Source organism: Cibotium barometz, chromosome 40 (assembly GCF_041138505.1).
Source record: "Cibotium barometz isolate CiBa-2024 chromosome 40, ASM4113850v1, whole genome shotgun sequence".
In the NCBI taxonomy this organism is placed as follows: domain Eukaryota; kingdom Viridiplantae; phylum Streptophyta; class Polypodiopsida; order Cyatheales; family Cibotiaceae; genus Cibotium; species Cibotium barometz.
The window spans coordinates 21,343,420-21,415,508 of record NC_141085.1 but is presented as its reverse complement, the minus strand read 5'-3'; the positions used below and the strand labels follow the sequence as shown (position 1 = coordinate 21,415,508).

Genomic DNA, 72,089 nt, shown 5'->3' with positions numbered 1-72,089 from the left:
GAGAGTGGTTGAGTGATTTTCTTGCTATTTCTTGGGCCTCCATTTTTATCGAACTTTTAGGTGAAGTTGTTGGGGTTGAAGTCGATGGTGAGGTTTTCTTCACATTATTCGATTTTGGTAACCATATGATGGAATTACCAGCATCATAGTATTTTTGTTGTTGAAGCACATGCACAGGCACCCATCTTTGATGAACACTGTAATTTGGTGGTTCTTCTTTGTGTAAGCTTAGGGGACTTTGTGATGCACTTGGGGACCCAAGCTTCGGTATTTCTTTGGTAGTACCCTTGTGCTTGCAACAGTGTTTTTGGTACCCACACTTGTTGCATTGGTGGAATTCTTTGAGGAACTCATATAGGCTTTTGTGGATGTTGTTTTGGAGTACTTTTCTTCTTCCTTGGATTTCGAGTGCTTCATTAGAGGAAGAGGTTTTGACTGTCGAGGCACCCAAATTTGATTGGCACCTTCATAGTAGCCTTGAGCTACAAGTAGCTGCTTCTCCACCCACATTTTTTTACTATTAAGATATCGTGATTGTGGGAGTCTTGGTGGAGTTTTCTTTAGGGTTGATGTGGAAGGTTTGGGACCCTCCTTGACTTTGGTTGGCGCTGAGGTTGCAGGTTTGAGACTCATGGGCATTGATGATGATGAGGTTAAAGTCTCTTGTGGAGTGGATGTCAACTCCTGCAAGGTTTCTTCCTCCCGTAATAGCAATTGTACAGTGCTTGCAGGAGTGCTCAAGGTGATTATTTGCATGGATTCATCTAGTGAATACAATGATTCACCTATCCAAGGTCTGCCAAGGATGATATCATACTCAAGGAAATCTAGGGTGACATAAAATGTAAATTCCATATCGCCATCGATTGTTCGAGTAGTGTATCTAAAGTAACCTAGAACGTTAATGTTTTGTTCATTGGTTCCTTTTGCAAGACTATTGCTTGTCGGGGTGAGTTAAGGTTATCCCAATGACACCCAAGTGTCTATCGTCATGATGTTATGACTTGCTCAAGGGCTAATCAATGCGCGTTTGCACTGAACATCATTTCCTATAGGGAAATCCAACCATACCATGATAGAGTCTTCCAAAGGAACCATGGGTGTTTCTGTTAGTGTTTCACCTTCAAATCCTATGTTTGTTTCATACTCCCATTCACTTTCATCCTCTGTTTGGTCTCAGCTTTTTCAAGAGTACCCAATGCGTACAATAGCACACTCGGCCCTCTAACAATTCTTAATGAGGGATGTTTGGAAACTTGCGAATCCTCACAGTCCTGATTTATGTAGTTTGTTATGTCCTTGTATAACTCAGGTTGAGCCATTAAAGGTGCAAGTGTTGATGTGATGTTGGCTTTATTATCAGAGAAGAGCATTCCTCCGAATGAGGTTGAGGGATTGTTTTAATCTTGTAAGGGAATTATCAAATTCCTCACGTGCTTTCTCAAGCCTATATTTCCTATAATCTGACTCAAATGACTCTTCTATAGAGAGTATGTCTTCCTCTTGAAAGGGAAAGTGGTACTCCTCTAGGCTTTGTATCTTGGTTGCTGTTTTAGGTTTGGCATTATGAGACTCAATCACAACCGGTGACCATGTAAGACATTCAACCAAGCTAAGCATGCTCTCCTGAGCTTGCTTTTTGCGTTCCGCATATGTCATGTGATCATTATTATCCATTTGGGGTGGTTGGGTGGGTTTTCTAGTTTCTTGATTGGTCTATGTGGTGCACTAAGCAAAGAGTAAAAACTTGTTTCATCCTCACTTAGTGATATATTAGAACTTGTTTCATTCTCTAGCTTCCTTTGGTTTGTCGGTTTTTCATTATGTTTATCCATGCGACGAGATCAAATTTGCTTTTGGGTCTTTGTATCCTGTGTTGCATGTATGGGTGTTCTAGTTTGCATGGTGGTCTTTGAGGTGGATGCTTCTACATCATGTATAGCTTTTGGCTCTTTTGTGTTTTTGTCCCCTTTTGGGTTTATGTCCGTCTCACAGACTCCTTTTCCCTGTCTTTCAACTCGACCTTGGTTTCGATAGTTTTTTATCCTTTGTTTTTCTTGGTTCTAGAAGGTTTTGGGCCTGTTTTAAAGCATGTTCTTCTACCCATGTTGAGATATTGTCTTTTACATTCTTTTTGACTGTTTGTTATGCCTTGGCTTGTAAGCGTGTAAGCACATTCAAGGGTACCGTGGACAATTGCTCCTTTTGTACACTTAAGATGTTAAGAGTTGCATTTTGTGAGACAAGTTACATTGAAGCAACTCATCTTGGGCAATCTTAGAACATGTGATCAATGCCACATCGTTCACACATTGGGCACAAGGTGTCAGTGACTATGGGCATGGAGTATTCCAAACTGTGTAGTCTGCCACCTTGTGAGGTCCACGACAATAGAAACACTGAAGTGTCTGATTAACTGCTTCCTGAGCAGTTTCTACCCTTTGGACTATTTTTGTTTGGTGCACGACAGATAGACGTTTGGAGTCCATTGTGGATGAAGCGGGACACTTTTTAGTATCATGGTCAAAGGTTTTACAATATACGTAGTATAGAAGAACAAGTGCCTTGTATGCGCAATGAGGATTGGGATGGTCGTAGTGATTGCATTCAACACAAGGCATTTCGCTTGTCACTTTTATAGGCATTAAGGATGTTTGGTTTTGAAGGTTTTCATTCTCTCTTACAGATGTTGGCTGTAAGGTTTTCATCCTCTCTTATAGATTGTTGGTTGTAAGGTTTTCATCCTCTCTTACAGATGTTGGCTGTAAGGTTTTCATCCTCTCTTACAGATGTTGGCTGTAAGGTTTTAAACAAGGCTGCATAAAATTTTGGGAATGTCAATTCCGAGATCGATCTTTCTTTTGCCATTGCTTCACTTGGTTTAGATGAGGAATATCTTGTAGTATGATCATCTTCTAGCATGTTGTCATCTAAACGTATTACTTCTTTACAACATTGATCGAATGTTTCCGGATTGGATACAATGATCAAGTTGTATAAGCTATTATTCTTTAAGCCCATAATGACACAACATCGTTTAATTTCTCCCATGACTCACAACGTGAGTCCAAGAGTTTTATCCGAAGAATAAAATCTCTAATGGATTTATTTGGTTGACGCTCAATTGAATAGAAATCTGTTATTGCACTCCACTGATCACCTTGTCTGGAAAAGCCATGTATAAAGGCTGATTTCAAAGTTTTGAAGTTGGTCTTGATCGCCGGCATTAATGCGATGAATCATCGACTAGCTTTTCCTTCTAAGCATAAGTTCAACGCATGTACCTTAGTAGGGCAGTTGGGATTTCCAAAGGCTTCACATCTCTGTTCAAACATTTGAATGAATTAAACAGGGTCTGTTGTTCCATCATATTTGCCCATAATTTTGAAAATTTGTACGGCCGTATTTTTGTATGAATCATTGAGAGCATATGTGAGTGCTCGTGACACAGTGAGTCCCTGGGCCACCCCCTTCCTAGACTTGTCAGTATGTCCAAGATGTGGGCATCCAAGAAAGGGTTGGTACTTATAGGACTTGCGAGAATATTAGGCAAGGGACCAAAGCTTGGTATGATCGAAGTCATAGGGGGTGTAAAACGTGATGACACGCTTGGTATGATCGAAGTCATAGGGGGTGTAAAACGTGATGACACGCTTGTTATCAGCATGGCCAATGGCATTGGGAGGTGAATTTGTGGCATAGATTTCAATGGCTCAAAGATGTCAGCCATTGGGTTCGGTCCTTGTGTGACCCCTGGCAATCTCACCATCGTGGCCATGTGTCAGAGTGGCTAAATGCTCCTTAATGAGCAATTACAGTTTTTTTTTTTACTTTTTATACTTTCCCTCGGCCCATTACAGCCTCAAGAAGCTTGGCGTACTCTTCCTTGGATCAAACGGGTGTCCGTTTGCCCTAATTAGCTTAGGCGCTATACGCACGTGAATGATCATATTTTTTCAGAAAAAGCTTGTGCTAGGAACTTCGCAGATGGAAGATGAGATCCTAAAACCTATTCTCCATCACTGCCTCAAGACGAGAAAAAAAAATTTAAGAATTTTTTCCATGTTTCGCAGTACGTTTTTGAGGGTGTTCTAAAAGGAATTTTGAAATACTCTATATGAGGGAGTTGTAGAATTTTTGGAGTACTATAACTTTGTTTCCTTGAGTCGTATGTGATTTTGTCGTTTAAACCCTTAAAAAGTAGCCCGAATGTGGCTCGTCGTCGTTTTCGCGTTGTTTTTTGCGATTTTTCATGGTTTTAGGACTATTTTTTGCCTCGATTTTTGGGTCGAATTTTGAGGCTACTGGTCAGAGGCCAAAATATCGATTTTGACTTCGGATAACCAAGTCTAAAGTCGAAGAGCTCGATGTCAGCTTTCCGATGAGTCCTAGAGTGCCTTCATCAAATATACAATTTAGGAGATATGGGCCTCCAAACAGGGGTGTTTTCGAGAGTCTTTTTTTTCCCCACGTGAAACTCTGGTGTTTCACACCATGAAATGGTTTTCACACCGGACTTCATGAATTTTTTTTTTCTTTTTTGCCGCGTGAACTGGTGTTTCACGCCGTGAAATGGTTTTCGCGCGTGAACCAGACTTCATGCAGAAATTAAATTATTATTTGCTGCGTGAACTGGTGTTTCACGTCGTAAAACTGTTTTCATGCGTGAGCCGGACTTCACGAACGAAAATTAAATTTTGATTTTTTTTCCCACATGAAACTTTGGTGTTTCACGCCATGAAATGGTTTTCACGTCGAACTTCACAATTTTTTTATTTTTTATTTTTTGCCACGTGAACTGGTGTTTCACGTCGTGAAATGGTTTTCACACATCAGACTTCACGATGTGAAATGGTTTTCACGTCAGACTTCATAATTTTTTATTTTTTATTTTTATTTTTTAGCCACGTCTGGTATTTCACGCCATGAAACGGTTTTCACGCGTGAACCGAACTTCACGCGGATTTTTTTTTGGGGGGCCGTATGAACTAGTTTTTCACGTCGCGAAACAATTTTCATGCGTGAACTAGACTTCACGTAGAAATTAAATTTTATTTTATTTTTTACCGTTTGAATTGGTGTTTCATGCCATAAAATGATTTTCACGAGTCAACCGGACTTCACACGGAAATTAAATTTTGATTTTGATTTTTTTTGCTGAGTGAACTGGTGTTTCACGCGTGAACCAAACTTCACATGGAAATTAAATTTTGATTTTATTTTTATTTTTTACCGCGTGAACTGGTGTTTCACACCGTGAAACGATTTTCACGCGTGAAAATCGGACTTCACGTGGAAATTAAATTTTGAATTTTTTTGGTCTAGTGGGAAATACAAATTTTCCTTCTTGGGGGGAATATTTTTTGAATTAAGTGGAATAAAAAAAGTCAACCTTTTAATGACACACCTTACACCCTTCATAAATGACCCCCAAAATGGACAAATTGACAACTCGTGAGCATCTTCTCATTGAATGCTCATTAGCCTTAATGAGTTATGTAAAAAAGTGATTAAAAACTAATCTAAGATTAATTTTTCACTAATCTTTTTCTTTTTTACACTAATCAAGGACTCTAATTAACCACTAATCCCTAATTTATTCACACAATTAAGCACACCATTGGATAGAGCAAGGAAAAAACTAATCTTTGTGCATCAACCATTGTGTAAATTAATTTAAATTAGAAGATTAATTAGACTCTTAATTATAGTCTCCTCTTTAAGGCAAAATTAGACTCTTAATTATAGTCTCCTCTTTAAGCAAAGAGAGTCAATTTCTCCAATTGATCAAAAAACTGATGTGATTAGGTGTTTTGATGCATCTAAACACTCTCAAAACACTCAAAAATCCCAATTTTGACTACTCATATGATCAATTTAAGCCCCAATTAACACATTTTCTAAATTTTGTCTCTTGAACAAGATTAATCACCTTGACCAAAACCAGTCCATTAAGAGAAATTAGTAAAATTCAAGGGTTTTTTTATGGTTTTAAGAAATTTTTTGAAAGATTAAGCTACTCCTAATACTTGCTAACACTCTAATCCAAACAATTTCAACAAAAAATACACAATTAAACTAGAATTAATGATCTTAGATCTATGTTTAAACTAAAGAGAACTAACATTCACTAAAAATTGCACTCTATTGCATTGTTTGATGCAATGGATGCAAACTAAGCCTAATACAAACTATTTGCAAGCCCTAAGAACATGAAAAACCACAAAAACAATAAATTAATCTAAAAATTAAGCAAAAAGCATTCTTTTCAAAAACAAAAACGAGAGCTATTCTACACCAAATCTCACATAAATCACCATCAAATTCGCATATTTTTCATGGGAAACCACTAATCAAGATAATGGGCAATGGGTTATGTGTAGATTAGAGACAAAACGATGAAAAAAGCCAAGGGATGGTTCCCTGGCAGCGGCGCCAAAAATGTTATGGCTCACCTTAACCCTCCTTGAAACACATCCAAAAAGAGATGACCTGGTGAACCGCAACTATCGCGTAAGGATCTTTCCAATGGATGAGCTCGTAAACCTTGAGATCTCCAAGCTCTACAACTCCTTGTTGAGAAGCAATTCCAGTACGTCTCCCGCGAGCGTTGTCACACCGCCGCGTTGCACTATGGGTCCTCGTCCCTCCTCTCACCTCACTTCACTCACACACACTCACTAGCATGCATTAGGGAGAGAGATTAGCAACAAGAGAAAGATTCAATTGCACAATGGGAGAGTATATTGTATTATGAGAGAAATTCATTTATATACATGGCAATAAGTGTTCACACTCACTTAAACTGTGGTCGGCCGGGCACTTTAGGCTCATAAGAGGCCTAATGCTATTACAATGACTACTCTCATAATATATACATGAATTATATCACTTAGGACTTCATCCTAACTTGCTACCACACGCTCTTGAAGAGCGAGAATTGTCATAAATACTCCGTCATACCATTACGGGCGCCCATCCAAGTTGTAGCTTTGGACACTATTGCTTCATATCATGAATCTATGACCCTTTGGTGTATCCACCATGACTTCTTGATGTAAGATAATGGCGGTAGCTCTTGTTAATCCTAGAATTGGATTAACATAAGAGGTGATGTAATTCTTACTAACCCAGCTGACATCTTCTTTTTCCAATTACACCCCATAGTGCTCAACCTTCATAGTTGGTGTTGGGTGTTATAACATTCTATCATTCTGGATGATAGTGTCGACAAACTCAACATGTTTATGTTAGATGACATGCCATCCACACCAACCAATTATGAGGTTGTTGCTCACAACTACCAGTGGATCATTAGCCATGGGTGGGTTGAGGTTTATGATATGCATCAAGATCTAAATCGACCTTATATCATCCCCTGGGTATTATAAAACTATATAGAAAGATACATAAACATCTGGAGGCAATGCTCACTAATGTTATTTATGATTTTAATTCTGAACATATTGAATATCCTACTATAGCCCCAGAAGAGATCACAAATCTCCATGAGTTTATGAAGACTTTGAAACCCCCCCAGCCTCTACCCAGTTCAGAGGAGGGTCAAGAGGATACTCTAAGATTCTCAACCTTTGTAACTTACCTCGTGTTTACTTCCTTTCAAGTAAACTACTACATCCCTATCCTAGTGTATCTCCTAATAACAAAATTGAGGCAAACTGTATATTCTCTCATTACTCTTTTACCCCTGTTGAATTTCCCACTAACCCTCTCGCCCCCAAGGGGTTACCAGCAACTACTCTATCGCCACCCAAGCAGCTCGATGAGGTACGTAATCTACCCCCTCGAGATGATTTACAAGCTTTCATCGATGAAAATGTCATGGAGTCTTTATTAGTTTGCAGAATACGAGGGCCTCATACGAGCAGGGAACCCCCTCTTAAAGCCCAAACAGATGTTCAAGGTGTGGATGCAGATTACACCCTTTGCGCCTACGGAGAATCCTGCCAAAAGCCTACTCTACTATTGGGTCGAGGCGGTAACCATATGTACCATATCCTCTCCAAGCCCTAATGCCAAACTTAGAAGAGCTGCTACTAATGGGAGGAGATGACACTTTGTGGGAAAATGTGGCATGGCATACCAAATTGGCAAACCCACACTTAGTCAATCTACTAGGAGATCCACATTATCACATTTATGATCAATTATTATTTCCACAGGTGGCGAAAGTGCATACAAGGGGTGGATATACCATAATAGAAACAGATGATACCAACCCTCACCTGGAGGATTTTGGAATATAGCCTGACTGGCGCAAGGAGTACCTCACATTGCCAGAATATAGTTCTTAGTATCGATACTCCCCTGCCAACACAGAGAGTGGACCCACTATACATGCTGATCAAGCAAAGGCTCACTTCATTATAGCTCCACGTAAAGCAAAGGCTCACTTCATTATAGCTCCACGTAAAGCAAAGGCTCACTTCATTATAGCTCACTTCATTATAGCTCCACGTAAAGCAAAGCAACAGGATTCCCACATATGTTACAACTTCCCTCAATTCTCACCATCAACATTCCAGGATATAACCAGTCAAAGGAATCAAATACTAACATGGATACGAGCATGGCGAAGAATCCCAGATCATCCAGACATAGTGGCTACCGTAAGATTTTTGAAGTTCATCATAGTTCTCATCGATCAACCAAAGGAAGGATATGATGGATATGATGCAAAGTAGATGTGCTTTGATATGAACACAGGTCCGGGTGAATGAGGAATGATGCTCTATTATCATGGCCTAATGTGTCTACAGGATACGTGCATGTCACATTAGAAGATATGGTAGACACTAGGTTCTAGACGTCACACCCAGCATTCAGAAGAACCCTCAAAAAGCTTCAATCATGCCGTAACTTCTATAGACATGAGTTCAGCGACCAGGTCTTTCGACCTAGGTAAGAGGTTCTTGGGGATAGAACCTACATCAAGTAGGGGGGTGTTAATCCCACTTTAGATTATCAAAGATGCTCCTCCGTTTAAGAACGTTAATAAGTGTTATGTAATGACACTATAAAGATTATACATTATGAGATACTGGCCAGCCAAGGCTTTGGTTAGTAAGTTTTGGGTGCCCGTGTGAATAAGGGCCAGTTGTATAGAAGGCAATTTCTCATAATGGAAAGACAGAATCCCCCTTTGTGCTACAAGAGCTCTTGTCTTGTCTTATGTATGAGAGAGAGAGAGAGAGAGAGAGAGAGAGAGAGAGAGAGAGAGAGAGAGTACTCTAGTGCATGTGCCTCTTCCATGCTTGTGTGTGGGAGAGTGAGAGGACGATTGCCTTGCATTTTGGTGTGAGCGACTCCGTGGTGAGAGTAGAGGTGGAGATTGGAGGATTGGAGAGCCTAAGGGACGTGAACTCGAAGCATTGGTACGTACCCAACGATGGTATTGCTTCTTCCAATTGTGAATGTATGGAGTTCTCTTTGGAGGTGCACTAGGACATAACAGGGCAAAAGGTCTAGTCCGTTCTTTGGGAAAGGCTTGGGCAAAATCCTAAGCCTGCTTCATCGATAAATGAAGGCTTTTCATTCATGTTCTTTAGTAGAATGGCTCTAGCATCCTCCTCTTCTACTATGGTGCTCCTAATTGTTATACATTATGCTTTTCATTTTATTCACATGTATGGGAAATGACTAAATAATTTTCATTTCAAGACCAAATAATTTGATTTTAAGACTATTTTTTGAATTCTTTCCCTTGGCCCCAAAAAGCTTTTCTAGATCATCCCAAGCCTCTTTTGATGTACCTTTGTTAATAATGTGATGAATGAAGATATCTCCCAAACCTTATGCAATAATAGCTAATAACTTTTTATCTTTACTGATCCATACATTTTTCCCATCCTCATGTTCTAGACACTTCTCCCTTCCACTTACCAACCCCCATAAACTATCCTTCATCAAAACATATTTAATTTTCACATGCCATTTCATGTGTGAAAACCTTAAACATTGCTCAATGAGAAATGAAGTAGCCATTCTAATGCAATGAAAGAGGCTTAGCATTTCATTATTCTCAATGCTAGTGTCTACCCTTATACAACAAGATTTGATGCAATAATTGATGCAATTAAGCCCAAAAAATCACTCAAACTCAACTGTAACCCAAAATTTATTAACTACAAAATTGTACCTTGCAATGGAGTGTGTATTTGAGCTTACAAATCAAGGGGAAAGTGAGAAATGATGATGTAGAAAGTTAGAGAAACTCCCCAATTAGTGATTTGAGTCCTCAATTGCTCAAAAACATGATTTTCATTAGCATTAATGACTATGAGTAGTAAAAATTTAATAATTTAGTAAGCTGTTGGAAATCACCATTACAAAGGATATTTCAAGTAATTCAAGTAATGAATACTTCACTCTTAGTAAGTATACACCATATATACCTTCAATTTACACCTAGTTCTTTAGATTTGATGCAAACAAGCTCTCCCAAGGCAAGCTAAAATTGGCACAAAAAGTTGGCTTCTTCCCTTTTGCTTCGATCTTGATGCTTCTAATGTTGTGGGTAGTCTCTAGTGGCTTACCATCTTGTATTTAGCTCCAATTTGTAGTAGAACTCCTCCAACGATGAGATTTAAGACTATTTATAGAGGTGGATAAAGATGTGATTAAGAGGTTAGTGGTAAATCTTGGCATAGAAAATTCACTTCCCATGAGCTTCCATTTTACTTAGATCTTGATGCTTGAGATGTTATGGGTAATCTCTAGTGGCTTAGCATCTTTTATTTAGCTCTAGTTTGTAGTATAACTCCTCCAATGATGAGATTGAAGACTATTTATAGAGGTGGGTAAAGATATGATTAAGAGATTAGTTTAATTGCCTAGAGCCATAGATTGCTAGCAAATGGTGGTAGGCTTTGTACCAACTTGAAAATTAAGTTAGGTGCTCACTAGAATTGGATTAAGCTAGTCATTCTTACATAATAAAAGTAGAGAAAATGCGATTAAGCTAATGACAAAATAATAACAAGACAAGAGATTAGATTCCACACACACACACACACACACACACACACACACATAAAGGATTAGATTGGGTGCCTTTAAATAGGTTGGAGTTCATCAAGACAAGATAATAATAAGACAAGAGATTCACACACACACACACACATTGCATTAGATTGGGTGCCTTTAAATAGGCTGGAGTTCATCATCATTAGCACCTTGCTTAATTCAATACCTAATCTAGCCCTAATATGGATCCCTTGATTTTAGCTTCCACCTCCCATGATACAAGGCTCATTTAATGCTGACCTTTATGCACCTACTACCCCACTTATTCTAGGTCCCAAATCTGTCATTCTCAAATGACATGTAATTTAGTCTTGAAGGCTAAAATCTTCTCCTCATTAGGACCTATGATACAAGGCTCATTTAATGCTGACCTTTATGCACCTACTAGCCCACTTGTTCTAGGTCCCAAATCTGTCATCTCAAATGACATGTAATTTAGCCTTGAAGGCTAAAATCTTATCCTCATTAGGACCTATGAGCAACATGTCATCAATGTATAAAACGATGACCAAGAAAAAATCTTTACTCCTCTTTACATAGAGGTACTCTCAATTGGATTGTCAGTTGGACTATTGCAAAAACCATTTGCAATCAAGTATGTGTTTTTCTTCTCATACCCTTCCTTGAGAGCCCACTTAAGGCCATATAAATCTTTTCTTAACTTGCATACTTTAGATTCCTACCCTTCTTAACAAAACCATGAGGCTATGATATTTAAACCTCCTCATGCAAGTCATCATTCAAGAAGGTAGTCTTGATATCCAACTGATGTACATTCTAACCATGATGCACTGCTAATGCAATAATACACCTGATTGCAGTCATACGAGATGTGGGTGTAAAGGTTTCATCATAATCTATTCCCTTCTCTTGAGCATAATCCTTTGTAACAAGCTTTGCCTCAATGTTACCATTAGCTTTACCCTTAAGCTTATAAGCCCAATTCGTACTAATGTCCTTTTTACATAAGGATTGAGTCATACTCTTGCATGGCGTGCATCTAATGATCATTTTCTTGTGCTTCCTCAAAGAAAACAGGTTCCTCTTCATTGCATAGACTGGCAATGAAAGCATGATCCACAAAAGAATAAGATGTATAATGAAAACATGCACGTGTCTTGCAGGTAAAGGAGTAGCTAATTTGTCGTCCTTAATGTTTACACTAGCCATTTTGGCATACTCTTGGATGTATGTATGGCTGCCCTTTCCTCATATCCATTGCATCATCCATGGTTACAACACTTTTTGAGCATTTATGTTCTCCATATATGGCTGCTTGTTGACATTGTCATAGGGGGGTATTAAAGATATAATGTAAGCATATGTTTTATTGTTTTTAACATAAAAGCATGGGTTAAACTGAGTTCTCAACTCTCTACTCACTAAAATCCACTTTTTGGCTGGATACTAGAGTCTATACCCTTTGCTTTCTGAGCTATATTCTATAAAAACACATTTTACTACCATATCATCCCTTAATTTGTCGTCCCTTAATGTTTGCACTAGCCATTTTGGCATACTCTTGGATGTATGTATGGCTGCCCTTTCCTCATATCCATTGCATCGTCCATGGTTACAACACTTTTTGAGCATTTATTTTCTCCATATATGGCTGCCTGACATTGTCATAGGGGTGTATTAAAGATATAATGTAACCATATGTTTTATTGTTTTTAACATAAAAGCATGGGTTAAACTGAGTCCTCAACTCTCTACTCACTAAAATCCACTTTTTAGCCGGATACTAGAGTCTATACCCTTTGCTTTCTAAGCTATATTCTATAAAAATACATTTTACTACCATATCATCCCTTAATTTGTCATCCCTTAATGTTTGCACTAGCCATTTTGGCATACTCTTTTGGCATACTCTTGGATGTATGTATGGCTGCCCTTTCCTCATATCCATTGCATCATCCATGGTTACAACACTTTTTGAGCATTTATTTTCTCCATATATGGCTGCCTGACATTGTCATAGGGGTGTATTAAAGATATTTTTTGAGCATTTATTTTCTCCATATATGGCTGCCTGACATTGTCATAGGGGTGTATTAAAGATATAATGCAAGCATATGTTTTATTGTTTTTAACATAAAAGCATGGGTTAAACTGAGTTCTCAACTCTCTACTCACTAAAATCCACTTTTTGGCCGGATACTAGAGTCTATACCCTTTGCTTTCTGAGCTATATTCTATAAAAATACATTTTACTACCATATCATCCAGCATTGCATTGTTGCTCAGGCATAAGAGCATAAGCAACATAACCAAAAACATGTAAATGAGCACATAGGGCTTCCTTCCATTCCAAGCTTCAGAAGGGGTAATTGTCTGCTTGCAAAGCCTTGGCGGGAATCTGTTTAGCACATAAGTGGCACACATTATTGCCTTTAACCAAAAAACATGAGGCAAATCCTGGCCTTTAGCCATGCAATGTGCCATCTCCATGAGAGATCTGCTCTTCCTCTAAGCCACACCATTTTTCTAAGGTGTATAAGGTACTATGCAGTGATGTATAATGCCTCTTTTAGCCATATACACATGAAACTTGTTTGGCATATACTCCCCCCCTTGATCTATATGAAGGGTGCCAAAGTTACATGACACATTTTTAGCAATGGAAACAAAGTGCTTAAAGCATGTAAAAATCTCCTACTTTACCTTTAATGGATACAACCAAGTGTCCATGGAATAGTCATCAACAAAAGTCACAAAGTAGAGATATCTCGTGATTAATGGTGTCCTCACATGGGACCACATACATCACTATGTATAACCTGTAATTCCTAGACAACCCTAACTAATCCATCTTTTGGGAATGCATATTGCCCAAAATGTACCCCTCACATACATGTTTGATAGGGGCCTCAAGATTTAGACACTCTGACACCATCTCTTTCCTTTTAAGGCACAACAAACTGCCAAAATTCAAGTGACCCAAGTGGCCATGCCATAGTTCCATGTCACATAGCATGTGTGGCAGTAATTGAACAAGAATTATGTGCCAATCTCTCTCATACATATCCAACTTGTAAAGCCCATGATTTATAGTACCAGATACCAGAGTGATGGAGAATCACTCTGGTCATGAACTGTACACTTTGATGCTTGTCATAAACAAGACTTTTGAGATAGTGATTATCCCACCATTTGTAGCAGTGAGAATAACCTTACCAACTCCTTTTACTAGATTCGAGGAATTGTTTCCTCCTTGAGGAGTAGACTCAAGTGAGGGAAATAAATCACGAGCTTGAAAGTAATTTGCTTTGCTAGAACCATTATCAAAGTACTAATCAAAGTAATTTTCTTGCTACTACTAGCACCATTATCAAAGTACTTATCAAAGTATTAGACATGCTAATCTGTCACACTAATATGCATAAACCATGGAAAGAAGAATAAAAACTATAGTGCACAATCCAATCATCCTATGTATATATATATAGTTCACTAACTCCTTCTTTTTAGCACTTAGTGCTGATGCATCAGCCACCACAACGGTGCCTGACTCTTTCTTCTTCTCCTTCTCTAGCTCCCTTCTTAGTATCCTTTTTCTGAAGAGTGGGATGATTATGCATTTGGCTTATAGCTATCCTAAGAAAAGGCTTTACTTTTACCTTTTTGGCTGGTAGTAAATGTTTGATCTCCCACACGCATACTAGTTTGGTTTTGCCAAGATTGCTCTTCCTGCAACAACAAGAGCATTGTAACCAACTCATCAAAAGTAAGGGCATTAGGGTTACCCTTCATCATGAGTCATAAAACCTTGGTATGAGCTATGAAAATAGTAGACATCAATGAATTTTATGGATAGGCCTTATCAATACATGTCCTTGAGATCTTTAATCATTGTGAGGAACTCATCCATTAAATCTCCCTCATTCATATGCTTGGATTCTAACTGCTAATGCAAGTGGGCCACTCGTGCCTCATTATGCAAGCACAATGAGCGCATCCCAAGCATCCTTCACAATTTTACATAAGCGAATGTGAGGAATAATGCTCATTTTCACTGAAAGGGCCACTAATACATGTGCCTATGCATGCTTAGCATCCCAGATAGCTTGTTTCGCTTTAAGGGAGGTGTAGAGGTGGATGCCACAGTTACATCAGATCTCGTATCACCATCAAAAGTACCTGAACTACATTGGCGAGATAGGGCATGCCTCAAAGGCAATAACAACATTCCAAAGCCATTTGGTGACTAATACATGGTGCATAATATAGGACCACAACGATAATTGGTCTCGTCAAGCTTATCATTAGTAGAAAGCATACCAAATACATCATTACTTGGTATTCAGCCTTTGTAAATAACTATTCTCTAACATAGAATGTAAATATCCCAAGTACCTACTACTAGTACTATCAACGCCCTGAATGCTGAAATAGCTACCACTAAAGAATGATGGAAACCTACAAGGTGTATAAAAACTTGCGGAACATAGAGTACTTAGTAGGAATGCGAAAATTGATGATAATGTTGATGAAACTATTGAAGATGAGCTTGAGGATACGGTTTCAAAGATGACGATGGCCTGTGTGCACACTAAATTTTACTTCTCTTATGAAGAATACAGAAATCAAACACAATTTTTTTGAAATAACACTACCCGAGATGCTTGCAAAAACCTTACAACCTGCGAACGAGCACCTCAAAATTTCTGAAACATGCCTTCTCCACCTAAGAGGATAGCTCAATCTAAGACAATTAAAAGAGGAACTCTAGGAGAAAATGACGAGGGGGCTAGAGAGCCAAGAATGTCTACCTACTTATTTTGACTTGGATGAGATTTGCCTTGGCACGTTGCTCACAACACTACAATTGGTCATCAAAGTTTTGTCAATGAATACATTTTCTTAGCGAGAGAGAGAGAGAGAGAGAGAGAGAGAGAGAGAGAGAGAGAGAGAGAGAGAGAGAAAATTGGATAGAGTAAGGAGAGAGAATCTTTCATCACTTTTTAAAAACCACTCACCAAAAAAATGTATTCTTAAAAAATTTACACTTGTTTTTTGGGTCTCGTTCAAAAAGAAATTTACACAATATACTCACGCCTTTGTAAATTGGTCAAAAAATACTTACCTTTTGTGAATTACCCAAAGTACCAAAGTTATGCACCTTTTTGTAACTTGTTCGTACAGTATAAAACATTTTGCAAATTAGCCAAAAAGTATCAATTTTTTATGTCATAAAGGAATATTTCCCAAGTGTCCCAAATCCATGAAATATGCTTTATTTTGCTCGCAACAATAGCATTTTCCTCTAAAATTAACCAAAACATGGTCTTTAAGCCCTTGCTCAAGTATTCTTTACAAGAGCCCCTTTTTGTATGTCATATTCCTTTGTTTTTGTCCATCAATCTAGCTCTTCATGAAAGTCAAGACTGGGGACTTTCATGGCTTAAGTTGTAAAGCTTAAGCAATACTACAAGCTTGGAATCTCAACTATAAATGGCCTATGATTCACTTTCTATCTTAGTAACATGACTAGGAGAATGCTACACCCCTTTGCATGGGTCAACATAAAGAATTCTTTACCATCTACAACACCTATCATTATCGCACATGTACGAGAGCTCTCATCTTGTTAGTGTACGTACACAAGGTTCACATGGCGTGCATATCTAAGAGTCCATGATAGTGGCAAGTTCACAAGAAAGAAGCAAAGGAGGGCATTGCTTGTGGTGTCCTATAGGTCCTTTGGGTAGGTGCTATGTCTCCCACCTACTAATTTTATAATTTAGATCCACCCCTTCCTAAAAAATTAGATATGTTAATATAATCCTTTGTATGGATTTTTTATTTGTCAATAAAATGTTAAAGACTTTGTGTGTGTAGATTTCTTAACATACACCCCTTATGTATTTTCTACAACTCAACATGAAAATAAACCCCTTACATACTTTTTACGGATACCCTCATGTAAATGTGAGGATAGGTAACCTTCTAGACCCTCTACATATACCAATCATTGAGAGCAAACACTCATCCCACATCAATCCAACTTACGATGAGTCCAAGAAAAAATTTTGGTGTGCCTCATGCGTGCAAAGACACATGAACTAAACAATATAGAGTTCTAAAATCTAGCACTTGCAAGTAGATTTTTATCTTGCTCTCATCCAAATCCCCACAATGAACTAATTATTTTAAAGAAAAATGCAAAATCCCCCCCCTTTTATAAACAAGTATATATAGAGGCAATTGTGTTTATAGAGGGAATCCCCCCCCCACCCTTTTATAAACAAGTATTTATAGAGGCAATCATGTTTTTCTTATATTTTAGGGTGTTTTAATTAAACAAGCTAATCGTACACTAACACAATTACCCGAATCGTACTTCCAGCTAACACAATTACCCAAATCATACTTCTAGCTTGATGAAGAGCTCCTTGCACATTATATTCTCCTCCAAACCAAACATACTCCTTTGATACAAGATATCAGGCTTGTGGTAAGCTTTGCCATAGCCTAATCTCTCATGCAAGCATGGAGAAGCCAACATTCAGCTTAATTGAGAATGTGATGAGACTTGTGGCAAGCTTTGCCATATATGGCCTAATCTCTCATGGAAGCATAGAGAAGCTAACACTAAGCGTAATTGAGGATGTGATTAAAGAGATAATGACATGAGAGCGAGAGTAGCAATACACAATATTCTCCGCGTTCACACCGAAACCATGCGAGTAGTGGGACATAAAAGAAACACGGAAGAACAGTAATGTGGGAGGTGTGAACACGGCTTGACGAAGCTGATGGAATTGAAAAGGCGCATTCACCGTACCACAAGGCTACACGGCGTACCTCGCTTGTCACCTTTTTGTAGCCTCAACAATATCAAAGCAATATCTATTTCTCGATTTTCCTTCTAATTAACGAAAGTTCTCTAAGGTTTCTTTCATATTTCAATCTTCATGTCATGAATGCCAAGTGCACATCCTCACATGCATATGATCAACGACAGTTCCAAGCCTAAAAGTTTTCTTGTTTGTTTTGCTTTTTATTTTACTTTTTCTTCTTCCTAGTGTACGTACTGAAATTAGATGCCACTTGGGTATATTCCAATCCACTACTACTTCTCAAAACGAGGCACGGGTGCTACCAATGAGCCTTATATAGCTTAGAAAAGTTGAACCATGAAAAGCTTCTCTCTCTAAGTACAAACAACATTTTTCTACCAATGAGCCTTATATAGCTTAGAAAAGTTGAACCATGAAAAGCTTCTCTCTGTAAGTACAAACAACATTTTTCAGCTTTTTGTGTGTTGTTATTTTGCTAGCTCATTGTTAGTTAGAACTTCAACTTTGAAATGAGTAACCTCACCTGTCTTCGATGGGTAGGAGCCTACCCCTCCTCGAACCTCCAAACTGCGTGCTTGAGCCCCCCCAATTCCTGTCACATAGTAGCCTCATGAAACTCGTTCTTTATATTATTCTTTATATAATATAGATAAGAACTCTCACCTTAGTTTGAACTTGATGTCTATTCAATATTCCTCTAGTTTCCACCTCTAGAATCTTCTTCCCCACATCGGAGGAATTAGACGTTGACATTAAGTTGGCTGATGAAGAGCGTCAATTGCGGCTTCTGATCTTAAAAAGGCAAGAGCTTGATACGCAAAGAATGATGGTGAAAAAGAGAGAAATTGGTAGTTTGAATCTGTTACGGCCATGTGGCAAAGAAATAGAAACATGTCAGAGGCCACAGATAACATGGGGATGGGAATGACAATACAAGCTTTAGAACCCATAAGCGAGGAACCCAAGGCTGAGGAAAACCTCAAAATGCAAGAAGGAGTGGACAATCTACCTAGGGCATATGCAAGAGAAGAGGATCCGCTCTACACAAGGGAGGAGATACATGAAATGATTAATAATCCTACATTCTTATAGAGCATGGAACTCTTAATTCAACAAAGGTGGGCTAAGGCCAGTAATGATGAGACAGGTGATGAGGAATTTCATGGACCCAGCCATAGACTTGGATTGGATAGATGGAACTATGCAAGTAGAGGATGAGGTCTAGATAAGGGGGGGATAGGTCCTCGGCGGAGGCCAATAATAAATCCCCACACAGATCTAAATATAGCCAGAAGGGCATATTTATTGAATATGGCCGCAGAAATAGGCAGAGGCATGGTTAGGGAACTAGACACGGCCCTTGAATCTAGACCATCTGAGATGAAGCCATACATCATTTCAAAACTTGTGCAAAAGTTCTCAGGAGATGGGGACCCAATCAACACATAGAGATCTTTGAGTCAACATGTGGGCTGGTGAGCAATGTGGCCATGATACATGCCTTTTCTCTAACTTTAGAAGGGAAAGCCCACCGATGGTATCGAACCTTAAAGCCTCAAGATAAAGTTAATTTCACATGGCTTAAGAATGTGTTCATACCGAGCTTTGCTCGAAGTGGTGATATATGGAGTCCTGTAGCTCTACTGCATAACATCAAGCAAAAAGAAAATGAATCCATGTGAGATTATGTTTCTCAACTCAAGCACCTAAACTCGAGCATCAGGGAATGCCCATCTTTATCCCCTGAAGAGAGTTGATTTTGTGTTTAATCTATAGACAAAATCATATGAGCACTGAATGCCCTCACCTAAGACCAAGGTAGTGACTTTATTGTGCTCATTGTCAAAGACTGTGCAGATACCCGAGGATCCATCCTTTAACACGATTGTAAGCACCCACAGTGCCTCTAGCTTTACCAACACCACCAATGCAACCCAATGTGGCTGTAGGGCAGCCAAATACGTCCTACTTATTACTAAGAGGAATGTTCAGGATGCAGGACATGTTGCCATTATCACCACATGTCCTACCACCACAGCCACCACAAGCCAAGGTCAACCAGGTGTTGATTGAAGAACCCTGTTAACCCCTTCCTAGGGTTAACAAGAGCTACCACCATTATCTTACATCAAGGAGTAAAAGTAGATACACCAAAGGGTCATACATTCAAGATATGAAAGTAATGGTGGCCAAATCTATAACTTGGACGGGTGCCTGTAATGGTGTGACAGAGTATTTATGGTGATTCCCGCAAGAGCGTGTGGTAGCATGTAGGATGAAGTCCCAAGTGATGTACTTCATGGGTATATTATGAGAGTAGTCATTGTAATAGCATTAGGCCTCTTATGAACCTAAAGTGCCCGGCCAGCCATAGTTTAAGTGAGTGTGAACACTTATGGCCATGTATATAAGTAAATTTCTCTCATAATACAAGGAGACTCTTCCATTGTATAATTGAGTCTTGCTCTTGCTAATCTCTCTCTCTCTAATGCATGTTAGTGAGTGTCTGTGAGTGATGTGAGGTGAGAGGAGAGGAGAGATGAGTACACGTAGTGCAACGCGATGGTATGACAATGCTCGCGGGGAGACATGGTGGAAGTGCTTCTCAAAGAGTTGTGGAGCTTGGAGACCTCAAGGGTTATGAGCTCGGCCAAAAAATCCACGTAAGCCATGTGGCTTATGTCGTGAACCATTTCTGCACTCACGCCTTAAGGGTTCACATCCTATGGGTCCGCACCAAAATAAAAATAAAAAAATATGCATGAGCCACATGACTCACACCGTGAATTGTTTCTGCACTCTCATGTCTTAAGGGTTCATGTCAAAAAAAAAAAACAGTTCATGTCTTAACCATTTCATGCCGTGAACCCCTAATGTTTCACATCATGAAACAGTCCCCACAAAAAAAAGGATAAAATTCGTGAAGTCTATTTCACGCCGTGAACTGCATTGCACCCTACTAGTTCACGCCATGAAAAGGGGTTTGTTGGCCAAAAAACATAAAATAAAATCGAAAATCACTTCACGTCATAAGCGTTTTACGATGTGAACCCCTACTGTTTTATGTCGTGAAACAGTCCCCACAGAAAAAAAGATAAAATACATGAATTCCATTTCACGCCGTGAACCGCATCTTGCTAGTTCATGCCATGAAAAGGGGTCTATCGGTAAATAAAATAAAATAAAAATAAAAAATTGGTTCACGTCTTAAGCGTTTCACGCCATGAACCCCTACTGTTTCATGTCGTAAAATACTCCCTGCAAAAATAAAAATAAAAAATCCATGAAGTCCGTTTCATGGTGTGAACTGCACCCTGCTAGTTCACGTTGTGAAAAGGGGTCCGTCGAACAAAATAAAAAAATTAGAAAAAAAATAAAAATCGGTTCACGTCTTCAGCGTTTCGCTCCATCAACCCCTACTATTTCATGTCGTAAAACAGTTCCCATAAGTTTTTTAAAAGATAAGATCCATGAAGTCTGTTTCACGCCGTGAACTACACCCTGCTAGTTCACGCCATTGAAAAGGGGTTTGTTGGCAAAAAAAACTTCAAAAATTGGTTCACGTTTTAAACATTTCACGTCGTGAACCCCTACTGTTTCACGTCGTGAAACAGTCCCCACAAAAATAAAATCCGTGAAGTCCATTTCACGCCCTGAACAACTGCACCCTGCTAATTCACGTCGTGCAAAGGGATCCGTCGGCCAAAAAAAAGAGGATTCGGTTCACGTCTTAAGCGTTTCATTTCATGCCGTGAACCCCTACTGTTTCATGTCGTAAAACATTCCCCGCAAAAAAGAAGAAGATAAAATCCGTGAAGTCCATTTCACGGCGTAAACTGTATCTTGCTAGTTCATGCCGTGAGATGAAAAGAGGTCCGTCGGCCAAAAAAAATAAATAATGAAAATCGGTTCATGTCTTAAGCGTTTCACACATTGAACCCCTACTATTTCTCATTGTGAAATAGTCTCCACAAAAAAAAGAGATAAAATCTGTGAAGTCCATTTCACGTCGTGAACTGCACCCTACTAGTTCACGCCATGAAAAGGGGTTCGTCGGTAAAAAAATATTTTTTTTTAAAAAAAATCGGTTTACGTCTTAAGCGTTTCATGCCGTGAACCCCTAATGTTTCACATCGTGAAAAAATGCCCGTAAAAAAAACGATAAAATTCGTGAAGTCTGTTTCATGCCGTGAACAGCACCCTGCTAGTTCACGCCGTGTGAAAAGTGGTCCATCGGCCAAAAAAAAAAAAGAAAGAAAAAGAAGACTTTGGAAAACAGCCTTGTTTGGAGACTCGTATCTCCTAAACCATGAATCCGATAAAGGCGCTCTAGTGCTCTCGTCAGAAAGCCGACATCGGGCTCTTTAAAATTGGTCTTGACCATTTGAGGTCAAAATCAATCGTTTTGGCCTCCGACCAATAGTCTCAAAATTCGACTTGGAAATCGAGGCAAAAACGACCCTTAGAGCACTAAAAATCGTCAAAAACAGTGCTAAAATGAATGCGAACCATATTTGGGCTACTTTTTGAGAGTCTAAACGACAAAATCATGGAAGACTCAAAGAGACAAAGTTGTAGTACTCCAAAAATACTACAACTCTCTCATATAGAGTTTTCCAAATTCCTTTTGAAACACCTTCAAAAACAAACTACAAAACAAGGAAAAAATTTTGGATTTTTTTTTTGTCTTGAGACAATGATGGAAAATAAGTTTTAGGACTTCCTCTTCCATTTGGGAAGCTACTAGCATGCACCTTTTTTCGAAAAACATCTCTAAGAGATCGTTCACGTGCGCGTAGCGCCTAAGCTAATTAGGGCAAACGGACACTCGTTTGACCCAACGAAGAGTACACTAGGCCTCTTAAGGCTATAACGGGCTGTGAGAAAATCTAAAAAGTTATTAAAAAAAAGAACACGTGTGCTTCATTAAGGAGCAATTGACAGAGTCAGACATGGCAACGATAGAGGGACTACGTGGGCCGACACTCTCACTGAACCCAATGGCTGACATCTTCAAGCCATTGAGATCCATGCTGCAAATGCACCTCCCAATACCATTTGCCATACCTGCACTAAGCGTGTCATCAAGTTTTACACCCCCTGTCACTTCAATTCCACTGGGCTTTTGTTCCTTTACCTAACATTTCCACAAATCATATAGGTGCCAACCCTTTCCAACCCCTGGATGCCCACACCTTAGACATATTGACTAATCTAGGAAGGGGGGTTGTCCAAGGACTAAGTGAGTCCCTACCCACAAGAGCACTCACATACGGCCTCAGTAACTCATACAAAAATACGGCCGTACAAATTTCTAAAATTATGGGCAAATATGATGGAACAACTGATCCTGTTCAATTCATTCAAATGTTTGAACAACAATATGAAGGCATTGAAAATCCAAACTACCCCAACAAGGTGTATGCGTTGAACCTATGCTTAGTGGGAAAGGCTAGTCAATGGTTCATCACATTGATGCCGGCAATCAAGACCAACTTTAGAACCTTGAAAATGGCCTTTATCCATGGCTTTTCAAGACTAGGTGATCGATGGAATGCTGCAAAAGCACTTTATTCAATTGAGTGGAAACAAAACGAAACCATTAGAGATTAAAACTCTTGGACTCACGATGTGAGTCATGGGAAAAACTAAATGATGCTGAAGAGATGTTTATGATGGACTTAAAGAATAGCAGCTTACACAATTTGATCATTATATCCAATCCGAAAACATTCGATCAATGCTGTAAAGTTGCAATACGCTTAGATGACAACATGATGAAGGATGATCATGATACGAGATGTTTCTTATCTAAACTAAGTGAAGCAATTGCTAAAGAAAAATTGATCTTGGAATTCATTCCCTGAATTCTATGCAGCCTTGCTTAAAAGCCTACAACCGACATCTCTAAGAGAGGATGAGATCCCTCAAAACAAAACATCCTTAATGCCTCTTCAAGTGATGGGAGAAATGCCGTGTGTTCAGTGCAATCACCATCCAAATCCCCATTGTGCATACAAAGCGCCTATTTTTTTGTACTGCACATATTGCAAAACAACAATCGGTAGAAATGTGGAATTTAGATTCCATATTACCCCAGACTCATCCTTGGTGAAACTTGGATAAGTGACTCGTTGTATTCACTTAATGAAACCATGCAAACAATCACCTTAAACACTCCTACAGGCATTGTACAATTGCTATTACGAGAGGAAGAGACCTTGGAGGAGTTGAAACTTCCAACATATCTTACTGAAAAGATCCCTAGAATTATGGTTGGATTGGAATTTTCCAATAAAATCAGCACCATCCAAGCACAACTTTATCCAACATGATGAGAGCAAAATCTTATGACCCTCAAGTTATGGTATTTATTAGGTCAACCAATACTCACGACTCACACTAAACGAATCCCATTCACACAAGACTTGAACATGCCATGTTTGGGGTACTTCGAACATACAATGTATATTGAAACTAACCCCCTTACTTGCAAGTCTTTTGTGGTTGAGAATGTGTTGGAAGTAGATTTGATCTTAGGGTATAAATGGACTATTGTTGCCCAAGCACCACTGTGCTTTGCTAAAGATAGGGTCATCATGATGGTCAACGACACAAGGTTGAGAATACCATACTACAAGAAAGAGGATCCAACCCTAATGGATTTCTATGATGCTAGTTACAAGCCTCTTCCACGAAAGCCCCTCTACACAATGACCTACCATCATTTGCAATAACCGACTCCGATAAAGCATCTACTCCTTCCTCACTAACAAACTTCGATGCCAAAACCTCGCAACAACAACCATCTATCTCTAACAAGGAACTCAAAGGAAAAGCCCCGGAGCCAACACCTCTTCATCGAGAAACCTCACCAAAGGAGACGACAATACACTCAAAAGCATCATCATGGATAGCCACTCCACGAGACTCTAGCCTCATCATCGTCAACAATGCCCATGAGTCTCAAACTCATAACCTCAGTGCCAACCAAGATCAAGGAGGGCCCCAAACCTTCCATGTCAACCAAAAAGAAAAATCCACTAAGATAACCAAAATCGAGGTATCTTAATGGTATCCAGATGTGGAAGGTGAAGCAGCTACTTGTAACTCAAGGCTACAAAAGTGCCAATTAAATTTGGGTGCCTCGATCATCAAAGCCTCTTCCTCAATGCAGCACTCAGAGTCTTAAGGAAAAAGAAAAGTCCAAGGAAAAAGAAAAATCCACTAAGACAACCAAAATCAAGGTATCTTAATGGTATCCAGATGTGGGTGGCAAAGTAGTTACTTGTACGAAGGTGCCAATCAAATTTGGGCGCCTCAATCATCAAGGCCTCTTCCTCAATGCAATAGTGTCATCTCATGAATGTCAACGACACAAGGTTGACAATACCATACTGCAAGAAAGATGATCTAACCCTAATGGATTTCTATGATGCTGAACACAAAAAGTTACAAGCCTCTTCCATGAAAGCCCCTCTACACAATGACCTACCATTTGCAATAACCAACTCTGATAAAGCATCTACTCCTTCAACTCCATCCTCACCAACGAAGTTTGATGCCAAAACCTCGCAATCAATAGCTATTCCTGAAGAATCCCTCGTGCAACCATTTATCTCTAACAAGGAACTCCAAGGAAAAGCCCCGAAGCCAACAACTCTTCATCGAGAAACCTCACCAAAGGAGACGACAATATGCTCAAAAGCATCATCATTGATAGCCACTCCATAAGAGACTCTAGCCTCATCATCGTCAACAATGCCCATAAGTCTCAAACTCATAACCTCAGTGCCAACCATGATCAAGGAGGGCCCCAAACCTTCCATGTCAACCAAATAGAAAAATCCACCAAGATAACCAAAATCAAGGTATCTTAATGGTATCCAGATGTGGGTGGCAAAGCAGCTACTGGTAGCTCAAGGCTACTATGAAGGTGCCAATCAAATTTGGGTGCCTCCATCATCAAAGCCTCTTCCTCAATGCAGCACTCAGAGGCCAAGGAAAAAGAAAAGTACTCAACAACACCATCCACAAAAGCCTATGCGAGTTACTCAAAGAACTCCAACATCTCAACAAGTGTGGGTACCAAAAGGGTTACTGCAAGCACAAGGGTACTACCAAGGAAATACCAAAGCTTGGATTCCCAAGCACATCAAAAAGTCCCCTAAGTTTGCATAAAAAAAGAAACCTTAGCACCAACAACATCAGCTCCACCAATTTATAATGTTCATCAAAGATGGGTGCCTATGCATGTGCTTCAGGAATAAGGGTAAAATGAAGGTAATACCTTCATATGGTTGCCAAAATTTAACAGAGTGAAGAAAGCCTCACCACCGACTTCAACCCCAACAGCTTCACCTAAAGTTTGAAAAGAATGGAAACCCAAACAACACCAAGCTAATCACTCAATAAATACACAAGCGCTTTAGGGTTCATTCAAATCCAATGGCAACCAACCAAACCCGTATCTACTGCCTTGACAACACTTGCGCCAAAAATTCAAGATTCAATTCCCATGTCGGCCGAAGACTTATGAGTGCATCAAAGACAAACTAACAATGCTATTTTCACCCCTCTGGATGTGAAGCATAAGTGCAGAAGCTACGCGACAGACATAACCACCTATTCTCTCAAAGAGGACAGTAGCCACAAGTTTCTGTTGCTTGCAAGGTGGTAACAAAACACACACACACACACACAAGAACCTGTTGCTTACAAGGTGGTAACAAAACACACACACACACACACACACACACACAAAAGTACAAGGAAGTCACACATATGGCCTACCTAAAAATGGTAGAATATCACAAACAACTCCCAAGGACCTTAAATAGCGATTCCATTTTTTTAAAGCTTATAGCTTACTATTATTTGGCTAAGTTAATGTAGCAATTGCTCGATGAGTACATATCCATACTCATGCAGCACTGGAGGACATTTGTACCAAAGCCTCACCATCGACAACTTCCAAGTACATCTTTGGATGGGGGGGCCATGGTGGGCAGAAGCCTGGTTAATGGTACAACCCATCACCTAGAACTTTCTTTCAAATTGAAAATCTCTCCAAACACAAGCCTTCACAACACTTGGATCTCTAATCCTTAGTGAAGATATCTATCTAAGCCTTGAAAGTCGACATAATTCTTTCAAGGTTTGCCAATGAGTGGCTACTTCAACAAAAAGCAGCAACTCAATAAGAGTCTATGAGACTCAATTCTTGTACTTCATATATATCTACTTTATAAGAGCACTTAACTATACATAAAAGCATTAAAAACACATGGGAAGAAGCATGTAGGAAGAACAGGTTCTACTTATCAAGATTTGACAAAAATCCTACCACAAAATGGACTTCATCAAAGGCTAATTTCTTCAAATGATGAATGTCGCTTTAATGAATCAAATGAGGAACTAAGAAACACATCTCGTTCTGATGATTATGTCTACGTTCCTCTGGATCCTTCCTTCTTTTCTTCCCTATTATTAATATCTCATAGTTTCCCAACAACTAATACATATTAATCATAACATTGCTTAATGATTGCCAAAAACAAAGTGAGCAAAAAAAAAAACATGTTTCACAAAAATATAAAAACGCAATCACTCGCAAAAAACCCCACCCCCACCTCGTTAGGAATTCCCAATAAACCACTAACCTTTTCATTCACTAACTAGCTTTTCTTATTCCTTCAAGAGGAACAAAGAACATTGAACGCCACTCAACATCAAAGCCATATTGACAAAGCTTGTCCATTCTCCCCACACAAAGGTCTTCAATGCGATCACGCGACGAGGACATGATCGCCATCAGGAAGGGGGGAATGTTAACCCATTCCTAGGGTTAACCAGAGCTACCACCATTATCTTACATCAAGGGAGATACACCAAAGGGTCATACATTCAAGATATGAAGCAAATCTACAACTTGGATGGCGCCCGTACTAATGTGATGGAGTATTTATGGCGATTCCCGCTTCAAGAGCATGTGGTACCATGTAGGATGAAGTCCCAAGTGATGTATACACTTCATGGATATATTATGAGAGTAGTCATTGTAATAAAAGTAGAGAAAATGTGATTAAGCTAATGACAAGATAATAACAAGACAAGAGATTAGATTCCACACACACACACACACACACACACACTCTCTCTCTCTCTCTCTCTCTCTCTCTCTCACACACACACACACACTCACTCACACACACACACACACATAGAGGATTAGATTGGGTGACTTTAAATAGGTTGGAGTTCATCAAGACAAGATAATAATAAGACAAGAGATTAGATTTGACACACACACACACACACACACACACACATTGCATTAGATTGGGTGCCTTTAAATAGGCTGGAGTTCATCATCATTAGCACCTTGCTTTGCTTAATTCAATACCTAATCTAGCCCTAATATGGATCCCTTGATTTTAGCTTCCACCTCCCATGATACAAGGCTCATTTAATGCTGACCTTTATGCACCTACTACCCCACTTATTTTAGGTCCCAAATCTGTCATCTTTATGTACCTACTACCCCACTTATTCTAGGTCCTAAATCTCTCATTCTCAAATGACATGTAATTTAGCCTTGAAGGCTAAAATCTTCTCCTCATTTTAGGACCTATGATACAAGGCTCATTTAATGCTGACCTTTATGCACCTACTAGCCCACTTGTTCTAGGTCCCAAATCTGTCATCTCAAATGACATGTAATTTAGCCTTGAAGGCTAAAATCTTATTCTCATTATAGGACCTATGAGCAACATGTCATCAACGTATAAAACGATGACCAAGAAAAAATCTTTACTCCTCTTTACATAATTGGACTGTTAGTTGGACTATTGCAAAAACCATTTGCAATCAAGTATGTGTTTATCTTCTCATGCCCTTCCTTGAGAGCCCGCTTAAGGCCATATAAAGCTTTTCTTAACTTGCATACTTTAGATTCCTACCCCTTCTTACCATGAGGCTGTGATATTTAAACCTCCTCATGCAAGTCATCATTCAAGAAGGTAGTCTTGATATCCAATTGATGTACATTCTAACCATGATGCACTCACTGCTAATGCAATAATACACCTGATTGCACTCATACGAGATGTGGGTGTAAAGGTTTCATCATAATCTATTCCCTTCTCTTGAGCATAACCCTTTGTAACAAGCTTTGCCTCAATGTTACCATTAGCTTTACCCTTAAGCTTATAAGCCCAATTCGTACTAATGTCCTTTTTACATAAGGATTGAGTCATACTCATCTTGCATGGCCTGCATCTAATGATCATTTTCTTGTGCTTCCTCAAAGAAAACAAGTTCCTCTTCATTGCATAGATTGGCAATGAAAGCATGATCCACAAAAGAATAAGATGTATAATGAAAACATGCATGTGTCTTGCTAGGTAAAGGAGTAGCTAATTTGTCGTCCCTTAATGTTTGCACTAGCCCTTTTGGCATACTCTTGGATGTATTAATGGCTGCCCTTTCCTCATATCCATTGCATCATCCATGGTTACAACACTTTTTAAGCATTTATTTTCTCCATATATGGCTGCTTGACATTGTCATAGGGGTGTATTAAAGATATAATATGAGCATATGTTTTATTGTTTTTAACATAAAAGCATGGGTTAAACTGAGTTCTCAACTCTCTTCCACTTTTTAGCCAGATACTAGAGTGTATACCCTTTGATTTCTAAGCTATATTCTATAAAAATACATTTTACTACCGTATCATCTAGCATTGCATTGTTGCTCAAGGTATAGGAGCATAAGCAACACAACCAAAAACATGTAAATGAGCACATAGGGCTTCCTTCCATTCCAAGCTTCAGAAGGGGTAATTGTCTGCTTGCAAAGCCTTGGCGGGAATCTGTTTAGCACATAAGTGGCACACATTATTGCCTTTAACCAAAAAACACGAGGCAAATCTTGGCCTTTAACCATGCAATGTGCCATCTCCATGAGAGATATGCTCTTCCTCTAAGCAACACCATTTTTCTGAGGTGTATAAGGTACTATGCAGTGATGTATAATGCCTCTTTTAGCCATATACACATGAAACTTGTTTGGCATATACTCCCCCCCTCGATCTATATGAAGGGTGCCAAAGTTACATGTAGACACATTTTTAGCAATGGAAACAAAGTGCTTAAAGCATGTAAAAATATCCTACTTTATCTTTAATGGATACAACCAAGTGTCCATGGAATTGTCATCAACAAAAGTCTCAAAGTAGAGATATCCCCTGATTGATGGTGTCCTCATGCGACCACATACATCACTATGTATAACTTGTAATTCCTAGACAACGCTAACTAATCCATCTTTTGGGAATGCATATTGCCCAAAATGTACCCCTCACATACATGTTTGATAGGGGCCTCAAGATTTGGACACTCTGACACTATCGCTTTCCTTTTAAGGCACAACAAACTACCAAAATTTAAGTGACCCAAGTGGCCATGCCATAGTTCCATGTCACATAGCATGTGTGGCAGTAATTGAATAAGCATTATGTGCCAATCTCTCTCATACATATCCAACTTGTAAAGCCCATGATTTACAGTACCAGATACCAGAGTGATGGAGAATCCCTCTGGTCATGAATTGTACACTTTGATGCCTGTCAACAAGACTTCTAAGATAGTGATTATCCCACCATTTGTAGCAGTGAGAATAACCTTACCAACTCCTTTTACTAGATACGAGGAGTTGTTTCCTCCTTGAGGAGTAGACTCAAGTGAGGGAAATAAATCACGAGCTTGAAAGTAATTTGCTTTGCTAGAACCATTATCAAAGTACTTATCAAAGTATTAGACATGCTAATCTGTCACACTAATATGCATAAACCATGGAAAGAAGAATAAAAACTATAGTACACAATCCAATCATCCTATGTATATATATATAGTTCACTAACTCCTTCTTTTTAGCACTTAGTGCTGATGCATGAGCCACCACAAAACGGTGCCTGACTCTTTTTTCTTCTCCTTCTCTAGCTCCCTTCTTAGTATCCTTTTTCAGAAGACTAGGATGATTATGCATTTGGCTTATAGCTATCGCTTTACTTTTACCTTTTTGGCTGGTAGTAAATGTTTGATCTCCCACACGCATACTCGTTTGGTTTTGCCGAGATTGCTCTTCTTGCAACAACAAGAGCATTGTAACCAACTCATCAAAAGTAAGGGCATTAGGGTTACCCTTCATCATGAGTCGTAAAACCCTGATATGAGCTATGAAAATAGTAGACACCAAAGAATTTTATGGATAGGCCTTATCAATACATGCTAGCTGCTCCCTGAGATCTTTAATCGTTGTGAGGAACTCATCCATTAAATCTCCCTCATTCATATGCTTGGATTCTAACTGCTTTTGCAAGTGGGCCACTCGTGCCTCATTATGCAAGCACAATGAGCGCATCCCAAGCATCCTTCACAATTTTACATGAGCGAATGTGAGGAATAATGCTCATTTTCACTGAGAGGGCCACTAATACATGTGCCTATGCATGCTTAGCATCCTGTTTCGCTTTAAGGGAGGTGTAGAGGTGGATGCCACAGTTACATCAGATCTCGTATCACCATCTAAAGTACCTGAACTACGTTGGCGAGACAGGGCATGCCTCAAAGGCAATAACAACATTCCAAAGCCATTTGGTGACTAATACATGGCGCATAATATAGGACCACAACGATAATTGGCCTCATCAAGCTTATCCTTAGTAGAAAGCATACCAAATACATCATTACTTGGTATTCAACCTTTGTAAATAACTATTCTCTAACATAGAATGTAAATATCCCAAGTACAAAGCCTTGAATGCTGAAATAGCTACCACTAAAGAATGATGGAAACCTCATCAAGCTTATCCTTAGTAGAAAGCATACCAAATACATCATTACTTGGTATTCAACCTTTGTAAATAACTATTCTCTAACATAGAATGTAAATATCCCAAGTACAATGCCCTGAATGCTGAAATAGCTACCACTAAAGAATGATGGAAACCTACAAGGTGTATAAAAACTTGCGGAATGTAGAGTACTTAGTAGGAATGCAAAAATCGATGATAATATTGATGAAACTATTGAAGATGAGCTTGAGGATACGGTTTCAAAGATGACGATGGCCTGTTTGCACACCAAATTTTACTTCTCTTGTGAAGAATACAGAAATCAAACATAATTTTTTTGAAATAACACTACCCGAGATGCTTGCGAAAACCTTACAACCTGCGAAGAGCGCCTCAAAATTTCCGAAACATGCCTTCTCCACCTAAGAGGATAGCTCAATCTAAGACAATCAAAAGAGGAACTCTAGGAGAAAATGATGAGGGGGTGAGAGAGCCAAGAATGTCTACCTACTTATTTTGACTTGGATGAGATTTGCCTTGGCACGTTGCTCACAACACTACAATTGGTCATCAAAGTTTTGTCAATGAATACATTTTCTTAGAGAGAGAGAGAGAGAGAGAGAGAGAGAGAGAGAGAGAGAGAGAGAGAGAGAGAGAGAGAGAGAGAGAGAGAGAGAATTGGATAGAGTAAGGAGAGAGAATCACTTGTCACTTTTAAAAACTACTCACCAAAAAAATGTATTCTTAAAAAAATTTACACTTGTTTTTTGGGTCTCGTTCAAAAAGGACTTTACAGAATATACATATGCCTTTGTAAATTGGTCAAAAATACTTACCTTTTGTGAATTACCCAAAGTACCAAAGTTATGCACCTTTTTGTAACTTGTTAGTATAGTATAAAACATTTTGCAAATTAGCCAAAAAGTATCAATTTTTTATGTCATAAAGGAATATTTCCCAAGTGTCCCAAATCCATGAAACATGCTTTATTTTGCTGGCAACAATAACATTTTCCTCTAAAATTAACCAAAACATGGTCTTTAAGCCCTTGCTCAAGTATTCTTTACAAGAGCCCCTTTTTGTATGTCATATTCCTTTGCTCAAGTATTCTTTACAAGAGCCCCTTGCTCAAGTATTCTTCACAAGAGCCCCTTTTTGTATGTCATATTCCTTTGCTTTTGTCCATCAATCTAGCTCTTCATGAAAGTTAAGACTGGGGACTTTCATGGCTTAAGTTGTAAAGCTTAAGCAATACTACAAGCTTGGAATCTCAACTATAAATGGCGTATGATTCACTTTCTATCTTAGTAACACGACTAGGAGAATGCTACACCCCTTTGCATGGGCCAACATAAAGAATTCTTTACCATCTACAACACCTATCATTATCACACATGTACGAGAGCTCTCATCTTGTTAGTGTACGTACACAAGGTTCACATGGCGTGCATACCTAAGAGTCCATGATAGTGGCAAGTTCACAAGAAAGAAGCAAAGGAGTGCATTGCTTGTGGTGTCCTATAGGTCCTTTGGGTAGGTGCTATGTCCCACCTACTAATTTTATAATTTAGATCCACCCCTTCCTAAAAAAATTAGATATGTTAATATATTCCTTTGTATGGATTTTTTATTTGTCAATAAAATGTTAAAACCTTTGTGTGTGTAGATTTCTTAACATACACCCCTTATGTATTTTCTACAACTCAACATGAAAATAAACCCCTTACATACTTTTTACGGATACCCTCATGTAAATGTGAGGATAGGTAACCTTCTAGACCCTCTACATATACCAATCATTTAGAGCAAACACTCATCCCACATCAATCCAACTTACGATGAATCCAAGACAAGATTTTGGTGTGCCTATAGAGTTCTAAAATCTAGCACATGCAAGTAGATTTTGGTGTGCCTCATGCATGCAAAGACATGAACTCAACAATATAGAGTTCTAAAATCTAGCACATGCAAGTAGATTTTTATCTTGCTCTCATCCAAATCCCCACAATCAACTGATTATTTTAAAGAAAAATGCAAAATCCCCCCCCCCCTTTTATAAACAAGTATATATAGAGGCAATCGTGTTTATAGAGGGAATCCCCCCCACCCTTTTATAAACAAGTATTTATAGAGGGAATCCCCCCGACCCTTTTATAGACAAGTGTTTATAGAGGCAATCATGTTTTTCTTATATTTTAGGGTGTTTTAATTAAACAAGCTAATAATAATCGTACACTAACACAATTACCCGAATCGTACTTCCAGCTAACGCAATTACCCAAATCATACTTCTAGCTTGATGAAGAGCTCCTTGCACATTATATTCTCCTCCAAACCAAACATACTCCTTTGATACAAGATATCAGGCTTGCGGTAAGCTTTGCCATAGCCTAATCTCTCATGCAAGCATGGAGAAGCTAACATTCAGCTTAATTGAGAATGTGATGAGACTTGTGGCAAGCTTTGCCATATATGGCCTAATCTCTCATGGAAGCATAGAGAAGCTAACACTAAGCGTAATTGAGGATGTGATTAAAGAGATAATGACATGAGAGCGAGAGTAGCAATACACAATATTCTCCGCGTTCACACCGAAACCATGCGCGTAGTGGCACATAAAAGAAACACGGGAAGAACAGTAATGTGGGAGGTGTGAACACGGCTTGATGAAGCGCATGCACCGTACCACAAGGCTACACGGCGTACCTCGCTTGTCACCTTTTTGTAGCCTCAACAATATCAAAGCAATATCTATTCCTCGATTTTCCTTCTAATTAACGAAAGTTCTCTAAGGTTTCTTTCATATTCATGAATGCCAAGTGCACATCCTCACATGCGACAGTTCCAAGCCTAAAAGTTTTCTTGTTTGTTTTGCTTTTTATTTTACTTTTTTTTCTTCCTAGTGTACGTACTGAAATTAGATGCCACTTGGGTATATTCCAATCCACTACTACTTCTCAAAACGAGGCACGGGTGCTACCAATGAGACTTATATAGCTTAGAAAAGTTGAACCATGAAAAGCTTCTCTCTCTAAGTACAAACAACATTTTTCAGCTTTTTGTGTGTTGTTGTTTTGCTAGCTCATTGTTAGTTAGAACTTCAACTTTGAAATGAGTAACCTCACCTATCTTCGATCGGTAGGAGCCTACCCCTCCTCGAACCTCCAAACTGCGTGCTTGAGCCCCCCCAATTCCTGTCACATAGTAGCCTCATGAAACTCGTTCTTTACATTATTCTTTATATAATATAGATAAGAACTCTCACCTTAGTTTGAACTTGATGTCTATTCAATATTCCTCTAGTTTCCACCTTTAGAAGTGTGCCCATTGCTGGGCTTTGTCCATACGGGGTATCACATCATAGTTTTAGTATGAAGACATAGATAGTGGTGCATCCTGCATGCCGTGGGAGAAAAGATCATTGCATGTTATCAAACAGAGGAAATGTGTCATTGATTAATCTCAAAAATCACCCAATAATGTTCCAATCATATAAAGATAAGAATGATTGTGTTCATTGGATCCATAGTTGCCTTTTGATATGGGCATCACGACCATTTTTAAGCATTTTGGTCGTGAAATACTTGCAAATTTAAAATGCTTGTAAAAAATTACACTGAAATACAAAAAACTTGCTATATTTCACAAAACTCGTCAATTTTGTAGGGCAAGGGTTTCCGTAAAAAATCAAGCTTGATTAGATCATCGGAGGAGAGATCTTTTAGAGATTGTTCGACAATGATATTTATGTGGGCACACATTTTGTAGCCTCTATGAGAATTTACACTTGGTATCAGAGCCATGCACTCTAGATGGCCCTTGTTACAAAGGAGGAGTATGATGTGTCAAATACAAGACACATAGGCATTGATATGTCCCACGTAGCACTTGATGTGAAAGGTTTAAAGATAAAGAGCAGTCATGTTCAACGGCGGGCAGTGTTTTGTGATGGTACAGTACCGGTGTCTAGAAAAAAAAACTGAGGTACAATGTGTTTGGACCTTTAAATTTCAAAAGAAAACCTTCAAACTTTGAGGTTGATGATTTAAAAAATGCTAATTTTAAAAAGGTTTTTGGGTGAATGTGTAATATTTTATATTAAAGTGAGAGCTACAAAGCCAAAAGGATAGTCCTCAGTTACATAATATTAGCTTCTATATATCTTATATAGGGTTAACACCCCTGCCATGTGGCAGCTTTTTTTTGGCCCAAACCTCTTTACATGTGGCACATTTTTTGGTGCCTTTAATGCCACTTAAAACTTGTAGGAGAGGGTCACGTTATTTCAAAATTCAAACTCCAAGCGTGCTCATTTTCAGAGAGAGCCGTTTGGCATCCATTTGGTGCCTTCAATGCCAGTAACGATGATCTTGGCTGCTTGAGAACCTAAGCTCTCCAAGGATGGCAAAGCAACCATCTCCAACGGACTGGGCATGTCGCTTTGAACGTGTTGGTGAACGTGCCGATGAGAGTGCTATTGTGGCGGCTCGAGACCACGTAGACAGACTTCCACCTTATCATCATCATCTACTGAAACGCTAATAGATGCTTATAAATAATAATACATTTTTGCAGTTAGTATTAATCTATAGGGAGACACTAGAAGCTGGCTACTTTTTATTTTGTATTTATATATAATATATCACGGCTTAACATGAGGACAAGCCAACTTGATGACAACACCAACATTTGTTCAATTAGCAGATTATTTAATTATGTAAACAGCTTCTAAACGTTTTGTTAGTAATTAAATGCTTTTTATGTTGCTAACTTTATATGGCACATCTTAATATTGTGTAGTTTTTTGAATTTGTTGGTTTTCCATGTCCCATGCTTAGAAACCCGTCTGGCATTTTCTTTGATGCATTACCTTTGATTTTGACCGAGATAGTGCCATTCTGAAAGGATCGTTTCATATCCAGGTGAGCTCAAATCCCGGCGTGAAGTATAAAATTGTAAAACCTACGTCTTGAGTTATAAAAGTATCATGATTATTTTTCTAAATGTAAAGGGCTTTTCTTCCACAACTTATCATAATTTATAGGTTTAAAGACCTTTAGTTTTAATTTTAAAAGGTATCTGAAATTATAGTTACATTACTCAAAGCGCATCATTGCACACTGCCAAGTACACAGTAGCATATGCATAAAAACCCGAGTACACAATGTATTTTATATTGTTAAAATTTGAAAATTACTTGCAAATTTGAGAGTAGAGTTGAAGGTTTGGACACTAGCTATAAAAACCTTTGAATAAAATTTTCAAATATACCTCCAATATTTAGAGATGGAGGTTTTCACCATTTGGTGGAGATTTTTTTTTTGGCACACCATCCTGTAATTTTTTATTGTTGTTTATGAGTTGCCGAGTATAATTTCTAAGTCAACCATGTTCAATTGCTTTACAACATAGCAAGTGGAATTATTTAATGACCATGTATAGATCACCCCATTGCCAATAAATTTTTTTATTGCACACCATCTTGCAATTTTTTATTGCTGCTTATAAACTGCCAGCATAAATTCTAAGTTAACCACGATTAATTGCCTTACAGCATAGCAAGTGGAATTATTTAATGACCATGATATTAAACAAATCACCCTGCCACCAGTAATCTGTGCTACATTAATCATATCTGATAAACCCACACCATCGTATTATCTATACTATATATAAATGAGACTACACTCTCCTTTGCATATGTCATCAAAGGTAAGAGGGAGGGAGGGAGAGAGAGAGAGAGAGATGCACCTAAGAGAGAAAGTAAAATGTCTATGTATTGGAGAGAGAGAGAGAGAGAGAGAGAGAGAGAGAGAGAGAGAGAGAGAGAGAGAGAGAGAGGCTACATGTGTGGGTGTGTTTGGGTGTTCAGAGAGAGAAAGGTAGAGGAAGGGAGGGAGGGAGATGCACCTGAGAGAGAAAGTTGAATGTCTCTCTATTGGAGAGTGAGAATTGTGCGGACAAAGAGAGGGAGAGGAAGAGGGTGCATCTAGGGGAGAGAGAGAGAGAGAGAGAGAGAGAGAGAGAGAGAGAGAGAGAGAGAGAGAGAGAGAGAGATGGGTAGCAAAAATGTAATTTTTGTATATGTAACAAGCCACATATCCATCAATGCCATGCGGCAACTTATGATTGGGTCTCCTGACATATCAAAATTTTTCATCATGCAAGTTCACCAGTGTGTGTGTGTGTGTGTGTGTGATAGAGAGAGAAAAGTGTGTGTGTTTGTGTGTGTGTGTATGAGAGAGAGAGAGAGAGAGAGAGAGAGAGAGAGGCTACTTGTTTGGGTGTGTGGGTTGAGAGAGAGAAAGGTAGAGGGAGGGAGGGAGAGAGAGAGAGATGCAGCTGAGAGAGAAAGTAAAATGTCTCTGTATTGGAGAGAGAGAGAGAGAGAGAGAGAGAGAGAGAGAGATGCGATATGTGTGGGTCAAAGAGAGAGACATGAGGAAGGGAGGGAGGGAGGGAGAGAGAGATGCACCTGAGAGAGAAAGTTGAATGTCTCTCTATTGGAGAGAGAGAATTGTGCAGATTGAGAGAGGGAGAGGGAGAGGGTGCATCTAGAGAGAGAGAGAGAGAGAGAGAGAGAGAGAGAGAGAGAGAGAGAGAGAGAGAGAGAGATGGGTAGTAAAAATGTAATTTTTGTATATGTATGCAAAGTGTGCTACAACACTTTACATGTCAAATTCAATTCACTCATTTTTTATGGGATAATAATTATAATTATGTTTATAAACTATGCAGAAACATATATAACGGTCTACTTTTTACAAAAGCCACACATATCTTGTGAAATCCCACTTTTAAGTAAACCATAGATTTGATCCCACCTCTTCTCCTCCCAAACAAAAGATGAATGCTCCCAAGAAATGTGATACCCTAGCTCTGCAAGCTAACCACCAGAAGAGACTCAGTAGTGCACCCTTTAGGAGTATGTTCCTCCATGAACTCTTTCTTGGTGGTCCAGATCTTCACATTAGGTCTCATTCCAACATGATTCTCTATCAAGGTCATAAAGCTATGAACCGATTGCTTCTCATGTAGATACCATCTTTGTGTTTTAACTTATTTCAATGTGTGTGATTGGTGATGCCTTCTTAACAAAGTTGTCTTTTTTAATGGTGTGCTTAGCTCAACCCATCGAAGATGGGTCTCGCCACTAGTTTGAAAGAAGAAGCATAACTTTTGACTAAAGAACCTATTCAATATACTCTTTGAGGTTCTCTAATCAAAAGGTTAATGGTAACAAGTAACCTCACTTGTCTTCGATGGGTAGGGGCCTACCCCTCCTCGAACCTCCAAAATGTGTCCCAAACCTCCAAATTCTTGCCACGTAGTAGCTTCATGAATCTCTTCCTTTATATAATATATATAGAGATATAGAGAAACGAAAGGAAGAGAAATAGAGAAGAGAGAGAGATATAAAGATATAGAGAAGAGAAGAAACTTCCTTAAAATTACAAGATGTAAAGGCACTACAAAGGTTAAAGGTTTTCAACATGGTGTTGAAAAACTTTTATTGAACATTGTGCCAGGCATGCCCATTGCCTACCAATATTCTAAAAAACCTGAGTTTAGTGTAGTTTGCACCTTCAAATTTAAAACTTGAAAGTACAAATACCTCCAAGATTATAGGACAAAAACTTTCGTTTTTCAAGATTTTTCTTTATAAATAATTTCACAATTTTTAGATAAAGCTTTTCCATTTCTTGGGAAAATACTTTTTTTTTTTGAAGAGTGCCCCGCCCTTGATGGGAGTTTCCACATTACATTTTGCTGGCAAACTTCATTGAATAACCAATCGTACCCTCACTTAAGCTTCTTATTGATGAAGTGCCGTAATACGATGGAGTCTCCGCGTGGTCAAATCATAGTTTGTATGGGCCTAGGCTCTAATGAATTTACGGTTTACACATCCTTTCACACATTGCACATCCCATGACACAATCACATGGGCCTTAGGCTCCAACAATAAATTGTGATTTCATGCATCACCGACGTCCGTCAATGTCAAATTAACGGGAGGTGCTCGGTGTGAGCTGTGTACATGGTACTCCTACACTAATTAGGCACCATGGGTTGGTGTCTCTCTATTTCTATCTCTATGTATGTGTATACATATATATATATATATGTATAGGCTCTAAAGTCTATGGCCCCTCCCCCCCCTCTCTCTACCTCATAAACGAGAGAAGTTCATTGTTCCATGCTTTGATCTTTGGAAAGGAAAGCTTCACTCTCAAACAGCTTACACAGAGAGAGAGAGAGAGACAGCATGTCCTCTTCCACATTACTCATCTTCACCATCTCCTGCTTCTCATTTCTTCTCTTTCATGGCAGCCCCGGCTTTGCTGAGACTCACTTCTTCGACTTTACGGTGTGTTATATATTACCCTAATCTTAACCATCGCCTCTTCTCAAATCATTTTGCTAATCTGGGTGTTTAAAGTAGGCCGCCGCCCCTTCATTGCGCCTTGATTAGATGGGCTAATTAGTACTAACTAGTATGTTTGATAAGTCCATGCAGAGAGTGGATAACTAAGGTTGAAAGATTAACATGCAGATACAATATGCAAGCGTTACACGCCTTTGCCACACCAAGAATCTCGTCTCTGTGAACGGCAAGTTCCCAGGCCCGACTAACTACGTGAAAGAAGGCGACCACGTTGTAGTTAACGTGACCAATATGGTGTCCTACAATGCAACTATACATTGGTAAATATTATTACATTACACCAAAACATTCTCTTAAAAAAGCTTATAATTAGTTCGCATTAATGGCAAAAAAATTAATCAATGCATGTGGTTTAAAGCAGGTATAATTCATTGATCTTGTGCAGGCATGGAGTGCGGCAGCTGCTCTCTGCTTGGGCAGATGGACCTGCCTACATCACCCAGTGTCCCATTCAAACCGGCCAATCTTATGTTTACAGATTCCAAGTTGTTGGCCAAAGAGGCACCCTCTTCTGGCACGCACATTACAGTTGGTTGAGAGCTACAGCCTATGGGGCCTTCATTATTCTCCCCCCGGATGACACACCTTACCCCTTCACAACACCCTACCAGGAGCTTCCCCCGCTCCTCCTAGGTGTTATATTAAGCTTCTCTATATATATTTGAAAAGCATCAGGAAATTTTATGTGCATTAATTCCAACAATTGAATACTCTAATTAGTTAAGCCCATGGCATTGAATTGAGTCCTATTCATAAGTGGCATTTTGTTTACTAGCTCATTAGCTTGCAAAAAAGGAGACGAAAGTTTTCCAGTTTCATTATTAGCTTCCCAAAAAGAAGCAAAAGGATTATGTGCATTAATGCTTTATTAAGTTAGGTTAGTGAAATGCATAAATAGCATTTTGCACTATGAGATGCAAATGTTTCCTTGCAACATGAGATTTACCAGGCCTCACTTTAATGAGATGCATAAATAAGGTTTGGCAAAATATTGAAAAGCTTGGGGTCACTTAAGTCCACTGCATTAACGGCATATTGACATGGCAATGGGAGATGCAATGGCTTTTGATTAGGCCTTATTCTAACACTAATTAACTTACAATGAACACTAATATATTTCCTGATTCCGTAGGCGAGTGGTGGAATGCAAATGTGGAGGACATCATCGATCAGGCACTTGCTTCAGGCGGAGCATACAACATCTCTGATGCTATAACTATCAACGGCCAACCTGGAGACTTGTATAGTTGCTCATCAGATGGTAAGCCTAAATCACAATAATTGCTCAAAAGTTCTACTAATCTATCTATAATTATTTTTGTGGGAGACCTTCCGATGGGTGGCACAAAAGGCCGCCCTTGTGTGTGTGTGTGTGTGTTTTAGAGAGAGGCACGTGTGTGAGAGAGAGAGACGTGTGTGTGTATGTTAGTCAGTCTGGCTTCGCTCTTGCTTTGAGGACTCAGGAGAGCGACCGGGTGGCACAGACGTCGTCGAGAGAATCTAACGAAAATCATATATAGTACAATATAAGCGACTCTATATTACAGTTTTATATTATTATATACAACAATGCGTTATACAGACCGGGGACCAATATTCTGAAAAGGTGTGCCTCAGTAAATAGCCTTCTGCTGATTGAGAATCAAAACGATCCTCCTCTGTAAAAGAATTAAACTGGTTGAAAAAAAAACAAGAATAACGTTGATGTTTAAAAAAGTATATTCTTTAAATTTATAGTGGTAAAAAAAATAAGAGGAAGTATGTATGTTTTCTCTTATTACTTTGAGCCTACAAGCTTGATTTTTAAGGTTACCCTTGTCTTTCAAAATTGACAAGTTTGATGAAATATAATGTTTTTTTTAATTTTAGTATAATTTTTAAATAGATTTTTAAAATTTTCTAAGTATTTTACTTCCAAAATGCTAAAAAACGGGCGTTATGTTAGTACTATACTTTTTCAGGTCACCCTTGTCTTTCAAAATTGATTTGATGAAATATAATAATTTTTAAATAATATTTTAAAATTTTGTAAGTATTTTACTTCCAAAATGCTAAAAAACTGGCATGATTTTAGTACTATCCTTGGGGGCCTAGAGGCTGCCCCTATAACCCCTAGTTTTGGAGGTGTAACGGGTACAACCTATAGAAAAGCTTATAGCCTGGCAGCAGTTAAACAGCTGTGATCATGGTGTATGATATGCATGCTATATTTAACCATTTGTTTATATAAAACATTTTCCTCAACAGATCATAAAATTAGGACCCTTAATTTTAAAGTTCTCGAGTTAAAAAAGTTTTAAAAAAGTTGCAGATTTTTGAGCTAATAAAACTAAAATGCGTTAAATTATCCAGATTTGTTTTCGAATTGAGAAAACAAAATTGATGGGTGAGTACAGAAATACTATGTGCTATCATAAATATGGATTGATTGGATGTGTGCCACGCAGGGACTGTTGTATACAATGTGACGCAAGGGCAGACTTACATGCTGAGGATAATAAATGCTGCAGTGAATTTCCAGATGTATTTTTCGGTGGCAAACCATAGTCTAACGGTGGTAGAAACAGATGCAGAGTACACGCAGGAATTAACAAGGGACATTATATTATTGGCTCCAGGGCAGACAACAAATGTGCTAATTACAACAAATAATGCGGCAGGAGACTACTACATTGCAGCTTCGATCTTCTCTCCGCCCAACATAAGCCTGGTTCCTTTCCCTCAGACGCCCACCACTGCCATACTGCGCTATGATGGAGCCTCTTCTTCTTCAAATAGCTTGGCCTTGCCTAGCTTCCCCCTTGCCAATGATACTGCTTTCCAAGCAGACTTCACTCAGAGCTTGAAAGGGCGGAATTTCTCTCAAGGCTATTATTACTATGCTGTGCCCACATCTATAGATGTCAATGTCCTCCATACCGTTGGTTATGCCTTGCAACCTTGCCCTCAAGGACAAACCTGCCAAGGCCCCAACAACACCCTCTTCAGATCTTCCATCAGCAACATCACCTTCGTTACCCCCAACGTCTCCCTGATTCAGGTGAAACATTAATATACTTTCACTTGCATTAAATTTTTTTTGGGTAAATGGGCAATTTTTATTTTAATGAAAGAGCTTTCGGGATTGGCATTGGAATTGGAAAGTTCTTTCAGGATTGGCATTGGAAGTGGCCTATGTCCCAGATGAAATAAGGAGGTGCAATTGATTGCACACTCACATTTAATTTCACACTTGTTAAGGAGGTAAAACTCTAAGCTGTCTTAGATCCCGAGATAGCCCCTTTGTAATACTTGGTGGGGGCCATACCGGCCAACGAATTTTTCATGTACATGCCGTACACACACCTTAACCTGGAAATTTCACCAAGTGTATGAACTGCATGTAGTGAAAACTTGAGTGTAATGGCGGCCTATTAGTGTAAGATTGTGTATTTAGGGTGTGTGTGTTGAATATAGGATCTTGTATCCACAACTTTACACATGGTACAGGGTTGCAACAACCACATCATGTGACCCAACCTGTAGACAACTGCTCGAGTGTACATCTCTATATCTCTTCTCTATATATATTATATAAAGGAAGAGTTTCACAAAACTTCTCTGTGGCAAGAATTTGGAGGTTTTGGAAAAAGAGGAGAAAGTTTGGGTAGAATAAACGACGTGCAAAGCATGGGCTGCCCAATAGGTACAATGAAAAGTAACGAAAAAGAGCACTTTTCGTAGTTACCCTGAAAGTGTATTGTTGCCAACACTTTTGGATGGCTTGGCTAAACAACAAAGTGGAAGGCTCTTATCTAAGCACGAAATTAGCTCGATGGACACAGCCATGTTGCTTTCTTTTGCCTGCCCATAGCAAGGGTGCACATCTTGTCGAGCCAACGTTTTACAAAAGTTGTAACTTGGCCGGCCATCCTTCAGAGAGCTAAATATTCTAAGAAAATGGGACCCCTTTGTCAAGAAGGTATATTTATGTGATATTGGTCCTTCCTAACGTGTCCGTCCATGTGCAATCACTTTTGGGTGCCCAAAGTTTTCCTTTCGATGGGCTCTGGCACTTTCTTCTGTGTGTGATGGGTGAGTGCCCATGACGGGACTGAAGAGTAACACCGTTGTTTAAAAAAAAAAAAATGCAGGCATATTACAACCACATAAGCGGAGTCTACACAACGGATTTTCCTGACGTTCCTCTCTTTCAATACGACTACACTGCAGTAAACCCAGTAGACAAAGCAGCGCTGCCTGGGACTGAGGTGAGGGTGATCCCCTTCAATTCTAACGTGCAGGTGGTGTACCAGAACACGGCCACGCTCTTCTTTGAGTCCCACCCCATACATCTCCATGGCCAGAGCTTCTACATTGTGGGCACTGGCAATGGCACCTTCAACCCCTCCACTGATCCGGCCAACTTCAACCTCATCAACCCCCCCTCCAGAAACACAGTTGCCGTGCCCCCAGGAGGCTGGGCTGCAGTCAGGTTCCAAGCCGTTAATCCAGGTGATTCCCAAATTAAGTGCCTCTAACCTTAATCAAATGACTTTCCTAAGCTCAATACATGGAACAATTCGTTTTTGCATGCTACTCCTATTGTTTGATTTTAGGCATTGATTTGGGTTTCTGTTTGGATAGGCGTGTGGTTCGTGCATTGCCATTTCGACATCCACCAGTCATGGGGCATGAACATGGCGTTCATCACCCTCGATGGCGTAGGAGCTTCACAAACTCTTCCACCACCCCCCAGCGATCTACCTCAGTGTTGAGCACTTCTTGCCTTAATAAGAATGCTATAAGGCTCTTTTATTTATTTTTTCCCAAAATTTATGGAGTTTTATGAGCATTGTTTTAACGATTAAAAGAGATTTCTTTTTTGCCCATCCTAAAAAAATATGTTTATATATACACATACACATATACACACACATATATAGCACCTATCTAGAAATGTTAGCATTTTTTTCTTTTTAATGTTAGCATTTTTTTATATATACACATATACATACACCGTAGGCAGGTTATGTCTTGTTGTTGGCACATTTTTACATAAACTCACAAGTGTAGTGAGAGCGAATTGAATTGAGGCCTCGAATGAGAAATTTGAAAGCCTTGCCCGTTTGCATCACGTTCACTTTTTTTTTTAATGTCTATATTTGTGCCAACTTAATTGAATGAAATTCCTTGAAGTTGTTGATTCAATTTGTGGATAAGTTAACTTTTGTACATTCTTGGATATTACATGTTTAAGCTTTATTGTTAAGAGCTTTTTCTCTACTTTCTCTAGTTTTTGTTTTTGTAGTTGTCTAGTATGGTTGAATGAAATTTCTTTAAGTTGTTGATTCAATTTGTGGATAAGTTAGCTTGTATACATTCTTGGATATTACATGTTTAAGCTTTATTCTTAAGAGTTTTTTCTCCACTCTTGTTTTTGTTGTTGTAGTATGGCACAATTTCACTAATTTGCTAGTACTATGGTGTTTAGGAGTTACAAGCTTTGTAATGTGTTTAATCATAATTTTATGAGATAAAATTATGGATACGGGACACGATGCTCAAATTTTATTCAAATATAAGCATATTGCTTTTCCTTGAGTGGTGAGAAATATCTTTTGCTTGAAATCTGACATTGAGTAGAGAGAAATGTGAATTGAGAAACTAACACCATATGAGTAATGAGAGTATGAGAATATAAGAAAATTGGTGGGAGAAGTGCTAGATTGAGTCATGGTGGGTAGCCAAGTTTGGGTTGACTCAATAAAGGAGTGGCAATAAAAAATTAAGTTTATTGCAAGTTCATTCATTAGTACAAATATCATACACACCACAATCATCACAATTCTTGTGTATGAAGTCTAGAACTTCTTCGTTGCAATGAAAAGAGGGAGGAATGGGTAGGTCTAACAAAACACCGAGGCCTTTCTCAAGCACCATCACATTAGTTGCTATTCACATTACTCCTAAGGAAAAAAATGCGTGCTTGTAAAGAGCAAATTAATTTCTACAACCTTGCTATAAGCCATTTAGCATTGTATGTAATAAAATTCTCAATGAGTATGATCACTCCAAGCTATAATAATCCCTAAATATTTTGATAAAGGGGTAGACGGGGTGGTTAACACTTATGTAAATACATTTGTGTAAATAAATGATGAAGAAAAATACAAAGAGGGTAAAATCTTTGGTGAAATTGATCGTGTAATAGTAAGCTTCATGACCTTGTTTTCCCAAAATTGGGATAAAAGAAGGAAGTAGAAATCATAGTAAAAGAAAGCAAGGAGTTAGAGTTTCACCACCATGATAGGTCTTGTCTATTCCTTTCCTTTTGATTATGGGACCGAAGCTAATAAAAAACCCTTTAACTCAAAGAGTGGTGCCACAAAAGCTTCATGAGCCTATTTCCCCCAAAACCAGCATGAAAGGTAAATGTGGAAGAAAGCAAAAATAAGAGTCTAAGTAGTCAGAGAGTTGAAGTAGTCACATGGAGTACACGCATGAGCACACCTTCATTCCTCAAAACTAGAATGAAAGGTAAGTGTCCAAGAACGTAGGGAGTTGGATTCATCATATGGAGTACACACAGGAGCATACCTTCTATCCTCATAGCCCATGCATGCTTGCATTACTCTTAAGGGCTTTGCATTTCATGCACACATCTTGCTAACATCTTGCTAACATAGGAAAGCACCGTCACTAACAAGCATCATCATTCATAGCTATCTAGGTCCGTCTTTGCATGGGGGACCATGGTGGGCGAAAGCCTGTTGGACCACGGTACAATGACACATTACTTCAATCATCTTCGAGCATGCAAAAACCTCCCAACATCTTCAACACAAAAAATTCCTTGTGGTCTTTTATGAGACCATTTACCTCTCCTTGTTGGTCCATGGTCCCCGACCCATCGGGTCAATCCTCTTTGAACATGCATGAACCTCTAGCAAAAGCCTTGCTAACCCCATGGGAAATCATCTTTGAGCATACGGGAGCCTCCTAATATCTTCAAGAACAACTCGTTGTGGTCTTCTGTGAGACCATTTACCTCTTCTTTAACTACGTTCACCATCACATCAAGAACCTCACCACATGTTGGGCTCTAAGACTCTTTAATATTAAATTGCATAAAAAATGATAAGAGTAGAGACAAAAACACTATTGGGGCTAATTTGTCTCCACACAAGTGAGACCATGCATCCTCTTGGTGTATTTTAATTATATTAACTTGAAATAGTTTGTGGGGCTAAAAAAAGCTTTCCTTTTATAAATATGTCGATTTCGAGCAAAAATAAGTTGCTTTATTGAACATGCAAGTCTAACTACTCAAAATAGGTGTGAATATTTAACCATATAAATGTGTACATCCTTATATAACAAAATCAAATGTCCATAAGGAAGATTTCATATGTCCAAATAAATATATTCATTGTCAATAAACATGAATGCTATCCAAATAAATGGTGTACATTGCACAAATTCAAGTAATAATCTATTCACATTCAAAGTTAAATGTCAAAATTTTCATTGACTAATTCGTCTCTGTTATCTAACCCAAGGATCTATACTTATATCAATTACGCTAATCAATTAATAAATTAATTGATTAAAAATACACTTACATCCTTATAACAAATAAAGGATCTATACTTACATCAACTATACTAATCAATTGATAAATTAATTGATTAAAAATACAAATAACCATATAAATCTCAATAAATCAAGATGATGCAATCCATACTCACGTATGTACGGAATCACCTGTGTATGTGTAAAGTAAGCTACTATCGTTCGGATTTAGAGAAAAACGTCCCAATCTAAACTCATTTAGGAGAATTCATAAATAATGAGAAATGTGAGAATATTAAATTCCATGAATTTACTCCTTATAACATACCCTAGGGGTAAGAAGCAATGGTTCTCAGTTGTCACAAAATTAGAAATAATCACGAGCGAGTATGAATATAATAAGATGCAAGCAAGGATAGATAGGCAATGTCGAGGGCATGATCAAGCAGCCATTAAGTCACTTCAATGGGGTGGCCTTTATACTTAACTAAATATCTGTGATAAATATATCTTCTTTTTGTTGTTGTCTGGTCGTCATGGTCTAAAATAATTTCAAGTTTTATGATCTCAGAATAAAATGGATATGTGGGAAGAGTGCCTCTAAATGGTCTCAATAGATTAATGAGAAAAGACTTATGAATATGCTAATGGGATGGAATATCCAAATGAAAAACATTATTATTAATCTTCCTGAGAATCTTGAATGGGCCATAAAGTTGAGGAGCCAATTTAACTGTTGGGTGTTTCTCTACACTTTTCAGTCTTCTCTTTTCTATGCGAAGCCAAACATAAACACCTTTATAAAAAGTCACTGCTTTACAATGATTATTGTATTGGGTTGCATATTGTGTTTAGGATTCAGTGAGAGCTTCATGTACTTGTTAAAGAATATGGGTATGGTCTCTAGTAAAATCATGCTGTAGGTACAATATGTGAAAGTCGAGAAGCAGGTGTCACTAATTTCTTACCATATATGACTTTAAAGGAGATTTTCTAGTGGAGAGTGTGATGTATTATTATAAGCAAATTGTAAAGCAAACTATAGCAAATGAAGGTGTTGGTCCCAAGTGTTTAGTATAGAAATAGTGTAGGACCTTAACAAGTTTAGAATGTTGTTATTAGTTGCTTTAATCTGGCCATTATTCTCAGGATGAAAAGAAAGGTGAAATCAATTTTTGATCCAAGATTAGCAAATAAAGCAATCCAAAAATTATTACAAAATCTAGAATCTCAATCAAATACAATAAATTTATATAAACCATTATGTGTAAAAACATGCTTAATGAAAAGATGTGTAGCTTGTGAAGTAGACAATGTCTTTTTGCATGTAATAAATATGCTTGCTTACTAAATCTATCAACAATAGTCCAAAGCATATCATTTTGTACAAAAGGAACATGCAAACTTGTAACAAAATCCATAGAAATTTAATTTCTTTCCAAAGGCCATTAGGAATAGTCAATGGCATGAGTAAGCCATGCTCTTTCCCATAATGTAGCTTAACTCTTTGATAAACAAGACATTCAGAAAAAAAGTTGAAAACATTATTCTTTACATAAGGGCAACAAAAATAATCTATTTCTACTTTCAAAGTAGTAAGTATACCTCGATGACCTATGTAAGGAGGATTATGTAATTCTTCTAAAAGCAATTGTTTAAATGGAAGAGTAATGCATAAACACTTTTCAAACAAAAGAAATCCATCCTTGTAGGAATAATTATTAACATGCAAGTAATGATTATAGTACATCACGAAAATCAAGATCATTCTCATATGTATTACGCATAGCATCAAAGAAATACATATCAAGAACGAAAATATTTGCAATGGTAGGACGTTTACTCAATGCATCGGCTACAACATTTTCTTTGCATGGTTGATATTGAATAAGATAATGAAAAATTTAAATGAATGAGGTCCATTTAATGTGATGATCACAAAAATCAAAGGTTGGGTAAGTAGATGCTGTATACTTTATTGATCAGTTTTAATAAAAAACTTAGAACCCATCAAATAATCAAAAGGTTTGAGCTTGTGGCTCTCATATGCAAGATGATGATCATCCTGTATAAGGATTGTACCCACTGGCATCAATCACACGCCGAGGAAGAAGGGTCAAGAAAATCAGGCAATTGATGTACTAGAGAATGTGTTACAATATACTTAAACATTCTTGTTTTCCTTATTCTACTAAATGTAGTAGGTGCATAAGTAAGATCAAAAGACATAACAAGATAAGCTTCTGTAAAAGAGTGGTTAAGAATGCATATGCGCTAAGAAAGCTCAAAGCTAAGAGTTAATTCAAAAATCATAATGAATATACATGCTATAAAATGATCAAATACACAAGACGTGGGCAAATAGAACTTGATATTTAGTTCATAGGCAAGTTTCCTTTTATAGATTTTTTACAAACCAAATACCACCTAGTGGTTTCATCAACCAAGAGGTTTTGCTCAAAACTAGTTCCTAAGGAAGCTTCACCCATAAGCTATCCCTTTCACATGTACAAGGTCCATTTGGCCCCATCCTTCTAGGGATGTGTTTGGTGCATATTTCAATACCCCCCTTTAAACACATAATCATTACAATGGTATTGATGACCTTTGATGAATCACTAGAAACTTATGCTTGACTAACAACCATGCTAGATGATTTCCCTCTTACTATGACTTCTTACCAAGACCATACAAGTTTAGGATGGCAATTTAGGCTTGAGGCTAGTTAGGAGTAGTTGGGCTAGAGGTTCAATTGGCTGACTTACAAAGATTTACAACACTTATGTCGCATTAAGAGTCTGGGGCCAGCCCCAAGACATGATCTAGAAAGGATGGTCACTTTGCATTGTGAGGGCTTCATGATGCCCCTTGTTGTCCTCCTTTGATTCTCCAGTCTCTTCACCTTGATCTCCATACTCTACATGCATAATGTAGGCCTTTTGGGCTTTCTTTTGATAGAATCAATCGCAGGTTTGTGACAAAAGTCACAAATGATTGAAGAGTTGCACGTTGCTTCCCCCTTGTAACCTTTACTGAGCAGTTTCATTGGATGGAGTGTAGGACAAGGTGTCCTCTTTTGCTGTGACCTTCAGCTTTTTCTCTTCCTCCAAAAGAGAAGCTTCAACATCAAAATGCTTTGTAATAGGCATGTTGGTCAAGGTTGTCACAATGTTGTCGAAATCGGGAGGCAATGACTCGAGTAGCATTGCAATGGCGATGTCTTCATCCACCTTTAATGAGATGCTTGCAAGTTGGGTCATAAGACATATAGTTAGGATGAGATGCAAGATGAGTTGTAGAATTCATATCAAGTTTAATAAAATCAATGAGCAAACCAAATTTAGAGCTCTTAGATTAAGCTCCAAATAAAGTATCCAATTGATCCCACGAAGACTTGGAATATTCACACCCATCCACATGGTGAATGTATGTGTCATCCAATTCAATAGTTATGATGGCTTTTGTTTTTTCATCTCTAGTCTCCCATGCCGGAATAGTAGCTTGGTCCCTTGGCTTCTTCTCCTTTCCACTTGTGATGCTCCATAGGCCTTTCTTCATGAGAATGAGCTTGATGTGGGTTTTCCAAGCATGAACGTTTTGCCCTTTGAAGTGGAAGGTAGTATCGTGTGAAGCCATTAGGGTTGAGAGTTTTGAGAAACACACTTGAGAGAAAATATTAAAGAAGATTTTACTCAACCTTGAGTCACCTTGAAGGTTAAAGCTCTTTGATGAAGAAGAGAATTGGGGTAGAAGCCCTTGACAAGCTTGGAAGGCACTTTGGGATGCTTTGTAAGGATTTTTTGGGCCTTGCAAGAGAGGCTAACACAAACATTAGTATTGAGAAAGTGCTTATTAGAGATCGAGAAAGATTTATTAGTCAAAAGATAGAGAAATTAGTGATAATTAATCACTAATTGGAAGATTATGAGGTTGTGGCTATGGTAGTGCAGTATATAGCCCTGATGAAAGGCTTTGTTCTCCTCAATGGAAAGGCTATTGGGTAATCCCACTTAGGGAAAGCTAGAGCACATAAGGGCGCATCCACATGTCAAAGGAATTAGGCGATGGTGTCCTGTAGACGCAGTAATGACTGTACGACCATAAAACATACGTTTTCAGGGAAGAAGACAATGGTGCGACAATGACAAGAAAATTAGGGAAATTGACGGTGCAGCCCAAGTTGCCTTGAGGTGTAGAAGAGGCCCACAAAAGGATTTGAGCTCTAGTGGAGCAAGTGGGGAGCCATCACTCCTCCAACAACTGGGGGTATTGTTAGAATTTTGGAGCTTTGTGGAGAAAAGGTCATGAATGCTATAAATGAAATCACCTACCTAAAAAACATCTTTCCCTCATAACTTGGCTCTGGTACCATGTAAAAGAGTGGTTAAGAATGCATGTGAGCTAGGGACGCTCAAAGCTAAGAGTTGATTCAAAAATCATAATAAATATAAATGCTAGAAATTGATCAAATACACAAGTTGTGGGCAAATAGAACTTGATATTTAGTTCATAGACAAGTGCCCTTTTATAGATTTTTATACAAACCAAATACCACCTAGTGGTTTCATCAACCAAGAGGTTTTACAAAACTAGGTGCTAAGGAAGCTTCACCCACATGCTAAAGGATTGATCCCTTTCACATGTACAAGGTGCATTTGGCCCCATCCTTCTAGGATGTGCTTGGTGCATATTTCAAATGTGTTTAGTAAGATTGACTTGAAACCTAGATATCATCAAGTTCGTATGCATATTTTTGATGTTTATGAGACTACATTCCACACTCAAACCAGTTACTATGAAATCATCAACACAAGGAATATGATACTTGTTTTTAACATTTACCTTTTTCAATGCTCTATAGTCGATGCACATGTGATTTAGACTAGAAGTGTTGGGGCTCCAAAAGGTGAGCTACTAGGTCGAATGAGGCTACCATCTAAAAGTTCTTGTATTTACTATTGGATTTTCTTTTGTTGTATCTGGTTTTGTCTATATACCAGCAGTAAAAGGAGAATCTCAATGGTATGATCTTTTGGGCATAAAGTAGGTAGACTTAGGGGTGGGTAATCTGCTAAAGAATCTTTGAATTGATCTAGAAAAGCTTGCTGACTGAGATAATTTATGCTCGATTGCTTTAATTTCATTCACGTTAACCATGTAAGATTTTTCACGTTTCCTTAGTGCATGTTTTTCTTGAGTTTGTGATAATAATAGATAGAGTTCATGCGTAACATCACTATGAAGAGTTAAATTTTCATTCTGATGTATGATCCACAACATTGTGTGTGTATCATCGTCAATTCAAGGATCAAACTAATGTGACGAAAAGGCATGCCTAAGATGATATCACTAGTGTGCAAAGGTGTAATCAAGAAATTTCTTTTCTCTTTATAAGGACCAATGGCAATTTCTAACTATCTAATTTCCTTAGTGCCATTATAACATGTATCATAGTCAATTCAGGGTTTAAACTGTTGAGACGAAAAGGCATGCCTAAGATGATATCACACTAAGGTGCAAATGCGCAATCAAGAAATTTCTTTTCTCTTTATAAGGACCAATGGCAATTTCTAACTGTCTGATTTCCATAGTACCATTATAACGCATACCTTGAAATGCAGACTTGACCTTATAGAGAGAGGGATGCATCTCTAATTAAAATTTCTTAATAGCACGTTCACAAATAAAATCGTGGGTTCTTTCATCATCATGCAACACTACAATATCGTGACTATTACTTTTACCCTTCATTTTTTTCAATGAATAAGCTAAAATAGGGTTACCTACTATATTGTTTTGGCCAGGGTTACCATCGTTGTGTAGCATATCTTCAAACCAATGTGGAGCATAATCACCATCTTCGTTAGGCACCTCCTCAACATTGTAAAGCTAAGCACTTGTGCTAAGAAATTGATTATTTAGAGGTCTTCAACCATCCAGCAGCAAAGTGACCTAGTTGATTACCCAAGGTGAGGCTTTTTGGTAGTATTAGTGTTGTGACTAATAGGCTTGGGTTGAATTACATTACTTTGATCATTAACATCCTTTACATTTTGAATAGGAGTAGTGCATACATTACTTGGTGTTACCTAAGGCTTTCTATTTGTATTAAAACCATTAAAAGAACATGATCCAATAGGAGCATTGTAGCGTGACAAGGAAAAGATTATCGATTATGGCATTGAGGTGTCAGGTAGGCTTGTTTGAACCGCTTTTGCATTCTGCATCATGTGCTAAGGCAATAGCATCGTCTAGTAAAGTAGGCTTGAACATGTTTACCTCCGCTTCTTGAATAGTTTCTTCAAGACTAGATTTATAACGATGTTGCACATTTTCTAGCATGCAAAGTTGAAGTAGTTTGCCAAAACTTCTCGGTGTATTGAGGAATAGTCTCATAGTTAGACATAAACAAAGTGTCCCATGCGCCCCGAGCTTTGGAGGGCAAACTGTGGTAGTAAAAAGCTAACCTTTACCTTACATTGGAATTCCTTCCAAGTAGTAGATCTATCATGGCTATTGTAGAGAACATTCCACCATAGTGATGCATGATCAGCCATATGGTTGGTAGCACAGTTAATTCTTATCTCATTCTGAAAAAGTCTCTTTAGAGAAGTAATCATCTAAATGACTTAACCATGAAAGCACAAAATGAGCATCCTTTTTGCCATTGAATTTGATAAAAGAAAAAGTACAATTGCTAATCTTACTATCCTTTTTAGTTGCTTGAGCATCGAAAGTAGCATTCATGATCTTGGCAATGCGTGTATCTTCAAAAGTAGGAGTAAGAATTTCATTCCTAACAAGGCATTTTTATTGCTGATCTTGAAGTAATTATTCGATAAGCTAAATTCGATCTTCAAAGGTTGGTTGTGGAAGTGAAGAATTGGAGAATCCACCAACTTGAATATTAATAACTTCATTGTTGGTGTCGTTCGTTGGCACCTTGATTAAAAGCAAGGTCTGAATTCATTGGGTTGAGTTGAAGAATTGTGACAAACTACTTTGAAAACCTTAAGAAAAATTCAAGTAATATTTTGGGATTTTGGGGGTAATTTTTAAGCCTTTTGGCATGAAAATGGCCAAAAAGTGCTATTTTGGGCTCAAAAAATTAATGAAAACTATCCAAAAAAGTTAAAAATACTATGAGTGATTTGAAACCCTTGGAGAGCTACCAAAAAGTTTTCATCATTCAAATCTTGCACCAAACTCCATGTAAAAGGCTTTTATGGTATTTTAAAGCCTTTTTTTGAGCTTCAAAGCTTCAAAGCTTGTTTTTTTAAAGCCTGAAAACCATGGTTTGAAGCAAAATCAAAATTTGTGGTTGAGGGAAGCTTATTTGCAGCCCCACTGTGAGCCCTTTATTAGGAGAAGAAGATGAAAACCAAGGTTTGGGGGGCCATGCAAGAATGGTTTAACAATCTCCAAGCCTAGCCAAGCACATCTATGAAGGTTGATTTTGAAGACGATAACCATGAAGAAAATGGTTTTGGGATTTTGAGAGGATTTATGAAAACAAAACTGGTTTTCCACCTCATTTTTTCCTTTGATCATTACCTAATATACTTAAAAACCATGTAATTCTTTGACCTTTGAAAGCAACCTTCAATTAAATAAACTTACCTTAACATTTCTTCAATTTCTTTCATGTACCTTGAATTGTTTCAAGCTTGTGCAAGTACTTTGTGTCCATTAAGGCTTTGATATCAATGTTGGGAGTCTAAGACCCTTCAATATTAAATTGCATCAAAAATGTTAAGAGTATAGATAAAAACATGATATTGGGTCCAATTTCCCCCACATAAGATGGAGCCCACGCTTCCTCTTGGTGTATTTTAATCATATTAACTTGAAATAGCTTGTTGTGGGGTTCAAAATAGCTTTCCTTTTACAAATATGTTGATTTTAACTAAAAATAATTTGCTTTATTAAACTTGCAAGCCTAACTACTCAAAATAGGTGCTTTAACCATATAAATGTGTATAATCTCTGTAATAAAATCAAATGCATAACGAAGCTTTCGTATGTCCAAATAAATATATCCATTGCGAATAAATATGAACGTCGCCCAAATAGAATAAATGACGTGTTGCTTAAAATCAAGTAATAATCTACCGACACATCCAAAGTAAATCTTCTTAATCACTAGCTCGCCTCCGTTATCCAACCTAAGGATCTACACTTACATCAACTATGCCAATGAATTAATAATTAATTTAATATAAAATATAAATAACCATACAAAACTTAATAAATCAAGGTGATGCAACCCATACTCTCATGCATGTACGGAATCACCCGCATCATACGAGTAAAGTAAGCTACTCTCTCACGGATTTAGAAAGGCATCCCAATCTAAACCCATCTAGGAGGATTTATAAATAATGAGAAATGTAAGAATATTAAATTCTATGAATTTACTTATCATAACACTACCAAAGAGCAATAAGCAATAAATAAAGCACCCAGTCTCTTGTCTCACCATGACATCTAGGATAAACCTTACTATGCTAAACCATTTAGGACCACTATCGGTCATTGCCAATCATATGCATGTAACCTTGGTTCATGAATCTAAAAGCATAGCCATGGGCCCTTGTTCCTTGTGTACGAGCCCAACAAACTCAGAGATGAGGCCTCGCACACCAAAGCATATTTTTGTCCACATTACATCACATATAGCCTCGACATGCTTCTTGACTCTAAAAGGGCCAATTAAACCCTATCTCTAATAGGCTGTAAATGACGTGGACTTTGTTGAGATGTGAAGCTCAACATGAGCTGACACTCACGAGGTGCCTGTATGATTGTTCGACATTTATATCGCTGGCGGGTTTGGTAGCTGGCACGGACATATCTTTGCCAGAGATTCTATAGCTGGTGGACTACACCGACTAGTCCACATCTACCCACTCCTCTTAGCGTGTTCACATTATGGACCACTTGTATGTATATTATGTGTGTTAGTCACTTTATCTTCTTTGTAGACCTCTTTTGTTTTGAAGAAGAAGAAGAAGAATTTTCAGCCTCTCACCTTGTGTGCCCTCTTCTAGGGTTTGTGTGTGTGTGTGTATGTGCTTGCAAGAGCTCAAGCTCTCTTCTCCCCTGCATCTTTTCATGGTATCAGAGCCTGGTTCCTGCTAAGGGCTGAGCGGCAAGTAAGAGAAGCACATGAATCGATACGAGGGTAAGAGCTTCATCTACTCTTCCCCCGTTGTGTTGGCTACTACACCCTTGTGTCGAGAGCTCTTCGGGAGAGGCACTGGGAAATGAACTCTGATTGAGGAGATTTCTTCGCAAGAGAAAAGCTACAGGGCAACTATAACGTCCTATTGAACAAAAAATTTTGGGCTGAAAACGTGTTTCGGGTGTGTTTGGACCTCTGTTTTTCAGTTCACAGGCGTTCACAGTACTGTGTGGGTAAGTTATAATTCTCTGCAGAACTCTGTTTTTGGAACTGTAGGAATAATGATTGGTTGTGCAGACACTGCGTGTGCTGCAAAGAGGTCTCAAAGTTGCCATTGGGTGTATGTATGCAAAGTAAGGTCATTGGTTGTGACAATTTGGGTGTAGTATAGTACCGTGTTGCAGAGAATACAGTAGTTTGTGCAGGTCAAGCAAGAGTGCTGTTGCTGGTAAATTTGTGTTGCAGAAAAGATGTCAAATGATGGAATAAACTAGATTGTTGCAGAGAATCTTGACAAGAACAATTTCCATGCTTGGAGGTTTAGATTGACAAATTTCCTGATGGGAAAAGATTACAGCAGGGACTACATTGAAGGTGAACATGAGGAGGCACCGGAGATATCGGAGATTAATCCAACTACTGCAGATATAAAAGAGGTCAAGGATTGGAATCAAGGAGTAAGGAAAGTCATGTATTGGCTTTCTATCAGCATACACAGGACACTATGATTGGGCATATACAGGATGCCAAGTCACCTAAGGAGGCATGGGACACCTTGGTGAAGCTATATGAAACCAACACCAAGACACAAAAAATTCAGTTAAAGAATGAGCTTCATACTGTGGAAAAGAAGAATATGTCTGTGAATGATTATGCTTTGAATATCAAGGGCATTGTGGAATCCCTTGCATAAATTGTTCTTTCTGTTGATGATGATGATAAAGTGGAAGTGTGTCTGCGTGGTCTCGGGCCACAATACAAGGCGTTCAAGATGTTTATTCAGACTCACAAGAGAACATTCCTAACTTCACAGATTTGGTGTCAATGCTGATCATTGAAGAGAAGAACTTGGGTGAAGATCAACAGTCTTCACAAAACAGAAACAGTTCAGAGAAACAGGCCTTCTACACAAGTGCAGGTAGAGGATGAGGTAGAGGTCGTGGATGTGGCCAAACAGGTAATCAAAATTATGGTCAGCAGCAGCAACAGTCCCAAGATTCACAACAACAACATACAGGTGGAAGAGGCCAGTTTAGAGGCAGGGGGAGTCAACGAGGTCGTGGTAATTGGCGAAGGCAGCATAATGATACACGAGGTTTTTTTTTACTGTGGTAAGCCTGGGCATGTGCAGGCAGATTGCTATAAGAAGCAAAGCGACATGCGAAATGGAAAAGTGCAGCAAAACAACTATGCATCCTCTAGCAGAAATAATGAGGATAAGTTATGCAACATGTGGTTAATGTTGTGTCTGGAAATGATGTAGCAGCATGTAAGGATGATGTATGGTATGTTGATTCAAGTGCTTTGAACCACATGACAAGTCATGGTGAGTGGTTCAAGGAAATGAAGAGTCTTGAAAGACCAGGTTTTGTTGAAAAAGGGGATGACACTGCTCATCCGATTGCTCATGTTGGAGATGTGCCATTGTCTATGCAAGATGGTAAAGTGAAGTACCTTGCAGATGTACTTCATGTTCCAAACATTACAAAGAATCTGGTTTCTGTTGGCTAGATGATTGAGCAAGGTTTGTAGGTTCGGTTTAACCCTTATGGTTGTTATGTAGAAGACTTTAAAGATAAGTGCAGGTTGGCTGCAAAAGGCAACAGAGTGGGCAGAATGTTTACATTGAATGTAAATATGCCTGAAGTGAGTGCTGCAATATTTACAAATGGTTCAGGAGTTGTTGCAGATACAGACATTTGGCATAAGAGAATTGGGCATGTCAATGTGCAAAGAATGAAGTCTATGCAGACTAAACAAATTGTGACAGGGTTGCCTAAGTTTAAAGTTGAATGTATGTAGAAAGTTTGTGAAGCATGTCAATTTAGAAAGCAAACAAAACATGTATTTCTACATGATAGAAATGTGAGTAGGAATGTACTACATGTTGTGCATTCAGATGTATGGGGTCCTGCTGCGAAGACTATGTCTACGGGTGGCTGCAGGTACTACGTAACATTCATTGATGACCACACGAGGAAAGTGTGGGTGTACATGAAGGAGAAGAGTGAAGTGTTCACTCATTTTCAGAATTTCAGAGTTATGGCTGAAAAATAGACAGGAAAGCATGTGAAGTGCCTAAAGGTCAATGGAGGGGGAGAATACTTCTCTAATGAGTTCTCTGAATTCTTGCAAAAGAATGGAATTTAGAGACAATTTACGAGTAGATACACTCCGCAACAAAATGGAGTTGCTGAGCGGAAAAACAGGCACATTGCAACAAAGATAGCACGAGCATTGATTGGCTGAGAAGAATATGCCACATAGCTATTGGGCTGAGGCTGTGTCTACAACAATTTATATCATGAACATGACTCCTACTGCAACCATACATGATGTAACGCCAGAGGAGAAATTTACTGGCAAAGAAACCTGATTTGTCTTACTTGAAAGTTTTTGGATGTATTGCATATGTGCATGTGCCAGATGAGTTACGTACCAAGCTGGATCCAAAAGCAGAAAATGTGTGTTTATTGGGTATTACCTTGAGAAAAAGGGATATAGATGTTATAATCCTACTACATGTGAATTGAGGGGGGTAAGCAGGGATGTTGTATTTGATGAGATGAGTAGATGGTATGCTGCTGAAAAAGATGCTGTTGGGGCTGATGTAAGTGGAAATGTGGTTGCACAGAATGCAAGTCAGCAATCACAGTCATTGAGTGGACCATGAGAGTCCTCATTGAGTGGTTCTGTTGATCTAGACCATGGAGTGGTAGGCTGCGTCATAATACCAGTCCTGAAAATGTAGTTGGTACATAACATAAAGGTAAAGAGAAAGTGTTGAGCCCCTTGGTATGCATGACATTTCTGTAGGGCATTCTCTTGTTGATGGAGATTCTAGTGGCTCAGAGATGAGCCTTGATGAGGAGCTTGGGTTTCCAACAATGAGGACACTTGATGTGAAGAAGGCTATGGAAACCATGAATGCAAAGTTACGAAGATCTGGAAGAGTCAAAAATCTTGTGCAGAGGTTGACTTATGATGGTTATGTGGCACATCACTATGCATATATGGAAAAAGTTGTGCAGGTTGTAGAATCCACATGCTTTAATGAGGCTATTGGAAATGTGTGTTGGGAGAAAGCTATGGATGAGGAGATGGATGCATTGTATGGAAATGAGACTTGGGATTTGGTTTCATTGCCTAAAGGCAAGAAAGCTATTGGCTGTAAGTGGGTGTATAAGGTGAAACATAACAGTGATGGTAGCATAATTAGGTACAAGGCTAGATTGGTAGCCAAAGGATATGCACAGACACATGGGATTGATTATGAGGAGACATTTGTCCCAGTTGTAAAGATGGCAACTGTGAGAGTTGTGATTGCGGTGGCTACAGAGCTAAAGGCTGGTTTTTACATTAGATGTCAAAAATGCATTCTTGCATGGTGACTTGCAAGACGAGGTGTATATAGATCAGCCACCAGGTTTTAAGGATATAGGCCACCTAGTGTATGTGTGTAAGCTTCGTAAGGCCTTGTATGGGCTGAAGCAAGCTCCACAAGCATGGCATGACGAGATTGCTGAGTATCTTGTCACTATTGGTTTTCATATGGCAGATGTAGATCACTCTTTATATGTGCGCAAGAGTGTGATATCACCTACTTTTTGGGAATTGAGGTCATTCGCACACCTGAGGGTATTTGGCTCTCACAGAGACAGTATGCATTGGACATGTTGTCCAAGTATGGGATGGCTAATTGTAAGCCAATCTCGGTGCCATTAGATCAAAATGGCAAGTGCGGATGCAGGTTATGTGTTGGAGGATCCCACTATATACATGAAGATTATTGGGAGTTTGATCTATGTCACGATCAGCAGGCCAGATTTGAGCTACATTGTTGGCTTAGAGAGCCAGTTTATACAGGTTCTGCGTAAACCACATCTTGAGCTACACTGTTGGCTTAGAGAGCCAGTTTATACAGGTTCCGCGTAAACCACATCTTGACAGTGTGCGACACACACTTTGGTATTTGAGGGCCACTGTTGATTATGCACTGTTTTATGCAGTAGGTGTACCAATGGAGCTATATGGCTACATAGATGCAGATTGGGCAGGTAGCATCTCAGATAGGAGATCTACCAGTGGATTTAAGTTTTCATTGGGGAGTGCTGCTGTGACATGGAGCAGTAAGAAGTAGCCCACAGTTGCCTTATCGAGTACAGAGGCAGAGTACAGAGGAGCTGCGGTGGCAGCATGTGAGGTAGCTTGGTTACGCAAGCTACTTGCTGATTTGGGGTTGTATGTGGAGCGAAAGGTTGTCATATGGGGTTGTATGTGGAGCAAAAGGTTGTCATATATTGTGATAATCTTAGCAATATATAGTTGGCCAAGAACCCAGTTTTTCATGCGTGGACGAAACACATTGAAGTACATTACCACTTCATCAGAGGGAGAGAGTCTTGGTGGCAGGCGACATCGACTTGGCCTATATCAGCACACTGGATCAGGTTGCTGATATCTTCACGAAGGCCTTGGGAGCTGAGAAGCTCCACAGACTTCGAGATATGCTTGGAGTTCATGAGCTGAAGTTGAGCTTGAGGGGGAGTGTTGAGATGTCAAGCTCAACATGAGCTGACACTCATGAGGTGCCTGTACGACTATTCGACATTTATATCAATGGCGGGTTTGGTAGCTGGCACTGACATATCTTCACCAGAGATTCTACAGCTGGACTACACCGACTAGTCCACATCTACCCAATCCTCTTAGCGTGTTCACATTATGGACCGCTTGTATATACTTTATTATGTGTGTTAGTCACTTTATCTTCTTTGTAGACCTCTTTTATTGTGAAGAAGAACAAGAAGAATTTTCAGCCTCTCACCTTGTGTTCTCTCTTCTAGGGTTTGTGTGAGTGTGTATGTGCTTGCAAGAGCTCAAGCTCTCTCCTCCCTTGCATCTTTTCAGACTCGTCTTTATATAGACCATCTACACCTCTCTGGAACTAACAACATGTGCACCACCACTTGAGCTTGGTGACATGAGGATGCAATCATCACCATTAAGAAGGAGGGTATGCTAACCACTTTGTAGATTAACATGGTTTCCCCCCGTCCAACCTACCATAAGGTGCAATTCTTGTAAGACGGTATTAGAATTGTTTATTGGAAGATACCCTAGGTAATAAAGGTTTATGGTTTAGAATTTAACATTGTGTTCTTGACTAGTTAATCCTGGGTTAGAAAGCAAAGTAGTTAGAGTAGATACATTAAAAAGAACCCCAGTTTTTTCTAGAAAAAAAAAGAGCCCTAGTTCTTGGAGTATCCTTCACAACAATATTTCCTCACATAAACAAGCGGTGAGGGTGTTATATTCAACCTCACAAGATGATAAATGCACTTTGGTTTGCTGCTTTGATATCCATGAAATGGAAACTTTGTCCAGAAACAAGCTTAATACTTAAGTAAGATTCATATCCATCACATCATGCACATAATCACCATCACAAAATCCATGAAGTTTAATTGAATTGCTAGCTTAATTGCTTCCACAAATCACCATTTGGATAGTTCTTGACTTAAATAACCATCACAAAATCCATGAAACTTTGCTAGCATAATTAGTTCCATTGTTTACCATCTAGATGCTAGGCTTGACCTTATAGATTCATTTGCAACAAGATTCTTAATTTATTTGATGTTAAGGAACCAAATATATCATTCATGGGATCTTGCCAAACCTTTTCTGAAAAAGCATCCTCTCCATGTACAGGTCCTTTAAATGATAAAAAATCCTCTTAGTGTAAGTGTATAGGTTCTTAAAATGATAAAATAAGAATTATAAATCATGATTTAAATGTTCAATTTGGTGAAATGAAGTAAAATATATATTTTGATAAGTTAATCTTTTGATGAGCCTTTCTCTCTATTTTAGAATTTCTTGGTTCAATCATGCTATTTATGTGGAGGTGAAATGAACTTGAGAAATTCCACTCATTCATTGTATCCTTAATATATGTATCGATGCAAGTTCCTTTGATTGTTGTCCTCATCATTAAAGATACCATCTTGTGACATTAATAATGTCTACAACCTTTAAGCTTTACTATGCTTAGTGTATCAAACCATCATATATTTTCTAGACTTGGCATCCAATTTCTCCTCTCTTCATCATTACATATTACATATCAATGCTAACCAAATATTCTATAGTTAGTTACCTTTAGTTTTTGGCTTGGGAAAGCTTCATGACGTGTAATTTCTTTCGCAACTCTATTAGCATTCCAGGCATAAGATAACATGTAGTATTTATTGCCTCTATAAAGTGAAAGCAAACCCTTTACTTCCTTTCACATAGCATTGCTCTTGCATTAGTATTTAAGTTTTCTCATTGCTTGTTGAATGTGAACCCTTGTAGTTGGAACTCATATTTTTAAACACGGATTTTGTTGTATGAAAGATTAGAGCAAAAATTTGAAGCATTTCATTTTTAAGGTTCATGGTACATACTTCTCATTGTAATGCTTTCTTGTAGGGCCAAATACAACCCCCTAAGCATATGCAACCAAGGCATTGACACTGATTTTTAATAAATAGAAAAACATAATGTTTGGAAGGAGGTGCCATAGCAATATGATATGCTAGAAAGTAATTCTCTACCCCTATGTTTGTAAGGCCCCTCTTATGAGAATATGTTAAGAAGCTTCTAAAACTCTTGTTTGTGTTGTTTGAGCATTGTGTCTTACATGTTCTTGTGATTATGAGAGTAATTCTCCACCCTCATGTTTGTAAGGCTGACTACCCTTTGTAGTTTGGTCGTTTGTGACTACACTTTGTATTTTCTTGTTCTAAGATTATGAGAGTAATTCTCATAATCTTACATGTTCTTGTGATTATGAGAGTAATTCTCCACCCCCATGTTTGTAAGGCTGACTACCCTTTGTAGTTTGGTCGTTTGTGACTACACTTTGTATTTTCTTGTTCTAAGATTGTGTTGTTTCCTTAAATGAAGGAATTTTTATTTTGCAAATTATGTAATGAGGATGGTCAGGCGCATAAACACAAATGACATGCCTTTAATGAGTTCGTAAATGGCCTCAAGGATTGTGCGCCATCAAATGTTAAGTGAGTTCTTTAAATGGCCTCAAAAATTGTGTGGCATCAAATGTTTATGAAAATTCATAATCCGTAGTACATGGTGGTGCAAGTTATTTGTGTTTAAATATTGTAAAAACATTGTGTGGCCCCACTTTTATTAAAAACAAAATCCATAGTACATAGTGCAAGTTATTTGTGTTTGAAGATTGTGAACCACTAGTTTATTAAATGCATATGTTGCAATGTAATAATGCATTGACAAAAAAAAGGACAAGCAAAGGATACTCTTGATTTGAGCACATTATGCATTTTTTTTTGGCACACACCCAACAAGCACAACTAAAATTTGTAATGGTGCCTTCGACTTAAAAATTGAAGGCCTACAAAGTACCAATGGTCGGGCCTTCATTGTTATTTAATTCAAGTGAAACCCATTACTCAACAAAAGTGCATGCGGTGGATTTTTGGCCCTTTTCAATCCCAATTTTCAAAGGTAGGTTTTGTTTAAAGATTACACTAGGCTTTAAAGCCCTTATTACGGCCTTCAAATTTTAGCACTACACCCAAGCATGCGTCATGCCAAATCATTAATGTTACTCAGATAAGTCATCTTTCTTAAGACATATGCTGCCTTTCGCATGCTTTCCTTACCAGATATTTAGCATGTGTACTTTTCTATGAACAACTTTTCATGGTTCTAAAAATGCTAACATTGATACTATTCCTTTATTTCATTTGTATAAAAGAAATAATCTAGATAATCATGGTTCTATAATGGCAAAGTCGAAAGCATGTCATAAAAAATCATTGCCATTGTACATGCTCGAAGGTCCTCTACACATTATGCTTTATGAGTAAAATTATATTGGGAGTTTGTAGTAACTGCTTTTGTGAAAGCTTGTTGAGATGCTATGAAGCATGCTTATATGTGCAAGAACTGTTTAGCTACTTAGTTAGTGTAGGGCAATTAATGTTTAGTTACTCATTTATGTAGGGCACTCAAGGAAAGTACATAGCAACTTGGTAGGCCACGGGGTATGACCATTTCACTTTATCTTAAATATTGATTAAAAAAGGTTCATTACGTCATTCTTTGGGCTTACTACCATTGTTGTATATGGTTGGGAAATGATTCCTAGAGAAGTGTGCTAAAAGGACATGAGATACATGGATGTATCTATTGAAAGGAAAAGATTAGAAAGTTGATGTGACTCCATTGGATGCTCCATTGGATGATGGTAGAAAAGACCAATGTTTCTAAGGTTAAGAAAGATGTGGATTGAAGCTTCATGTGGGAACTATATGATAAAAATTTGTTGAAGGAAAAACCTCTAAGTCGATCTTTACTCATGCAACTTGGATAATAGTAGAAAGGACTTGTGTTTCTAAGCTTGATGAAGATGTGGATCAAAGCTTGAAAGTCCATCTTTACTCATGCTCCCTTGGATGATGGTAGAAAGGACTAGTGTTTCTAAGCTTGATGAAGATCTAGACCAAAACTTCATTTTGGGCAACCATATGTTTCTAAGCTTGATGAAGATGCGGAACAAAAGACAACCATATGAGGAAACTTTAGTAGTATGCAGTGTAGAGGTATCTAAGGTGGGTTCCAATCCTTACATCTAGATTTTATGCAGGGAGAAAAGGTCTTAGAGTGGTGTCCCTTTCGGAAGCAAATAAGGTGAATCACTTGGACGCTTGAGGTTCAAAAGTTGTCCTTATTTGTGTATTTTTTAACAAAAGGACATGATCCTAAATTTTTTCCATATATTTATTTGTGTGACTCATCCTACCTATACCTATAGAGAGGGGTCACAAATGGACCTCGAGGTAATGTGCATGGGCACACCATGTTTCTTTACTAATGGCTTGCTTGAGGCAAAGAACGTGAGTCAAAAAGGACTTAAACACAAAATTAAGGTGGGACTTAAACACAAAATTAAGGGTGGGGTAATTTCAATATATTAAGGTGAGACTAACTCCAATCCAAAATCTCTACACTATAGCTCACCCTATTTACTCACCCTATTTAGAGAGCTCGTGGACGAAAATTGTATCTCCTCTCTCTAGCCACAAGGCAAAAGTGTAAGGGCGGCAGCCGTGCCGCAGAGCAGCAGAGTTGTAATCTCACCTTTTTTTAATATATTCTACTGTTTTAACAAAAAAAAAGAACTAGTTATCATTGTAGAGCTAAATTGCTAATCATATCATTAACTTGATTTGTATTGGCAGGTTAGGATTCTCTATTCAATGGCCCTAATAACAGCATAGATCTAGTGAAGTTTGGCATGAGGCTGGTGATGGACACTATTGTTACGTGGCAAACAATAAATGGTACACGTGGCGCGCAAGATCTTTTTGCTCGAGTATATTGAGAATAAAAACATAAAAACAAATGGTGAATTGAAAATGTGATATTTTCAATAATGCAGAAATGACGGCTGCATCAGTGAAGGTGCCGGCGTCTTATTGCCTTGTCGAGCTTCGTTTGGCTATGGCTTATTCGCATGTTCAGCCCCTCTGTGTTTCTCTTGCCAATCCTGTCTTTTCATTGACAGAAGCCTGCCCTAAAATCTTGTGCAGGGCTGGCTATTGCGCAATCTCATCTCAGAGGATTCTCCGTTATGCTTTGTTTTCGTTTCCCGGAGTTCTATTGAAGCTCTGATAAGCCCCCATGCCTCCTAAGAGTAAGAAATCCCGAGGGAAACAGCACCACTGGAGGCTACCCCATGTGGAAGAGGAGCCAGAGGAACAAGAGGGCCCTCAAGGTTCTATAGCTGTTATAGCAGAACGAGCAGAAGAAGCAGCAGCAGCAGAAGAAGGGGTTCCTGCAATGGCTGCAGGTTCAAGTGTAGAGAGGTCGCCCCTTCCCCGCAGATGGGCCCTTTTGACCTCTGTGGCAGGCCGGAGATGTGGCCCTAGCACTCCGGTACCAAGGTGGAAGATGCACGACAACCCCTTCACAGACGCCATGGCTGCTGCTTCTGCACAGCATTTTTCAAACCCTAACCCTAACTCTATAGAGGCAGCAGGAGCCCGTAGCCAGCGCATCGTTGTCTCTGCCCGCAAGCTGGCTGCCTCTCTTTGGGAGTCTCAAGATTTCCGGGGTATGGTTGGCTATCATAAGGGCAAAGAAGGGCCTTCTCAGCTTCCGAAACCGCGAAATAGCAACCGAAATGAGCCCCTTTTGCCGTCTGCTCCATCGCCAGCTTCCAGCATAGTCAGTCAGAGATCACTCAGACGTGCTTCAACTCATCACAAGGTGAGCTTTTATTTTCATTTGATTCATCCATGGCCTTTACCTATGCAGTCTACAGTGTAGTCTCCTGTTTTACATGCCGTGTTAATATGCCCAAATTCTCAGTCTGGAGATGCCTCTAGAAGGAATCTCGCTGCAAATACCAGCCAATCTACCCCAGCGTATTCTCAGGTTCTGAGGTTGCTTCACAAACATACAGGAGATCGTCATGGGACTGCTGCCGAGGTATTAGATGTATTTTCAGCTCATCACCACCACGAACATAAGTTTTGTCTGCTACCTCTGTGACACCGATGATCTATCTTTGTTCTATGACTAAATGGTAAGCCTGACTTGGTGTGACAGGCCATCTCTTCTTCAAAGAATGTTCCTGTGGATGTGAAGGCTGTTCAAGGGGATGTAGAAGACGGGCCTACAACATCTAGTGATCTCTTAAATGTGCTCAATCAAATATGGTCCTTGGAACAGCAGCACAACTTGAGCTCCTCTATGGTTGCCTCGCTGCATGCTGACCTCGAGAAGACACGGGCCCAAGTGCAAGAGTTGATGACAGAGCAGAGCACGTATCAAGAAGACATGGAGAGGTTGAACAAGAAGCTGGCTGATGAGAAAGTCATGTCGCAGTTACAAGAGCAAGATGCAATCATTCTGGCTGTCAGGCCTCTCAAAGAGGAACTCGAGAATGAGAGGAAGTCTAAACACAAGCTGGAATCTGAACATAAGCAGCTGTCAAAGGAAATGAGTGATTCCAAGAAGGCTCTTGTGAAGGCTTTGCTGGACCTTGAGAGGGAGCAGAAAGCTCGGGAATTGATGGAAGATGTCTGTGATGAATTGGCAAGAGAAATAGGTGAAGACAAGGCACAGGTGGAGGAGCTGAAGCGTCAGTCTGCAAAGGTTAGGGAGGAGGTGGAAGAGGAGCGCAAAATGCTTCAGATGGCTGAGGTCTGGAGAGAAGAGAGGGTCCAAATGAAGCTGGCAGAAGCCAGGCTAGAATTGGAGGAGAAAAACACTGCTTTGGATAAGCTACGAAGTGAGCTGGAGGCTTTCTTGAGAGCCAAGAGGTCCTTTGATGATGGAAACCATGGTAAAGCTGGAAAAATCTCCTCTCTTTTTGAAGCCACATCTTCAACTCTTCACGCGACGGATTTGGAGAGCTTTAGTGTGCAACGCATGAGCCCTGTTGTTCCAATCACTGACCTTGTTAAAGGCGGAGGCATTAGCTACCCAATTCAAGAGCCGCATGAGGAGGGCTTGTTTGTTGATGATCCTCATTCAATCGAGCTAAACAAGGTACCTTTCTCAGGGAGCTTAGATGGTAATCGATGGGTCTACTCTACTGCTTCTCATCAAGACATTGCAGGCAATGCCAGGCGGTCTCTTGACAGGGGGATCCCATTGGCTAACCGAATGAGTAGGGGGAACCAAGGGCAAGGGACCAGACAAGGACTTGAGAGGACGAGAAGTGGTCCAGTTGAAGCATTGATGGCTAGGGGAGAGACTAGTGGCACGAGTGAGATGCAGGAAGCTGATATGCAGTGGATAGACAGTGGCATTGGAAGAAGTTCAGTGAAGGATTGGAGTGGAGGACAGAGACTGGCAGGGGAGTCAAGGGAGGGACTCCATAGCCCATGGCAGAGTGATAATGAGGAGTCTCAAGGGCCCATTACGACAGGCGCAAGGTCAAAGGGAAGAAACTTGCACAGCCACACCAACAGCTTTTCTAGAAGCGGATCTAAAGGCCAAAGCAGTGGGCTTACTGTGACCTCTTTAGACCTGTTTGGAGATGGCATGGCTTCAAAGCTTCAGGCCTCTGGAATTTCTAGGAATGGGAATGCAGATACTGTATTTCCTCCCATGCAGCAATCTGCCACCATACCAGCTAGTCCAACCCGCCAGTGGGGCCAATTCTGGTCCAGTCCAGATCTTGCAAGCCCTCGCAGGACTAGCGAAGGTACAAAGGATATGCCAAGAGCCATCAGAGACAATAGCTTGAAAGCAAAGCTTTTAGAAGTTAAATTAGAGGGTCAGCAAGCAAGGTTGAGAAACAAGAAGGGTTTTTAGCTGAAGATAAAATGACAGGGTCTTTGTTTAATGCATATACATTCTTGGTTTCTCATGTTACCTTGAATGTCAAAAACCCAGCAAGGCAACATGTAGAGCTTGTATCACTGCAGCCTCCTTGTTGTACGTTATATATTCTTAATTATTTATATATAAAACTAAGCTGTCGACAGAGCAATAATTTCACTATCAAGACTTACATTGTGAATAGGTGAATTCCATTTAGATTTCATGACTCCATTCATTTTGGAGAGTTTTTTTGCCTCTAGGATTTACCCAAGCTATGTTATCTCACAACCAGAGCCAGCAGTCAACTCTCTCTCTGTCTCTCTCTCTCTCTGTATGTGTGTGTGTGTGGTTTGTAGATATGTTTGCTCCGAGATTCCAATCTGAGTGCCGTGAATCAAGACACAGTAATCCAGGTAAACCCATAAAAACCCTCACTAAAAGATGAGGCCAAGTACTAAAAGATAAGGCCAAGTACCACATATTGCTGAGGCATTGAGAATAGTTGCAAAGGCTTATCTCAACATCATTGCTTGCATCACTTTTGACCTCATCCCTTGCATTCTGAATCTTATTTATCCTATTCATACTGTATCCAACTCACCCAAAAACACTGCACACTCTTACACACATCACACACTCTCAAACCATTCAAACTTAACACATATTTGTACACGAGGTGCTCACGCAAATACATGAAAACCCGTTGGAAGGACTGAAGTCGTATTGATGGTTGTGGCAAGGACTTTGCAGGGCTCTAATTCAATGTACGTGCTTTTAAAATGGCTAACCACCTCCCTCTTTCTCTAAGGCCTTTTCAAGGAAAAAAGTGAGCTTTGTTATAATATACATAATTGAGATAACAAAAAAAGTCGCTTGAAAAGGCATGATCATGGCTATCACGGCAATTGGATCTTAACAACGTCTAGCATCTGGTTACTAAAGGACAAGTGAGGATATCCAGTTCAATGGTGAAACACATCGGGTCCCTAGCAAGGCGGTGTGGGAACTTCGACAACGATGGTTCTAGGCTGTCCACCGAGTGTTTAGAATGTTGTAGTGAACCCTGGGCCAAAGGGATGCCAGTGCAGGGTGTAGCTTCTTAGTGTCACCAAGTAGGGCAGTCTTCTAGGCGAATTTATATTGAGTCCCTTCCATTGGTGCATTGTACAAGGACTCATTCACACAGTCCCCCTTAATGCCTTCACAAGGCTCCAAGCCAAGGAACATCCAAGGCTGTCAATAACCATAAAGCCTAGGCTTTAACTTTGAAGCAAGCACCTAAATAGCCAGAGGCGTAAGCCCTAAAAGCTAAAGCAGCCCCAAAAAGGGCCAAGGAATCAGAACTAGAGGTCTAGAAGAAGAATACCTCTAGTTCTGATTGAGAGCGCTGAAGCTACTACCCTTGCAAAGATAACTAGCAATCTCCCGCTCAAACCTTCTCTTCCCAAAGTAAAGAAACTCATAGACTACGAAAACCTTTTGAAGAAAATCAAGGATTGTATCCCAACCCGTGTTGGAGAAAGAGAGAATGAAGCAAGCCCCTGTGAGGAAGATATTGGCTAAACTAGAGCTAGTGTTAGGGCAAGTGATTGAGTACGAACCACTAACCCTACTTAAGCATATCCTAGACTCTATCCTAGAGCTAATCATAGAACCACTAGGCCTCAGATAGACCCTTATCCATTCTTAAGAGGCTGCAAACAGAACAGTTCTAGAGCCCTTGCCTTTAGAACTATCCAACCAAGCCCCCACATTGCTAGAAGTAGTGAGGGAGGACTCAATCGGAGGTGAAAGTTGGCCTTTCATGGGTCACCATAGCGAATGCAACATCTTTTTTGAGGTGATCAATGAGGACTTTATCTTGTCCTCTTTAGAGAGGCACTGCCTCCTAGGGAATAGGGAAGGATCAGTGCACATGCCTTACACATTAGCAAGTCCTAGCCCATTGTTAATACATAAACCAACACATAGGTTACGGGTGAAACATTGAACATAGTTGCATATAAACAATCATTCAAACATTTAAGATTGAGCAATGCACAATTTACTAGACATCACAGTACTTACAATATTACATAGAATTGCAAATATGAATTGCAGAGTACTATATGTTGCTTTCTTCTCTAGATCTCTTATGATAAATTGTATTGATAATGATAACAATCTTCAACACTTCTAGCGCAATACATAACGGCATGAATCGAGGAACATAGTGCCACTATCCATCATGACTTCTCGGGTCTCGTTCCCAAGCTATCCCTAATCTAAGGTATAAATGACTAATAATACTAAGAGTTATTTCTTAAGCTAACACCTGGCACACCCGGTGTTAGTTTGGCCCGTAGACAAAAGTCGAACCCACTTGATCATGATGAAGATTATTTGGATAAGTAATGATAAATCTAGATTTTGTAATTTCTTGATGAAAATTGGAATCTTGATCATATTCAACTCCATATTTATCAAATGAATGCTTAAAATTTATATCTATTATTTGAGTGGAAAGGTAAACTTGTTTATAAGAATTTATTTGAAAAGATAAATATGTGGAAAAATTTTTATGATCTGCTTCCAGATTGTCGAATTCTATAGAATCCACATTTTGCA

At 38.9% G+C, this 72,089-nt stretch overlaps 2 protein-coding genes across 2 annotated transcripts; both read left to right on the top strand.

Moving 5' to 3' along the window:
* The first annotated feature begins 39,868 nt into the window (after positions 1 to 39,868).
* On the top strand, positions 39,869 to 44,970 carry LOC147615307 (laccase-4-like). The gene is made up of 7 exons (XM_086779383.1): positions 39,869 to 40,078; positions 40,265 to 40,416; positions 40,542 to 40,789; positions 41,289 to 41,417; positions 42,604 to 43,196; positions 44,290 to 44,650; positions 44,783 to 44,970. Exons 1-7 carry the CDS (start codon positions 39,977 to 39,979, stop codon positions 44,911 to 44,913), a joined length of 1,716 nt encoding a protein of 571 aa, XP_086635509.1. The 5' UTR covers positions 39,869 to 39,976; the 3' UTR covers positions 44,914 to 44,970.
* A 21,580-nt stretch (positions 44,971 to 66,550) lies between these two features.
* Positions 66,551 to 69,661, top strand: LOC147615306 (uncharacterized). The gene is made up of 3 exons (XM_086779381.1): positions 66,551 to 67,415; positions 67,518 to 67,637; positions 67,758 to 69,661. Exons 1-3 carry the CDS (start codon positions 66,828 to 66,830, stop codon positions 69,471 to 69,473), a joined length of 2,424 nt encoding a protein of 807 aa, XP_086635507.1. The 5' UTR covers positions 66,551 to 66,827; the 3' UTR covers positions 69,474 to 69,661.
* The last annotated feature ends 2,428 nt before the right edge of the window (positions 69,662 to 72,089 follow it).

Excerpts from the sequence above, each read along its gene's own strand:
- LOC147615307 (XM_086779383.1), top strand. The coding sequence starts at position 39,977 with ATGTCCTCTTCCACATTACTCATCTTCACCATCTCCTGCTTCTCATTT. Across the intron at positions 40,417-40,541 it reads TACAATGCAACTATACATTG|GCATGGAGTGCGGCAGCTGC; the intron begins GTAAATATTATT and ends GATCTTGTGCAG. Across the intron at positions 43,197-44,289 it reads CCAACGTCTCCCTGATTCAG|GCATATTACAACCACATAAG; the intron begins GTGAAACATTAA and ends AAAAAAATGCAG.
- LOC147615306 (XM_086779381.1), top strand. The coding sequence starts at position 66,828 with ATGCCTCCTAAGAGTAAGAAATCCCGAGGGAAACAGCACCACTGGAGG. Across the intron at positions 67,416-67,517 it reads GTGCTTCAACTCATCACAAG|TCTGGAGATGCCTCTAGAAG; the intron begins GTGAGCTTTTAT and ends CCAAATTCTCAG. Across the intron at positions 67,638-67,757 it reads GTCATGGGACTGCTGCCGAG|GCCATCTCTTCTTCAAAGAA; the intron begins GTATTAGATGTA and ends TTGGTGTGACAG.